At 50.7% G+C, this 70,666-nt stretch overlaps 1 protein-coding gene and 2 pseudogenes across 3 annotated transcripts; all 3 read right to left on the bottom strand.

Moving 5' to 3' along the window:
* Positions 1-1,317: 1,317 nt before the first annotated feature.
* On the bottom strand, positions 1,318-11,118 carry ZC3H12A (zinc finger CCCH-type containing 12A). Its single transcript, XM_081225260.1, has 6 exons — positions 11,077-11,118; positions 9,727-10,202; positions 5,182-5,321; positions 3,977-4,211; positions 3,372-3,478; positions 1,318-3,173 (listed from the first exon to the last, which is right to left on the bottom strand). The coding sequence occupies exons 2-6, from the start codon at positions 10,119-10,121 to the stop codon at positions 2,299-2,301; spliced, it is 1,752 nt and encodes a 583-aa protein (XP_081081386.1). The 5' UTR covers positions 10,122-10,202; positions 11,077-11,118; the 3' UTR covers positions 1,318-2,298.
* Positions 11,119-36,658: 25,540 nt separating this feature from the next.
* Positions 36,659-37,760, bottom strand: LOC308612631 (histone H3.3A-like; annotated as a pseudogene). Its single transcript has one exon. The product of its transcript is annotated as a histone H3.3A-like (transcript).
* Positions 37,761-65,808: 28,048 nt separating this feature from the next.
* On the bottom strand, positions 65,809-66,640 carry LOC308612632 (large ribosomal subunit protein uL30-like; annotated as a pseudogene). The gene has a single exon. The product of its transcript is annotated as a large ribosomal subunit protein uL30-like (transcript).
* Between the last annotated feature and the right edge of the window lie 4,026 nt (positions 66,641-70,666).

Consider the following 70,666-nt stretch of genomic DNA (forward strand, 5'->3'; position numbering starts at 1 on the left):
CAAATTGGGTGAAATGTTCAAAGATGTTAATTCTTTTTTTTTTTTTTAAAGGAACTCCTTTATTTATTTATTTATTTATTTATTTTTGGCTGTGTGGGGTCTTCTGTTTCTGTGCGAGGGCTTTCTCTAGTTGCAGAGAGTGGGGGCCACACTCTTCATCGTGGTGCGCCGGCCTCTCTTGGTGCGGAGCACAGGCTCCAGACGCGCAGGCTCAGTAGTTGTGGCTCATGGGCCTAGTTGCTCCACGGCATGTGGGATCTTCCCAGACCAGGGCTCGAACCCGTGTCCCCTGCATTGGCAGGCAGATTCTCAACCACTGCGCCACCGGGGAAGCCCAAAGATCTAATTCTTAAAACTATTTTTTCCACTGCTGATGGTGTTTGGGGATCATCTGACTGTCCAGCTTTTCACTTAAAATATTTAACATTTATACCTCATTTTTATCTGAAAAAAAAAAATTGTGTAGGACTTCCCTGGTGGTGCAGTGGTTAAGAATCCGCCTGCCAATGCAGGGGACACGGGTTCGAGCCCTGGTCTGGGAAGAATCCCACATGCCACGGAGCAACTAAATCCGTGCGCCACAGCTACTGAGCCTCTGCTCTAGAGCCCACGAGCCACAACTACTGAGCCCGCGTGCCACAACTACAGAAGCCCGGGTGCCTAGAGCCCGTGCTCCGCAACAAGAGAAGCCACTGCAATGAGAAGCCCGCACACCGCAATGAAGAGTAGCCCCCGCTCGCCACAGCTAGAAAAAGCCTGGGCACAGCAACCAAGACCCAACGCAGCCAAAAATAAATAAAATAAATTTATTTTTTAAAAAAATTGTGTATTCCTGCCTGGCCCTTTCCCTTCCAGGGGCAGATGGGAAGGTTGAGATGGTGGGTGGAGGTGAACACAACACGGATGATCTCACATCCTCCCGTAAGGTATAGCCCTGTAAGGTAGGTGCCATCATCATCCCCACTTCATAGATGCGGAAACTGAGACCCAGAGGGGTAGTCACTTGCCCCAGGTAACATTCGTGGTGGCAGAACCTGTTCTTGTGTTTGGGGCCAGGGACCCCTAACCTCCTGCTTGGAGGTTACCCTGGCAGGGCCTCTCCAGGCTGATTCCACCCCAGTGCCCCCTACTCCACTCCGGGCCTGAAGCAGGGCAAGATCTGGGAGGACGGGACAGAGCTGAGCCCTTAGGCCCACTCTACAAGCTGTCCTGGAACGCTCAGGTCTGGTCACGGGGCAGACGGAGGGGCCAGCCTGATCCATCCCCCTACTCACCCGCAACAGCACCCCTTCCCCATGCTGAAGCCTCAGGACTCCAAGCTTCACGCTTCTGCTCCCTGGCACTCTGCCCATGTGTCCACAGCCGCCTCCTCTCAAGGCCTGACCCGAGGCCTCAGGAAGGACGCCTCTACCCCAAGGGACAGAGCCCTCTCGGCAGAGCTCAGAAAACCCTCCTTCCAGAGCGGGTCAGGGAGCTGGCGTGGAGGCAGATCCGGGGTGCCCGCCTGCTGACCTTCCATCACCCAGGAGCCGGCTCCACCCGGAAGCAGCAAAGACCATCACCTCTTAGAGGGGCTCACATTGTACTTTATTGATGTGTGAAGAGAGGCAAGGGCTTTCCAGTTAAAATATTTAACATTTACACCTGTACACACACAGACACATGTCCCCCTTTGGGGAAGGGCGAGACGGCTCTGAATACAGAGGAAGGGGGGAGAGGGTGGGGCAGAGTGCCCTTGACCCTGCAGGGGCGATGGGATAGGAGCACAGACTGGGACGGAAGGGGGTTATTAAGAAGCAACTTGCTTACTAACATGAAGCCCCGTGCCCGCTAGAGCACGGACGAGGCCTCATTGGCTTAGAGGAGGGCCCACAGAGGGCAGGCACACGGTGCCCAACGAGCCGGCCAAGGCCGGCATCCCAGGGACGGGGCGGAGGTGGGGGGCCGTGCAGAGGGCCCCCAGCCCAGGCCTCTGCTCCCCGCTGCCTCCCTCCCCGCCCTCTGAGAGAAAGGAGGGTTTGGGCCTCAGCCACAGACTGACAGCCGTTACTGGCAGCGTCTCCTTAAACTACAGATACAATGTGCATCAACAGGGTGATCGCTCCTGACCCCTTGGGCAGACGCCTAGAGGTGCCAGAACCAATCCTACAGTATCTTTGGTTTGTGGGTTCTCTTCCCTACTTGAATCCTCCCTCTGTCCAGCCTCCAGGCTGGGGCCGGGGCTGGGCTGCTTGAAGGCTCAAAGCCCAGCCTGGCAGCCCTCGGAGGCCGGAGGTGCTGCCCGGGCGGCTGGCCGGCTTACTCACTGAGGTGCTGGGACTTGTAGGAGAGGATCTCGGCGGCTAGCTGCTGGGGGTCCAGGAGCTGCGGGAAGCGCCCCATCACGGCCTCCACCAGGTGCGGGGGGAAGACGCCACACAGCTTGGTATACACGCTGGCTCGCTCCTTGGCTAGGCTGCCTGCCCCGCCCCAGGGGCCCCTGTCAGCCCCTGGGCCCGGCACCCGGGGCTCCTGCAGGACTCGGGTGGGTGGGGGCAGCTGGTATGGCTCAGACCAGTACTCTCGAGGTGGAAAGGCAGCTGGCGGGGGTGCGTAGTCAGCAGGGACGCTGAAGTGGCCAGCACCCATGGCCCGGCCAAAGGCAGAGAAGGCCGGAGTGGCGGGGAGCTCGGCCCCATAGGGGCGGTAGCCGGCATAAGGGCCCCGAGGTGGGCCCGGCTCAGCAGGGCCGCCTCCTCGGATCCCCCAGAGTTCTGACATCTGGCTCTCCAGGGAGCCAATGCCCGAGTCCAGGCAATCCTGGGAGTTATATGGGAGAGAGTCCAGGGTCTGCGGGAGCCAGTCGGAGGGCCCAAAGCTGCTGCCACTGCCCCCACTAGGTGGGAGGCTCCTGCCTGCCGGGGTGAAGGTCTGTGTCAGGCCTTCCCGGTGGGTTCCCGGGGATGCCTGGGCCCCCAGCTTCTTCCCATCCGGGCTGCACTGCTCATGCTCTGTTGGCAGAGAGCCGGGCTGAGAGGAAGGTGAAGGCCGCCGGCCACTTTTCTCCTTGCTCGGCGGCCTGGGGGGCGAGAGAAGGGCGTTGGCACGGAGCTCGTCAGCCACGGAGCGCTGGGGCCGGCTTGGCCGCTCGGGGTGGAAGAATCGGCACTTGATCCCATAGGTGCATTTCCTCCCTGAGAGAGAATTAAGGAGGTCTCTCAGCCGGGGGAGCTCTAGAACCAGGGGGTGGGAGACGGAAGGGGGTAGCACAGGAAACATGGGGTTGGGGGTCCCCGAGAGAAAGAACGTGGGGCGGGGCGCAGGCCGACTCAGGCAAGAGAGGAAGGGAATGGTGTGAGGAGGGCCCTGGAGGGTGGGGCTGGGGCTCTTACCATAGGGACACGGCTGCTTCCTGTGCTCGGCCATGAGTGGCTTCTTACGCAGGAAGTTGTCCAGGCTCGGCCCGTGACGGCCCAAGGGGTCATCAGGGGGCATGAACCTGCGGAGGAGGCGCGAGACATGAAGGGGGACTTCCCAGTGCCGACGAGGGGGCAGGACAGGAAGCCTCGCTAGCACGGAGAGGAGGGCAGCTCCTAAAACTGCTGTCTGCCCGGCAGGACATCCCTGGGCTCTAGGGGGTACTGTCCCAAGGGAGTGGAGGAGGTCCCAGGCCAGAAGGCCGCAGCCATGGGCACCATTAGGGCGACTCTCCTGCTGGGAGCTCGCTGAGGCCAAACATCTGAATCGAAGGCTGCATCCACCGGCCTCTGGTCAGAGCTTCGGCGCTGGCGAGTGCAGATGCCCTCTTGGAAGCACCGACCACATCCTGTGCCACATGCTCCTTCTCCATTCCCCAGATCAGACAGCCCCAGTCTGGTCCCAGCCTGACCCTTCCTATGTGGGGCCCGCTGCCTGGGCCCGAGGCCACGGCCCCGCAGCAGAGCTGCCCCAGCTGCACCCCTCCCCCAGGCACCTCCCGGCGCTGGCGGGAACGTACTTGTCGTTGACGAAGGAGTACATGAGCAGCCGCTCCTCGATGAAGCGCTTCCACTCCTGCCGCTCCCCCTGGAGGTCCCGGTAAGTGTCATTAGAGACCACGATGCCGTCGGACTCGAAGGCCAGCTTCACGATGAAGCGGTCGTCATAGCAGACCACGCGCTTGCCGCCCACGCGCCTCGACGGCGTGAACACCAGGATCTTCTTCTTCTCCAGGTCCCGCAGGATGTGCTGGTCTGGGAGGCAGCAGGGGCGCAGGTCAGGGCCCAGCCTGGACCCAGAGCCAGCTCGCAGGGCTCCCCGAACCCCCGGTTGCCGGACACAGGGCTCTCAACTCCAGGGTCGCAGGAACAGGAAGAGGCTCTGCAGAGGCCGCTGCTGAGGCCCAGCCCCTTGCTGGGCCTGGCGCCTAGTTTGCTGCCCAAAGACCAAGGACCCTGGAGAACAGCCTGGCAGGTCCTGCTCAGGGAAGGCTCCTCAGTAGAGCTGGGCTGCCTCCTTCCCCCTCCTGGACACCAGGCCTGGTCGCGCCCAGCCTGTTCTCGAGGGATCTAGGAATGAGCCGCGGCTTGAGCTGGGGTCAGAGGAGTGTCTCAACCAGAACAGAAGGACCCACCCAGAAGGGGCTGCTTTTCTTGGAGCGGGCAGCCCCAGCCAGCCTGCCCCCAGATCTCAAGACTTCCAGGGAAATAAATTCAGGTTCTCCTCCCCAAGGTGGGGGGCTCATGTAAGAGCAATGGTAGCAGCTGGCACTTGCTGTGTATGTGCCAGGCGCTCTTCTGAGCACTTACGTGTATTAACCCGTGTGATCCTCACGACCAACCCTGCGAGTTTATCAAATCCTCACCCCATCCCGCGTCTCAGATGAGGGGCAAGTGGCTCAGAGCCAGAAGGGACTGAGCCAGGATTCTAGAGCCCAGGGGCTCAGCCGCCACACCATGCTGCCCCTGTGCTGTTGGGGACATGGCAAGGGCACGCCACCATCAGGCGAGGGAGGCGCCCAGGACCCGGAGGCAGAGGTTGCCCAAGGTGATCTCCAAGGACCGCTGTTCAGAGCAGGGATGCTGAGGACAGCAAAAGCCAGGAAAAGAATGCTGGTCCCTGCTTGGGGCCTAGAAGCTGTTGTTCACACCCAAAGGGTCTCTACTGAGGAGAATGGGGGCTCCTGGGGCAGGGAGACCAGGCCCCTTCAGAGGTGCCACTCACCTGTGATGGGCACATCGGGCCGAGGCTGCTCCTTCCTCCAAGATGGTACAAACACTGTGATGTCTGTGTGGCCCCGCTCCAGAAACCAGTTCACTGCCAGGAGGATACCCCGGCATGAGAAGACCTCCTTGTTCCCGTGGCTGGGGAGGAGAGGAGGACGGGGTCGGCCCGCTGCTCCCAGGCCCGCACAAGAGGGAGGTGGGTTGCACTCCAGCCCCTGCCCTGGCCGGTGGAGCCGCTGGGCTCAGCGCCCTGCCTTCTGGCCGGGGGCCCAGGGCCTGTATTCCCTGCTGGTTCCCACACCGCCCGGGATGGCCAGACCCGGGGCTTTCCCTGAGGTTCCGTCTCCTGACAGTGAGGAAACGCTCAGGAATCTGGCAGCACCCGCTCCCCACATGGGGAAGGGTCAGGCTGCTTACAACACACCTGGGGGTGGGGGAAAGGCACGGGGACCATGGGGACACAGATGTACACAGGCTGACTGAGTCACCACCCCTCCCTCGCTGGCTCGGCAGGGCTGAGGGTGGGTGCTGGGAAGGAGAAACCAGATTGCTCCGGATTAGAGTTGGATTACAGTTCAGTCCTGCTCAAACCGCAGGGGCTGGGACTGAGGAGGGCGAGGGACACAGGGCAGGAGGCAGCTGTGAGGCCTTTCGTTCTGAAAGTGAAAGGAACTGCTTTTCCTCTGACTGCCAATTCCCCAGAACGCCTGGACTCCCTGTTCTCTTCTTGCCCTTTTGGAGAAGGCATGACCCGAGGCAAAAAGATGGTCTGGAAGACTCTGGGGACTCTGCCAGCAGGAGAGCTGGGAAATGGGATATCCCAGGGCCGTGGACCAGACCTCACCCCATCCAAATGTGGCTGGGTCCAGAAGCAAGCCCTGAGCTTGCTCTGGCTCAGCTTCTCTGTCGAAAAATGGGCCGGGTGGTCTGCAGCCTCCTTAAGAAGGGCCCATGTCAGTGGGACAACGTTCCTGTTTTCTTGAGGCCAAAGACAGTCCAACAAAGTGGAGGTTCCAGCTGACTTCCTGGGAATGGAAGGGGGCTCCCAGGTAATACTGGGTGTCATGGCAGGGCTCCAGGACCAGGCTAGGGGGCTGGAAGGGGTCAGCTGGGGCTCTCACCCCGACAACCCCTGCCCCTTAGCGAACAACTCAGACTCTCATATTTGGCACATAAAACAGAATAAGCGTTATGCAAAAGAGGCAACTCCATGGCCAACCACATCCTGTGGCTGGCTTGGGGGCGGTAATAGCTGGAGCCCCGAGAGAAGTAGAAAGGGAGGTAGGGTAGCTGGCGGGCACGGAGGCTGTCTGGGAGTGAGGTGGGGGGCTCCCAGGGCTGAAGGTCTCCGTAAACTGTAGGTGAGGCAAAGTCCAGCCCGAAGGCAGGGCTCACCCCCACCAGGTGGGGCCTCCTGCCATCCGCCGGCCTGCTTACAATAAAAGTTAACATTTACTGAGAGATGTAAGGCAGGTCCTGATCTCCATGCTCAATACTGAATCACCAGCAAGTCTCTGAGGAGGGTACTATCAATAAAGGACCCTGGCCCACCCCACTTTTTTTTTTTTTTTTTTTTTTTGCTGTGCTGTGTGTCACGTGGGATCTTAGCTGACCGACCAGGGATTGAACCCGAGCCCCCTGCATTGGCAGTGCGCAGTCTTAACCACTGGACCACCAGGGAAGTCCCACTTGCCCTTTTATTCAGGTGTGGAAACTGGTCCACAGAGGGCAACCAGTTGCTGGCATCACACAGTAGCAGCGGTCCGACCGAAATGCAGACCCAGAGGCTGTGCTCATAGCCACCACGGGTGCTGATGCTAAGACAGTACAAAGACAAGTGCCAACCCTGACAGCAGGCCCGGAGCGGGGATGGGTGGGTACCAAGCACCGGCTAGAGGCCAGGTACATCGTACACCTCTTTGCTTCATCCTTACAAGGCTCTGAGACTCATTGATGGTTCCCTGGCTACTGGTAAGAGGCAGAACTTGAACCCACATCTGGGGGTACTGGATTGCCTTCCTGCCCCTAACAGAAGAGCTGAGGTTTATTTAGGAAAGAAAAAAAAGCTCCCAAACTTGAGTTTGAACAAACTGTTCAGAGGGTGGGGCAGGCTGGGAACAGGGAAAACCATGCATCTGGCAAACTCCTCTCCTCTGTCAGGACCCAGGTGAGGTGTCACTGCCTCTGAGAAGCCTCCCCGGACCTGGCGGGATGGGTCAGGGCCCCACGTCTTATCTCCGCAACGCCCGGTGCTTCCCCCTGCCCTAGGCCTTCTGTCTCCCCAGAAATGTGGGGATGGGATCATCTCTGCCTCGGATCCCTGCCTCAGGTATGCAGTCTGCACATGCATTTACCTGCCTCCTTCTATACACACACACGTGTGTACCTGCATATGCTCCATCCCAGGCCAGCACCTGCAAGCCCTGGGACTTCAAGGGACACCGGGGCTTCCAGGACAGTGTACTGCTTCTGGGCATCAGAAACCCTGGCTGGGGACAAGTCTGCTCTCAGCCGCCCTAGCCCCCAGAATATCCCTTAAGCAGGTAGTCAGAACCTTAGTCTTGGGAGAAGTAGAACACATGCTCCAGTCCCTCGAGTCAAGCCCAGATCCTGCCCTCCCAAGCCAGGAGTGCCTCTCTACAGCTAACTTTAGTCCCCCCTTCGCTGCTGTGGAGGAAGCTGTGCTGGCACAGGAAAACCAGACATCCTCCCATCCCACACCACAGTCCTGTCCGCCCAGAAGGTCAGGGCCCCTCAGCCTGTCTGACGAGACACTGGTAAGATGTGCGATTCTGTAGGAGACTCCAGCTCAGCGGCTCCCGCCCTAGGGCAGAGGGCAGGGCCAAAAGGCAGGCTACCCAGGTGAAAAGATCTGCCTGGGCTGGGCCCAGCTAGTGGAGAAAAATTCCCTTAGAAGGAAACAGAGGTGAATTTCCCCACGATTTGCATATGGCAGGGGCTGGCCCGCCAGCCCTGGGCGGGAGGGGGCAGGAGGGCAGGAACCCTGCAGCGGCTGAGACAGGAAGTTTGAGGCTGGAATTCCCCTCCTGCTACTGCCCCAGCTCAGAAAGCCCCTGCGGCTCAGCCTCTGGCCACCCACTGCACCACCTGCCCCTCCTCCCGCCCAGGCCCCTCCTCCTTCTGCCGGGACACAAACACACACAGCACATGGCTGCCCCTGGGGCTCAGCGCTCTGGCCCACGCCCCTAGAGGAGGGAGTCACTGGCTGATCCCAGCCAAACACTGCTGGAGCCTGAGAGGGATCCCCTAACTCTCAAAGCACATATTGGGACCAGCGGCCGCTGGCCTGTGGATGCCAGCTTTCCTCAATTTCCACCTAGGCTCAGTCCATTTCAGAGATGGGAAGACTGACTGACCCAAAAGTTGGCTGGAAGAGGGCCACCTGCACACCTGCTGAGCTGGGCCAGGACCAGCCAGACAGCTGAGCTGGGCCAGGTGGGCCAGGTGTGGGAGGGGCCGAGAGGGCAAAGGCATAGAGGCCTTAGGCAGCCCACCCGAGAGAGACCTCAGGGAAGCCAGGGAAGGAGCCCTTCCCACTTCACACCTGTGTCTGGGATCTCCCCATCCACACCCACAGGAACCTTTCCTTGTGAACCATCCACCCAACCCTGACTCACCAGCCTGCCTTGAAAGGACTGGGAGAAAGCAGGGCCAGAGGGCAGGGCCTGGATGGAAGGGAAGTCTGGGCTCCCTGCGGTCCGCGGCAGCCCTCCCACCGCCCCTCCCCTCCCCTCCCTGCCCCCACCCCCACCCCCACCCCCACCCCGAGCCTGTGTAGGGGAGAGGTGGGATGGTTACGGGGCTGAGTCCTGGCTCCGCCCCCTGGGGAGCCCTCAGAGCTCAGTCCAGCACAGGTGGCTCCAGCAGAAGTGACCCAAGTCACTGCTCCCCTGGAGCCAAAGCATCAAGCTACCCACCCACACCCCTGATGTAGAGCCAGATCCTCAAGGTTACTCTTGGTCACAGCTACAAAGGCCTCAGTAGCTGGGCCCGCTTCCATGGGAGTCCAGGTCTGGGACAAGGCCTCAGCAGGCCCAGACTCTGAATAATAGTAACAATAACAACTACTACTGATTAATGAGCCCTTACTTCTCTCCAGCTTCTGTGCATTCACTCCTCACAACCACCACCTGAGGGGTGGGTTATCCCCATCTCATGGAGGAGGAAAGAAAGCTCCTATGTAGTAAGCTGGAGCCCACAGTCTGATCCCTCTTGAAGAGCATAAGGTAGCTCTGGAGACAGAAGGACCTGAGTTCGAATCTTTGCTCTGGCACTTACCAGTCGTGTGACCCTGAGCAACATTTTGAGCTCCCTCAAACATCCCTAAAACCCACTTCCAAGAAGCCAAGAGGATTAAGGGAGCCTCCTGGCACACAGTAGGGCCTCCATAAAGGGCTTTTCCTTCCTCTAGACCAGTCTGAAGAAGAGGTCAAACTCCTTTCTGAAATCCTCTCTACCAGAGGTGCAGAGACACACGGCCACCATTCCCGGACACACTCTTGGCCACAGAAGTGACATGTACCTCATAGCCACGTTGCTCCCATCGATGACCACGGGCCTCAGGTCACTGCCCTCCTTGTCCTCCTCGGGGGGAGAGGGCTCCAGGATGGGGGCCTTGGGGTTGCCCCCACCCCGGGGGACCAGAGGCAGCTGAGGGCAGGGGTCCGGCGATGCCTGGCGCTCCCGCTCGGCCGCTGACCCATGTTTCACCAGCTCGCCCAGCACAGTGTTGGTGTCTGCCTGGACCCCCAGCTTCTGCAGGACACTGTGGATCTCAGCAGATGAGTAGCCCAGCTTCCGGAAGAAGTCAACCTTCATCTGCAGCTCTGCAGTCCTTGCCTCCTCAGCCGTGGACTCCTGGGCTGGCCTGGGGGTCCCTCGGCAGCTGTGGCCATCTTCAAGCTCCCACAGACTCATGGTGGGGTGGCTTCCTGGGTGGGCCTCTCTCTCCACCGGCCACTCACAGCTCCGACTGGTGGAAGGCACTTGTCACAGCTCCTGTATGACAACCATGAGGGTTAGGGATGGGGAATGGCTCTCTCTCTCTCACCCCTCTCCTGACCCCGCCCCATCCAACAGGATGAGACCACACGGACTGGTGGCAGTATGCAAAATGCAAAGCCATCTTCCGTGTTACCTCTGTTATCCTCTCCAAAGCCCTCCCAGCTGGGGAGCATCATTCCCATAATACAAAGGAGGAAACTGAGCCACAGACGTTACGAACTTGCTCTAGGTCATCCAGCTGTTAGCTGATGGCGCAAGGATTTGAACTTAGGCAGTCTGACCCCTCCTCCCACCCCAACCCCAGCCCCCCGCCAACCCAGGGGACCCAGAAGTCTTGGGAGGCCTCCGAGGACCTCGCCGCGTCCCGACAGCTGCGGGGCGGGGCTCTCAGATGGAAACCCACTGGGTTGGAACTGCGTTGGGGGGCGGGGCGGGGGGGCTTCCCCCTTGAAGCCATCGCCTCCTCCCGCCCGCCTGCCCAGTGCTCGGAGCCCAGGCCAGGAGGCGCGGGGCCCGTGGCCGGACTCCCGGACCGGGGGAGGGGAAGTTTCCGGGGCGACCCACCAGAGGGAAAAGTTGCTGGGAAACTCTGGTTGGCCTCCGGGCTCGGTGACGCTGAGGGTGTCCCGGCCCAGCGCCTCGCGAGCGCTCTATTCCCCCTCCGGACCTCGGTCTCCCTACCCCCAGGATCCTCCGACTTGGACTAAGTTGGGAGGATCCTGGGCGTAGGGGAGGCCGGAGCCGACCGGCCCCACGTCCCTCCCGCTCAGGTCAGTCCCAGCCAAAGCCCTTCCCATCCGCTCCTCCAACCGCCCCTACTTAAGCCCGCACCCGCACCCGCGCCCCCTCCTCGTCGCGCGCGCCTCACCCTGCCGTGCGGCAGCCGCGACCGGCGGCATCTCCATGGGTCCGAGTCCCCGGGGCCAGGCCGGCGGCGCTTTTATACGGGGCGGGTGGGCGGGGAGGTGGCGCTCGGGACCATGACGCGGAAGCCGGGCGCGGGGGGGCGAGAGCCGGCCCGGGCGGCAGGGGGCGGAGCGGCCATCGCCCCTTCCTGCTCCGCCCCCGCCCCGCCCCATCCCCGCCCCATTCCCTCCCCACTCCGCCCTGGCCTCAGGACCCGCCCCCGCAGCCCGAGAGCGCCAGGCCTGGCCAGGAATTCCGGCAGGAGCTGCGGACAGCTTCCCCTTCCGTGAACCTCTAGCCTCCCGCGGCGAGGACAGCTGTAGGGCAGGAGTGCACGGCCCGCAGGCGTAAGGTAAGCCCAGGCTGAACCAAGTATGCGTACCGAGTTAGTCACGGGCAGACCTAGGGTATGGCGATACAGGCACAGGTACAGCCGCGTACTTTCAGACCTAAGTACACCGAAGGTACAGTACGGGACACAGGCGTTGGTCCACACACACGGTTGGAGGCAGAGCCATAGTTATCAAGACAGGTACACCCAGGCAGGCACTTTTCGCCTTGAGACAGGGACACTCAACAGGTACACCGTGATTGGAGCAGGTACACAGAGCTGGGGCCCCATCCAGGGCCAGGTACAATTTTTTCTGAAATAAGGATCTTGCCAGGATAGAAGGGCAGGTACAACCTGCCTTGTCCCAGCTGGAAAGACTTGCAACCAGGACCAGGAGCTCCCATTCCAGGGCACCAAGTTCCACCTTTGTCACTTTTGAAACCACCAATGATCCCACCTAGCCAAGTCCCTGCTTTGTTGTCTGGTCATCTTTAAAGACCCCCAAATACCTCTTCTTCTGTGTCTTCCAGGCACAGGACCCCCAGGGGCTGGCCTCCAGGAGAGGGGGAAAACGAGGCTCCTTCCGTGTGCCAGCCTACGTGCTCACCACTACTCCTGCCCAGTGCTGTGTGTACTGTAGACGTAATCTTCAGAACAGCCCCTTTTATAGTTGGGAAAAATTCAGTGAAAAGTGCAGTATATTTAGACATTCATTCATTGTATTAACTGCCTTTATGGTAGTAAAAATATTAAGTAATGAGTCCAGGTCAATAATCATAATGATGATAAGTTAACCACAGCGATAATGCCTCGCATTTATGGAGTACTCGCTGGGTGGCAGGCACTGTGCCAGGGCCTTGCAGACACTTCCGTGCCTTTGCATCTCCTATCTCAGCCCCGGGAGTGCCCTCCCCGTCTTCCCTCCCTACTGCTGCCTGGCCAATTCTATTCCTCTTTTTGATGATGTCACCTCCTCTGTGAGGCCTGCCCAGACTGCTTTGGTGCTGAGTTGCTTCCTCCTCGGTGCTCCCACAGCACCCTGCCTACGTCCCTACGTGCCGGATTGTGATTGCCAACCTGGACCGCCTCCTGGGCCAGGACCAGGCTGGGACTCCGCCCGTACTCCCAGGCCCTATGCTGCCCAGCACTGTGCCAGGGGGAGCCAGCAGGACTGGGTGATGAGTCATGCAGCTCCGTGTCCTCCCAGAGTGAGCCGCAGTCTCGCTCTCTTCCGGCTCATGAAGGCGGCTCTTTCCCGAGAAGCTGACTCTCTTCTGCAGAACCCAGGACTGCTCCGGGGAAACCCTGCTCCACTTCTAGCTGGATTTTGCAAACTTTGGCCCGAATCCCCAGGAGCCCTCTGGATCTAATGTGCTCAGCCCACCCGCTCCACCCCCCACCGCCCACCCCCCCTATCCCTTGAACGCCCGTCTCAGTGGCTGGGCTTGCCAACTTCCTTCCTGGAGGCTTCCTGCTCTCCTGCCACCTGCTTGCACCTGGCTAGCCTGAGTGGGGTCTGCAGAGCTCCAGGACTGGTCGCCCCCTGGGCAGGGGGGCGAGGAGAGGCTGGAGAGAGAAAGGTCCCAGGAATTACCTAGGACTTTGGTAGCTCCACCAGGCAGCTCAGACTGGGAAGGACACAGGAGCTAGGTCACCACTGTAGGAAGCGTGGGCAGGCTGCCCCCAAGCCTTAGCAGTGTGGCCGCAGAGGTTCAGTTCCACAAGCCCTCCTGGAAATGGAGAAAGGGCCAGATCCCCCCCATGTTTTGAGGCTCCTAATATATTTTAAAAAGACTTGTCGGACTTCCCTGGAGGTCTAAAGGTTAAGACTCTGTGCTTCCACTGCAAGGGGCGTGAGTTCGATCCCTGGTCAGGGAACTAAGGTCCCACATGTCACACTGCATGGCCAAAAAAAAAAAAAAAAAAGACTTGTCACATTAGGAGCTATAAAAATTGAAGTATGTTTTAAAATTCAGTTGAACAAATGAACTCTTTCATCATGTATTCAAATGCGGTGCAGTACATTTGGACTATTGACAAGATAATTGGAGGGTTTGTTTTAAAAATATATTACTTCCTCAGAGAAACGGCTGATTCTAGGGCTGGGACAGGGAAAAAAATGAGCTTGGAGTGTATTGTGGTGCCCGAGTTAGGAAGTGCCCCAAACTCAAAAGGGTAGGAGTGTGTCAAAGCGACTCAGGAGCCAAAAGCTCCCAATGGCCAAAGCGGCAACAGTTAGAGCAATAAAATGGATAATGGAGTATTAGATAGTAACCCAAAGTATAAAATCCATATCCCTGAGTTGGTACTGGTAGAAATAAATTGTTGAATAAATAACTAGCTGGGTGGGGCCGGGGTAGAGACAAATCTTACAAATAACACGTGTAGGTTCTCCCTTCTCCAGGCTAATTATCCTCTCCTCTTCCTTTGAATGTGCCCTGGCCTTAGTGGTGACTTGCTTCTAAATAACAGAGTAGGGAAAGAGAACAATAGGAAGTGTATGGTGGAGACACCTGGCAGACACCACCTTGACCGAGTGATCAAGGTTACCACCGCCCCATGATAAGTCAAGTGGCTATTATGTGCCCCCAACAGTATATGATGAGGAGGGCAGCTCATCCCTGTGGTATTCTTCCCCAAACCCCGTAACCCCAGAGAAAAACCTCAGACAAACTCCCATTGAAGGACATTCTACAAAATACTTGATCAGGACTCCTCAAAACTGAAAGGGTCATGAAAAGCATGGAAAGACAGAAGCAGACCATAGGACACGAAGAGACATGCCGGGTGGATGCAGTATAGTTCCTGGTTGGATCCTGGAACAGAGAGAGCATTAATGGAAAAGCTGGTAAAATCCAAATAAGGTCTGGATTTTAGTTAATAGAGATGTACCAATTTTTTTTTTTTTTTTTTGCTTTGACAAACGTACCACAGTGGTATGAGATGATCACATTAGGGGAAACTGAAACTAGGTGAGGGGTATGCGGGAACTCTCTGTACTATCTTTACAACTCTTTTGTAAATTGAAAATTAATTCCAAAATTAAAAAGTTTATTTAAAAATATGTATATATGTTATAAAGCAGAAACTAATTAAAAAAAAAAAAAAGAGAAATCTAGAAACAATAAATGCTGGAGAGGGTGTGGAGAAAAGGGAACACTCTTGCACTGCTGGTGGGAATGTGAATTGGTACAGCCACTATGGAGAACGGTATGGAGGTTCCTTAAAAAACTACAAATAGAACTACCATATGACCCAGCAATCCCACTACTGGGCATATACCCTGAGAAAACCATAATTCAAAAAGAGACATGTACCAAAATGTTCATTGCAGCTCTATTCACAATAGCCCGGAGCTGGAAACAACCTAAGTGTCCATCATCGGATGAATGGATAAAGAAGATGTGGCACATATATACAATGGAATATTACTCAGCCATAAAAAGAAACGAAACTGAGCTATTTGTAATGAGGTGGATAGACCTAGAGTCTGTCATACAGAGTGAAGTTAGTCAGAAAGAGAAAGACAAATACCGTATGCTAACACATATATACGGAATTTAAAAAAAAAATGTCATGAAGAACCTAGGGGTAAAACGGGAATAAAGACACAGACCTACTTGAGAATGGACCTGAGGATATGGGGAGGGGGAAGGGTAAGCTGTGACAAAGCAAAAGAGAGGCATGGACATATATACACTACCAAACGTAAGGTAGATAGATAGTGGGAAGCAGCCGCAGAGCACAGGGAGATCAGCTCGGTGCTTTGTGACCGCCTGGAGGGGTGGGATGGGGAGGGTGGGAGGGAGGGAGATGCATGAGGGAAGGGATGTGGGAACAGATGTATATGTATGACTGATTCACTTTGTTATAAAGCAGAAACTAATTAAAAAAATAAATAAATAAACTTAAAAAAAAAAAAAAAATATGTATATAATTTCATGGGCCTTGTAGATAAGAAGCATAGATGGCTTTGTTCATTTCTATTGGTATATATCTATATATCCTATATATCTATATATCTATATCTGTAGCTATATATATCCTTTTGGTCTGTGAGGTCCTGGCCAGATGGCCCCCCTCTTCCCCCAGTTCAGCCACCCCTGCTCCCTGTTCTTTGCTGAACCTTGAATGCTCATCACATTCTGGACTGTTAGAGCTGGAAAGCCTCATAGAGACTGATTATCCCAGAACCTTTATTTTATTTTTATTTTTTTAATTTTTTTGCAGTACGTGGGCCTCTCACTGTTGTGGCCTCTCCCATTGCGGAGCACAGGCTCCGGACGCGCAGGCTCAGCGGCCAAGGTTCATGGGCCCAGCCGCTCCACGGCATGTGGGATCCTCCCGGACCGGGGCACGAACCCGTGTCCCCTGCATCGGCAGGCAGACTCTCAACCACTGCACCACCAGGGAAGCCCACCAGAACCTTTATTTTATAGATGGAGAGGCAGAGCAGGAAAGGGACTTGCCTCTGGCCACATGGCAAGTTAATGTTGGAAAAGTTGAGAATGGGACTAGCCAGGCTTTCTCTATCCCAGGCATCCCTGGCCCCATTTGCCAGAGACAGGGAGATCAGACCCACACAGGTACTCAGAAATACTGGTGACTTACTTGACGACCTGATAAGGGCAATGCCTTACTCAAAGGAGTAGTAGAATCTCAGGTGTCTGTTGGAGAGAGCAGTGGCAGGGGACCCCTTTGGCTTCTCTGTGTGCTTGCTTAACCAGTGAATCCCACCTGGTTTTGAAGATTTAGGAAGAGGTGGGGTCTGAAGGCAGGCAAAAGGGTGAGTTAGCTTGTCCCCCTACCCCCACTCCCACTCCTCCCCAGACCCAAAGCCACTGCACTGAAGGGGCCAGAGAGAATCCTGCAAGGCCCTGATGGTGTGCTGAACCTTGGGTCCCCAGTCCTGGGGTTGAACACTCCCCCATCTGTACTGGGGGGGCACAACTTTGGTGAGATCCTTGAAGCTACCAGAGATAGCTTCCCTCGGGCCAGGAGAGTCCAGGCTGGGCTGAAGTGGTCCTGCTGCTGATAGTGCTGGGGTGGACTTTCATGCCCTTTGGCCCGAGATGGGGAGGGGCCTGCCGCTGTCCCGCTGCTGCCCGCCTCACTGTGTTTCCACACTGAACTGTAATGGTCTGGGGTACCACTGTCTCCCCACCTCACTGTGACTCCTTGAAGATGGGTCCCTGGGACACGACCTGGCACAATGTTGGTAAATCTGTGGTGAGTCAGTGAACGAGGCAGCCAGGGTTCCAGGTATGTTTTGCTGTGGACATCTCTGTGGCTTCCTCTTTGCCAAATCCAGCTCACAGGTGTCCTCTTGTATCTGAAAAGGGCAGGCATAGGCCTGGGAACTGGGGAGTCTGAGGTTCACCTGGGCCTCCAGCTGAGCCATGTCTGAAAGGCTGGGTGGGAGTAGAGAACTAGAAGCTTCATGGGTGAATTTGCATCTGGGCCAAGTCTAACCACAGCTGGGCTGACGTCGACTCACGTGGTCAGTGTGGCCATCCACAGATGAGGTTGTCATTGAGACCAGTTCACAAGATCCCGGAGGTCACTAATGTGCAGCTCACCTGCTGGTCACAAGTTCTGATGGGCTGTTTGAGATATCACTGGTTGATAAACACACCACAGGGAACTTGCTGGTGTCTCTCCAGCACCCTTCGTCCGATTCCCCCTTCCTAATAGTGCTGGGAATTTCCCAGCCATGTGATCTGGTCAGAAATGACCCCATTCCAGCAGTGGGGCCTAACTGGCTTAAGCAAATCAATACGTCTTATTCTTCAGGTTTGGTAATTGGTCAGGAGAGGGTATGTGACCCAAATCAGGCTAACCAGGTTAATGAGTCTCAATTCTGTGTCTTTTCTTTATGTTAACCGGGCAGCAAGCTCTCTGTTTCTTGCCAATCACAAGGGAGAAAAGCAAGGAGTCCCAAGAGTTTCTGGAAGCCACCTTGTGACACTTCAGAGAGGCAGAGCCTAGGGACTAGAAGAACATTGGTCCTCAGTAACAGCTGCTGGATCGAGCCTTGCCTGAAGCTATTCCTAGTTCTAGACTCTGCCTATGTAAGCCCATAAATTCTGTCACAACCAAAAATATCCTTTATAATGATAACAATAATTACTTAATATTTCTTAAGTATACAGTAATCACCTAAATACAGCTTAGAGGATAAAATCTTACAAAATGTGAGGTCTGTGGGGATGGTTTGGAAATAATAAAATAAACTCTTAGTGGTGAAAAGGTCAGCAAACTGCTGATCTAATTCAAGCTTTGCCATTTGGCACATGGTAAAACGAAGGCCCAGGGAGGTCATGAGATTTGCTTGAGGTTTTATAGCTGCTCAGAGCCTCCTGACAAATTCTTGATGTTTAATGATAATAATTGGAATGCTTGAACTTCTGTGCATTCCCTGTGAAATCATAGCTTTGTGTTTTTCTGTCTTCTTTTGTGTGTTTTTCCAAGAGACAGATAAAGAATGGCAGTAATCCTCTTCGTTTTGCAAACAGGGAGGCAGAAGCCCAGAAAGGCTTACAGATTTGCCAAGATCACACAGAAAGGCAGTGGTAGAGCCGGTCCCGGAGGCCAAATGTCCTGAATGTCATTTCAGGTTCAGCTGCCTCCACCTCTCCTCTTGCGCTAGCCACCTCTGCCTCCTTTAGGGTAGGAGTAAAATGAAGGGTATGGTGGGGTCCCTTCTTCTGGCCTTGCTTCTCAGCTGCCAAGTGATTAAAGAGGACTTTGAGTTGTACCGGCCAAGGAGATGATTGTAGGCCCTGGCAGATGGTCCTCCCGCCACCAACCTTAGGAAAACCAAGGCTGTAAGGCTCAGAGAAAACTCAGGATATTTCTGTTGCTAGTGCCTCCACAAGGGAGGTCAACCTGGAGAGATGGGAGGCTGTATGCATGAGATTCTGGCCTCCCAATCTATGTGACCCCACCTCTGACACCTACCCTCTCCTCCCCAAAAACCTTCCATGACCCCCAACATTTTCAGTAGGCACAGGATTGATATGCCCAGTTGCACAGGCAGTGCACTGCACAATTTGGATTATGATCTCAATGGCACCCCCTGGAGTTGTACAGTTCACAGCTTGCACAAACATACAGGATGAGCCCAGGTTGTATTTCTCAACATGTTTGAACACTCCAATTGTTTTCACAGCGATCAATGACCTCACAAACCCTTTTTCGAATAAAGAAGATAATTTCTTTTTTTTGCAAGGTAAGAAGATATTTTGAGAAAATTTATTTTATTTTAGATCAGTCTGATTCCAAAGGTTGTATTAGAAAGTGTATATTTCGTAAGATTTGTTATTTTAAAGGCTACTTTTGACCCTTTCCTATTTAATAAGTTATGCCAACTGTTTAATAGAATTTAAATTAATTTTATGAGGAAAATTAAGATTTATAGACAAATGAATTGAAAATATCTTGTTAGGCTTGATTTGGAGACTGAATGTGTGCTGAAATTGTCATTATAGATTGAAATTTAACTACATGCTATGAATTAAAAAATAGATTTGCTTTCAATACATGGGAGTTTAGAATTTTGGCATCTTGTGCTTCATTTTTGTGATTTATTTGGTTATTTTCAAAACACATTTTGTGCTTTGTTTCTAAACGAAGAGGTAAGAGAGAAGATATCTCCTCAAATAACCTATTTCAGGTATGAATAGATGTTATTTCCAAAAGATGAAAGGCTAAAATGGCTATATTTTCTTTTTCCTGTTGGTTTTTGAAGTACTAGAGGCATCTTGATGTTATACACAGATTTTTTTTTTTTTGAACAGGTGTTACATAAACAGTGTAAAAGGTTCAAAAGGTACAGGTGTGTTTTGAGTAGAACCAAAATCTCCTTTCCATGGTCCTTAAAGTGTTCCTGTTCTCCAGGAACAACTGAAGTTAGCAATTTCTTGTGTATCTTTCCAGATAGAATCTATGCAGCTGCAAGCAAATATTTGCTCACCTACATTCTGCTTTGTGTCTCTTTATTTTTATACAAACGAGGCCCTCTCTACAACCAGCTACACCTTTCTTTTCTCTCTTCCTAATAGAACTTTGGGATAATTCCATAATTTATTTAGGCAGTTTGTGACTGATAAGACATTTAGGTTGTTTCTGACCTTTAGCTATTACAAACAGCACTGCAAGTAGACCCCCATCTGCTCACCACTTTGCAATTGCACAAATACATAGTAGGATGAATTCATCTTGCTGGGTCAAAGAATGTCTTAGTTTGCTAGGGCTGCTGTAACAAAGTACTACAAACTGAATGTTGAGCAACAGAAATTTATTATTTCACAGTTCTGGAGGCTGGAAGTCTGAGGTCAGGTGGGGCCCGGTTGGCTCCTTCTGAGAGCTGTCGGGGAGAATCTGTTCCAGGTCTCTTCCATGGCTCCTGGTGGTTTGCTGGCACTTTTTTTTTTTTTTTTTTTTTTTTTTTTGCAGTACGCGGGCCTCTCACTGTTGTGGCCTCTCCCGTTGCTGAGCACAGGCTCCGGACGTGCAGGCTCAGCGGCCATGGCTCACGGGCCCAGCCGCTCCGCAGCATGTGGGATCTTCCCGGACCGGGGCACGAACCCGTGTCCCCTGCATCGGCAGGCGGACTCTGAACCACTGTGCCACCAGGGAAGCCCTGCTGGCACTTTTTGGTGTCCCTTGGCTTGTAGCTGCGTCACCTCATCTCAGCCTTGATGTTCACATGGCATTCTCCTTGTGTGTGTGTGTCTGTGTCCACATTTCTCCTTTTTATAAGCGTAACAGTCATGTTGGATGAGGGCCCCTCTCCACTCCAGTATGACCTCATCTTAACTAATTCCATCCGTAATGTCCTGATTTCCAAATAGGGTCACATTCTGAGGTACTGAGGGTTAGAACTTCAACATGTGAATTTGGTGGGGGGACACAATTCAACCCATAACAAAGGGTATGTGAGTGCTGAGCTTTAGAAGAATATGCTAAATTGCTCTTCATAGAAATCGTACCATTACCTTCCCACCGGTAATGATGAAAACGGCCCATGTCACCATATCCTTGCCCCACCGTGGTCACCAGACGTTTTGATCTTTGTCAACCTAGTGGATGCAAAATGGTATCTCATTGTATTTCACTTACTGTAAGTGAGGATGAAGGTTCTTTTTTCTTACATTTGAGACCAATTTGCATTTTGGGGGCTGACTAGTTGTTTACGTCCTTTGCCTATTTTTCTGTTGAATATTGGTCTTTTATCCTTACTGATTCATAGGAGCTCTTTAAAGATAAGGGAAATTAGCTCTTTGTGATAGATTTCAAATATTTTCCTTTCCTATTCAGCTGTCATTTGACTTTGTATGTGTGTTTCTTTTTTCTTAACTCAGGAAAACTTTTCAATTTTATGTAGAGAAACATCATTTTCTTGTATGGTTTGGGGTTTTTCTGTGATACGTAAGAAGGCCTCCATTCTTAAGATTATGACACAAATACGCCCATTTTTTCTGACACATTTATGGTTTCTTCTTTTTATGTATAGTTAAAAAAAAAATCTGTGGGAGGGAGTTCCCTGGTGGCCTAGTGGTTAGGATTCCAGCTTTCACTGCCATGGCCTGGGTTCAGTCCCTCGGTCGGGGAAGTGAGATCCTGTAAGCTGAGTGGCACAGCCAAAAAAATAAATAAAATAAAATAGGTTGGAATTAATTTTGGCACAGGTGTAAGGTAGGGACCCAATTTAGTTATCCTGGTGGATTCTTGGCGGTCCCAACAGTATTTATCAAATAACTTGTGAAAATTATGATCAGATGTAAGCAGTGTGTAGATAGGAGGAATTTACAGAAATATTTTCATTAACTTTTTTCCCAATTGTATTTCAGCATCAAATTTTGTTTTTTAGGATTTTTGTCTTTAACCAGTGATCTATGATGGGTATAGACTATAAATTTGTTATTATAATAAAAATAATTTTAAATTGTTTCATAGGCAAAGCTATGCCAGGGGCTGGCAGTGTTCAGCTAAGTGATAAAAGGACGGAGTAACTGCGAATCACCGTTTGACAAGCACTCAGTCTCTCAATCATGCAATGCCCTTTAAACAATTAATACAATGTATTTTTTTTTTTTTATTTTGGCAGCACTGCACTGCATGTGGGATCTTAGTTCCTGGACCAGGGATCCAACCTGTGCCCCCTACAGTGGAAGTTCAGAGTCCTAAACACTGGACTGCCAGAGAAGTCCCAATACAAAGTATTTCTTAACTGATTAAAATACAGAAATTGACACAAAATTGAAATTGAAACCCAGTACTGCATTAAAGACATGAATCCCCTGGGAAGACTCCTCAAGCCCTTGTTGGTTCATCTGAGGGGGTTAAGAGTTTGAATCCCAACTTCACCACCTCCTGGCCCTGCCACCTTGGGTAACTTGCTTGACATCTCTGTGCTGCATTTTTCTTCATCTATAAAATGGGGAAAGCAATAAGAGAAGGTTCTGTAGGGTCTGAAGTTTCTGAAGTTTGTGGGGGGATCTTAAAAATTACAAATGTAAAATGAAGCACTGTCCCTGTAGGATCTGGGGAGAGCCTCTCACTTGCAAGATTAAACCTCATTAGCTTTACCACAGACGAAGCTCTGAAAATAGCGTCTTTTTCAAGGGCTGTTGGGAATACGGAGTGCGGCCATGTGGCTGAATCATCTGGCTCTGGTGTGTGGTGGGCCTGACTCCCAGACTACTAACCAGGTGTGTAAGAAACATCACTTTCTTTATGTATAGAAACCTACCTGAAGTTCTGACGCCAAACCCCCAATTCCACAGAGCTGGCAAACACATTCACTTCAGTCATTCTTGAAGTTTTTAATCCACTTTGCTCTGATGGCATGGCGGGGGGCAGAGGTCCGCTTTTCTGTGATCATCATTTGTCTTTGATCATCTGTACCCCCACAGACACCTACACAGACACACAGACACACACACATCATAATTGAAGCATCTGGTATTCCTTTCTGAATTCCCCTTCAACGTGCAGCTCTGTACTGTTTCTGATCCATGCGTGGCACTTGGGGATCTTTGAGGGGTGCCCCAGGAGTGCTGTTTAGCAACTTGTAAGAAGACTGCTGTTGGGGGCTCAACGGCTCTATTCCAGATCATATCTGAGGGAGGCAGTGAGCCGCTGTGGCTAAAAGCATTGGATTGGGTGCCAGACAGGACTGGATTCTAATCCTACAAAGCCTTGTTTTCCTCATCTGTAGAATGGGGAGGATGATAATAATGCCTCCCTCATAGAACTGGTGTGACTAATTAACATCGGGGTATTTGCAAAGGGCTTGGTGTAGTGTCTGACAGGTAGTACACAAGCTCTAGGACTAGAGTTCATCTCTTCACTTTTCATTATTAGATGGGGAAACTGAGTCCTAGAGACACTGGCTGGCTGGGTGAGGTTACCACATAACATTATGTAAATACCTCGGGTAAAGGTGCAGAAAGCATGCTTATTCAATTTGCAGATGACCTAAAACTAGGTATAGCGGCTGGTATTTTAAATGACCAAACCAGGGTTCGAAAGCACCTAAAGCAGACGAAATGATAGACTAAACTCCCTGAAGTAAAATGGAATGGGGATGGATGTAAAATGAAAAGATTTTTCGTGAAAAAGGTTTTGGCTGAAGGTTCAATATAATCAATCCCATGTTAAGATGGCTGCCCCCAAACTAATGTGATCTCAGACTGCATCTTCAGCGGGGTATAGACTGAGGATGAGGGAGGTGATAGCTGGAAGGTTGGGTTCAATTCTGGTTGCCATACCTTTGAGGGGACAGGGAGAGACCAGAGGCCAATTTGTGGAGGGCAAAGGATAGTGAAGAACTGGGGATCCTGACTTCAGAGAAGAGAGACTCAGGGGGCAGAGACGGGAGCACCAATAACCCTGCCTGCTCCAAGGGCAGAACGCAGAGATGACAAGGCACTGAGAACCAACTCTGGCAGAAGTGTCCCACAATGAAAAGGATTGTGTTCATAGGTAGTGAGCATCCTATCACTGGTGGTATGCAAGAAGAATTAGGAAAGGATTCCTGCTTCGAGCTCTCAGTTTCAGCAACAATACTAGACCTTACTGACAAAACATCCTTGTTGGCTATATATACACATATTGTAGTCAACAAATATGTAGTCCATATTTCCCCTATTTTAAGATGTACTTTTTTTTTTTTTTTGCGGTACGCGGGCCTCTCACTGTTGTGGCCTCTCCCGTTGCGGAGCACAGGCTCCGGACGCGCAGGCTCAGCGGCCATGGCTCACGGGCCCAGCCGCTCCACGGCACGTGGGATCTTCCCGGACCGGGGCACGAACCCGTGTCCCCTGCATTGGCAGGCGGACTCTCAACCACTGCGCCACCAGGGAAGCCCCCTAAGATGTACTTTTAAGAAATGAATATTACTGGGATTGTTTTACAATCAGTGTCTACACTTAGTGAATAATGCATCCTTCTTTCTGAAAAGTTGTTATTCAAGCATTTTTGAATCAGCAAAATGAAGTGTACAATTTGGGAAGTTGTTCTGACAATCTGTATTTCATCTTACATTTGCCCTTTTAGAATGTATGTCTTGAACTAAAAGAAATCTATCTAAATAAATGATGTATACTAAAAAAAAAATCCAGCCTTCTCTTCTTAGTGAAGCCATACTCAATCTATTGAATCCAGCAGCTGGTGACATTCCGCCATGTCACTGCCATCCTGGCATCAGAAAGGGAACAGAGACGGGCTATTAAACCGGTTTTAACAAAGTCAGAGCAGAAGGTTGTTGGCTGGGGGGAAAAATTCCACTTATCAAGAGATGTTATTCCTTCAAAGGATGAGAACCTGTTTCTTCATAGAGTTTGGAGGGAGCTTTTTGTTCTGCGAGGCCAACATCTGGATTTGACTATGTCCATCCTCAAAAGGAGATTTCTCATAATGGACCGGACTCCAAACACTCAGAGCACAAGGACCGGTGCGTTCTCAAAAGCAGACACTTCCTGAGACGCGTGAGGGCCCTCGTGTCTCCGCAGCGCCAGCTCTGGAGGTCGGGGGAGGGCCCCGCGCCCTTGACGTCTAACTTTCACGCTGAAAGACTTTCCGTCACCTTCTGCCTCCGCGCCGTACTCCGGGAATTTGGGACCTGAATTCATTTAAAAACACTTGTGGTTTCAGGAGGATCTTTTTTTATAAGGCTGCCAAGGAGATATTACCATGAAAGACCTTTTGAGAGACGAGAAGGAAGGAAGCCAGGCCAAGGCCGGCGCGGGCTGTGCGGTGGGTTTGGGGAGGATGCTACGCGGAGCCCGGCCACCTGCCGACCGTGCAGGCGGGTACATGCCCGCTGAGACGGGTTCGAATTCCGGCCCTGCGGGTCCTTTCCGACGCGACCTTGGGGGAAGTTGTGTAACCTCTGCGCCCCGCGACGCTCTTTCCTGGAGCCCGGAACTGGAACGAAGCCTCTGGAAGCCCTGACATCAGAGGTGACGCGAGTCTTCGCAGGCGATGACTAGGCAAAACCCGTTGCCACTCCCTTTCCCGAGTCCCGGCCGCGCGGCGCGGGCGTGTCACCTCCGGCCAGGTGGTTCGGGCTCCTTCAACAGCTTCTCTACAGCCCCGCACCCCCGCGCCCCCGAGGCCCGCCAGACCCTCCCTGGCTCCTCGGCGACACCGCCGGGCCTCTGATAACACAGCCCGTGGGTTGGGCTGTGGCGCCCCCTCGTGGTGACCGCAGGGAGGCGGGGCACGAGAACGTCATTGCCGCATCTCAACCAAAGGAAGTCCTTTCTGGGGTCCAGCCCCGACCTCTCCTGGGGCCGTTTGAAGCCTGAAAGTCAGGTCATATGGAATCCAACCGTTCCTTTTCGAGGCTGGGCCGGGCCACCTTGAGGCCCAAATGGAAGGGACCACCTGGAGTGGGACTCTGCCAGCATTTCCCTGCCGAAAGGGCCCTTTGAAGAGTCAGACTAAGGACTGTTGTGCTGGGGGTGCATGAGTGGGGATCTCCCCTAGGTGTGGGAAGGACAGAGGGGCCCCCAAAGGAAGGATCATAGCTTAGGGCTTTTGAGGAAAAAAATAAGGACTGGGAGCAGAGCCTGTGCCTGAGGGAGGGTTTTGGTGCATCCCCCAACTCACTGACCTGGTCAGCTTCCCCCCACCTTCTCCTGGGACAGATTTTATCAGTGTTTCAGCAGTAGTGGGGAAGGGCCTCAGCGAGCCATTTTTCTTAATAAAGAAAGCAAGAGGGACTCAAGCACCAGGCAGAATGTCTCAATGATGAGAGATGTTGAACCTCAGAAAAGAAAGCAGACGGGGGACCTTCCCATCGAGGCGAGCCTCCAGGTGAAGTGGGGTGTGGACAAAAGTGAGGCGGCCCCGGAAGCTCCCTGTCTATCCTGAAGGGCCTGTGCCTAGGGTGAGTCCTTGGGGCCCCAGGATGGAAAGACCTCTTGTGAGGTTCTTGGTGGCTCTGGCCCCTGGGGATGGGATGAACCTGGGCAGGTGAGGATGGGCAGGGGGAGAAATCGAGGTCCAGAGTCATTGCTGCCCTCATCCTGGCACACTTGGCAAAGTCATCTTCTTTCACCGCTCAGCTTGCCTCTTTGGACAGTTCCTGTTGTCCCTGAGTGGTCCCGCTGCCCCCCTGTCCCCCAGGTGCTCCCATCACTCCTGTCCTATGATGGTGGGCTCCGAGCCATCCTGCCCTCTGGGCTGTCGTGCTCCGTCCCGGCTCTCTCCTCCAGCACCCAGCATGCTGTCCAGCACAACACCAGTGCTCAGGGAATATTTGATGACTTCAATTGATTTGGGAAGGGCTCCAGGTCCTCCTTGGCTTTAGAATAGATTTGGACAAGGGGAGAAGGAGGCTTGACTGGTGTTGATCTGGGTTGTCCCTCCTCTCTCTGAACTGCCCTGTTTCAGACTCTGAGTCCCCAGGGAGGGTTACTGCCCCCTCCATTTAGACCCCCTCCTCCCACTGCCTTAGGATCCCAGCCTGTCCCCCTCCTCATCCAGCTTGGCCTCTGGTTTCCCGTGCTGGGCCCATCCCCCCCACGTGGCTGCCCTACTCACCCCGGGCTGCCCCCGTGTGTGGCTGCCCCCTCACCCCGTTTGTGTTCTGACACTCCAGGCCAGGCTGTCCCTTTGGGATACTCTCCCCACCCTGCTGGGGCTCTGACACCCTGTGCGAGGCTGCCTCCCCCAACGTGGACCCCTCCTCACCCCGCTGTGACACCTCCCTCCTGTCCGTAGTGGTTCCCCCACCCCCATGCAGATGTCTCCTTTGCTCTGCTGCCCCTGATGGTTTTAGGACTGAATGGTTCAGGAAGGAAGGAAGAGAAGAGGAGGAGCAGAAAAGGTATTTTAACGGTGGAAATTTCTGTGCAAGCAAAACCTTGGAAAGAATATATAAAATAGAGCTACTCTGGTTAAAGAGAGCGAGAAGGGGAGAAGGGGGGAGGAGGGCAAGGGGGGAGGGGGGAGGAGGGGAAAGGGGAGGGGGCAAGAGTGAGCCTGGAGCCCCACCCACTGGGTCCCCCTCTCTCAGAACTGTCATTAAATCCTGCTGGGGGTGGCAAGTGGGAGTAGGGAGGTGTTCCTTGGTGTACCATTTAGGAACTAAGGGAAAAGAATTCTGCCTAGAATAAAAAGGGTGCCACTTTGCAGCCACTAAGATGTCCTCTCTGAGCTTTTCTGAGAAGGTAGCTCCCGCAGACAGAGGGATGGAGCTCGCTGGCAGCCGTTGCTGCTGCCTGGAGGATGGGTCTCTGAGGGGGCCAGAGCGCCCTGGGCAGGTGTTGGGGGCCTGTGAGTAGTGGGTCAGGCTCTGCAGGACACAGGCTGTGAGTTACAGGACTTCTGCGTGCCAAGGCACCGGCCAGATCGCCCCTTCTGCATTTGTGCCCCTTTGTGACCCTCTCTGTCCCCATCTCTGGTCACCTCCAGGAAGAGAACCTGGAAATTCTGCTTCGGTGGCTGGTCAAAAGTGAGCAACACTTCACAGTTTACAAAACAGTTTCATATCCATTCTCTGGTTTGATTTGATCTTTGCAACTGTTGGTAAGGATAGCCCTGTGGCTAATCCCTCCACCCCCAGCTTCCCTGGAGAGAAGAGGAAGTCGAGCATCAAGAGTTGCGTAAATTGCCGGCAGCGGCGGAGAGGAGTCCCGGAGTCCCAGACTCCATTCCCAGTGCCTTCCGGGCACCCTAGGCCTTTCCCCAGCCTCTCCCCACCCCGACTCTTCATCACGCTGACTGAGGTAATGAGCTTCTTTAGCCCAAGCCAAGTGTGAGGTTAGGGCTCCAGGATAGGACTCTGTAGTCAGGCAGAAAACAGGTCAAGGGTCAGGACTTTTTCCCCAGAACCCCGGGGGGCAAGCTCTGAGCCCCCCTCACTGATGTGGGGGATTTGGAGTAGGATGACCATATAATTAGTCATCCAGATTAGAACACTTTAGAGAATGAAAGGGAGCGCTATTAATAATGACTCCATGGCTACAGCCGTGAACAGGGAGGTGAGGTCACTATTATGGTACCACCTGCCCAGCCCCTTCTCCACCTCCACAGCCTCGGACCCCCAGACCTGATGCAGAACGTCGGCCATTTACTGGGCACTTAGCAGTGCTGGACACTCCGTAGAGCTTGTCTTATTAGATTTCCATGACAACGTGTGGCTGATCCACTTATTGTTCCCATTTTATTAATGCAGAGACTGAGGCCCAGAAGACTCTTGCCCAAGAACACACAGCTGGTAAGTGGTGGAGCTGGGCTTTGAACCCAGGGAGCCTGGCTTCCCTTGACAGGATTATAATAACATTTTAATGAATTGGTTTGGCCCACAAGAATTGCCATGGGGCCTTCCCTGGTGGCGCAGTGGTTAAGAATCTGCCTGCCAATATAGGGGACACGGGTTTGAGCCCTGGTCCGAGAAGATCCCACATGCTGCGGAGCAACTAAACCCACGTGCCACAACTACTGAGCCTGCGTTCTAGAGCCCGCGAGCCACAACTACTGAGCCTGTGTACCACAACTACTGAAGCCTGTGCACCTAGAGCCTGTGCTCTGCAACAAGAGAAGCCACTGCAATGAGAAGCCCGTGCACCGCAACAAAGAGCAGCCCCCACTCGCCGCAACTAGAGAAAGCCTGCACGCAGCAATGAAGACCCAATGCAGCCCAAAAAAATAAATTGAAAAAAAGAATTGCCATGGAATGGGGTTTCCCAATCTTTCATCAGACGTCTCCACCCACCCCCGCCGTTCCCCCCACCCCCCAGTCTCTCTTTAGCTCAGGGACATCATTAAAAGGACCTTTGAGTGGTGAGGGGATGTGTAGATGAGGAAGGGAGCAGGGAGTGGAAGAGTAGCAGCAGGATGAGAGTAGTAAAAGCTACCATTAGTTAAACACTTACTGCATACCAGCCTCTGTTTTAAGTGTTTTCAGTGTATTAACCTGTTTAATCCTCACAACACCCCTATGAACCCCAAGTAACATTATGATTCCCATTTACAGATGAGAAAACTGAGGCCACTTGCCCTCCATTATGCAGCTGGTAAGTGGTAGAGCCAGGGCCACCCAGATGGCTTAACCATCATGCAGTTTGTCCTTGAGGAAGAGGATGCTGCTGGCCCAGTGGTGGAATCCCTCTTGCCTGCTTCCTCTAGGACATAGAACCTGGAAATTCTGCTTTGGTGGCTGAAGCAGATGTCACTGACTTCCTTCCTCAGACAAGTGAACAGCACTTTGCAACTTTCAAGGAGGAGGGAGTCCATGGTCTGGCTTTTTGGGGGCGCCAGCCAAGGGTGTCCGACTCCCTCTTTTGCCCCGCCATCTCCCTGCAGGGGCGGCGCAGGCGGGCAGAAGTGGAGCCTGATCCCCGCCGCCCTCCGCGGCAGCTCATTTGTCATTCATTTTCTTTAAAAGCTTCTTGCTCTGTTTTTAAATCTAATTTTTCAGCTGCTTTTTTTATCTTCACTCAAGTTGCTTTAATGAAACAAAAACGTGTCTGTTTCCCTCTGCTGGAGCTGCCTGGGGAATTTCAACATAAAACAAACAAGTTGGCTTTTAAAATTAAAATTTTATGGGTGGCATTTCCTCACTTAATGGGAGGCACAAAAGGCTGGAGCAAAACCAGTTAACACGGGGTTGGGACTCGGTGTTCAGCAAAATTAAGCAGCAGGAGCACAGTGTGCTGGGAGCCGCTAGCTCCGGGGGGCCGCTAGCTCCGGGAGGCCGGGCGAGATGCGCAGACAGGCGGCGTGGAGGGCGGCGGCCGCCCAGCACCACTGTGCACCCCGGACGGCCCCGCACACGTTTACATGCAGCCCTCACCACCCCGTCCCCTGCCCCCAGGACTCCATGCCCAGGTGCCTGTGTGCACACCTGCTCTGTACATTCAGGTGGCAGGCGATTGTGTGGATGAGCAAACAGGGATAGGGAATGGCTGCTTTGGATTCCTGGGGTGCTGGACACCGAGTCTGGAGGGGCATCCGTGAAAGAAGCTAAGGTCTTTGCAAAAGCCAGGATTCACTCGGGAATTAACGCCCCCGGTACAGTATGAGTCCCATACTGTCTTGATCACGGCTGTGCCCCAGGCCCCAGACAGAACCAGGAGTGTGGTAGGCGCTCCACAAACACACGATGACCCAACGAATGACTTCATTCGGGGGAGCTCAGAAGTGGATCACTCAGAGTCCTTATCTCCTACCATGGGACCCTTTTTTTTTTTTTTGGTAGAAATGGTGAAAATGCTACAGGATCCAAGGAGGGAGGGGCAGTCGTGGTGGGATCACCATCGGAGAAGGGCTTTGTGAAACCAGCAAAGGCAGAGTGAAAAGGCAGCCAGGCCAGGGGTCTGGCAGGAGCAAAGGTCTGGAGGTGAGAGGTGGACGTGGTGGCATCTGGCCAGAAAATACAGTGTGTGCAAGCAGAGGACTCTGGAGAGGTCAGAGGCAACCAGGCTGTGAAGTGTGGGACGAGGAGCTTCGTTGGACTTTATCTCATGGGCAGTGGAGATCCACTGCAAGTTCCAAAGCAGATTGATATGCTCAGAGGTGGTTTCTGGGAGACTGATTCTGGAGGCTGGTAGGACGGAAAGGAAGAGTCCAGCCTGGTTGGGGTGGCATTGGTCCAGGCTGAGCTGAGGACCTCAGGCTGGGTGGTCAAGGGGATGTGGGACCTTCCTGTGAGCTGGGGAGCCCTGGAGGAGGAGCAAGTTGGGGAAGTGGAGGTGTTCAGTGTGGCAATGCCAGCTCACCCGCAGGTGTGGACCTGCCTGTGCTGACGACACAGGAAGTAGATTTCACACTGACATTTACAACCCGATCCTGTAAGTACTGGGCCCTGGTGCAACAACCCTGGGGAAACAGGCCTCATAGCTTCAGAGAAAGGGCCTGGGAGACCTCTTTTGCTTCCTTCATCTCCATCCCACCCCCCACCCCCCAAGTGACTCTTTCTGTCCTACAGTGGGGCAGCTTTCTCCCCATCCCTTCTGCCCTCTGACTCCTGATTCTGTGGAGAGGACCACTCTGGTTACTAGAATCACCAGAGCGGCAATAAGACGGGGAAAACCGAGTGTCCCACCGACTCTGAGTTAGGAAATCTAGCTGGTCACCATGACCACCACCAGCAGCCTTAGAGTCTTCCCCAGTCAGGGCTTCAGACCCACAGATGCGCTCCTGGACAGAGTCCTGCAGGCCTCAGACGGACCTCCAGCTGGGGTGTGGGCAGTGGGAGCTGGGTCCTGGCTCTCTTGGGAGGGTGTCTTTGAGGGAACATCTGAGGTTGGAGGAAGGGGCTTCCTGATACAGGTCTGTGCTCTGATCTGTGCCCATCGAAGGGTCGCATCTGAGGCGGGTCTGAGGATCCAGGTGAGGGTCTCTTTGAGACCAATTTGAGAAGCCTGAGGTTTATTTGTAAGTATCTTTGAGGCCTGTTTGAAGGCCTAAAGACTGGTTGGCCTGAGGACCAGTAGCATAAAACCAATAAAAATGTCTCAAGGCTAAGGCTGATATTGACCCTTCTCCCTCCATATAACAAAGAGAGTAAATCTGGCCAAGTTTGCAGCGGGTTCTTATGGCCAGGGGGCTGGTGGAGAGGCCGTCTTTCCTTTGGTGATGGATAAAGTTTACCCCAAACCACAAAACAGTTGGCCAGAGACCCCATTCTATCCCAACAACCAGCTGGCTGACCTCGACAAATCTGGCAAAGGCAATACACTTCTTGAGGAGCACACCACCTACCTGCCCATCTTCCAGGGGAGAGAGACACCACGTGCCCTATCTGAAATGGGTTTTTAAGTATGAATAGCAGTTCACCTGGTGAGCAAGGTGGGAAGGACCATATTGACTGAGTGACACTGGTGAAGACACGGAAATGTGAAACAGTTTTCTGTGGGCCAAGAGAACTACATCAGTTTTCCTGGAGTCGAGAACTTGCAAGAGCTAGCATATGAGTATCACACAAAATAAACTAAGAGAGAGCACCTTGCAAACTGTTGAGTGCTACACAAAATGAAGCCTTGCTGTTACCACCCATCTCTCTTGTTTATCATGGGAACCAAATGAGTCAGTGTGTGAAGTTGCATTGTAAACTGGGAAGTATGAAAATGTTAATGAATATATTTAGAGAGCAGAGAAATTAAGTGTGAGGATGTGGAGATGGAGTAGACAATTAAAATATCTGCTAATTTCTCTCTTGGATTCACATTTTAGGCAATGTTTGTAAACTGAGAATTCTAATTACTTTTCTCCGTCACACCTCTTTTCAGATAAATACGCTGTGCGAGAATTATAGTAGCTATTAAAAATACTGTCAATTTCCTGGTAGATCATTTGGGACTCTTTATATAGCAAGTACCAGAAGACCCAGCACAAACTGGCTTACCCAGTGAAAGGAAGGTGTAGTTTTTATGTGATGTGAAGGCCCAAAGATAGCATGAACTTCAAGATGGGTTTGATCCAGAGTTTGTTAATCCTGATGCTCAGGCTTGTTTCTCCATGTTGGGTACCATTAGTTCCTAGGTTTCTTCCTCCAAATGCTGGGAGAGAGAGGGGCGTCCCTTTGGCCAACCATCCAACAAAATTCCTGAGCTTCGTGTCTGATTGGACTAACTTGGGTCATGTGGATGGGGAATGCCAGGGTCTGTTTGGCATAGGTCTGGGTCAAGCGTCCATCACTAAAACAATCACTGTGGGACACGAGAAGGTAGAATGGACACCCACCATACCTGGGCACTCAAGCGGACCACGGGGCTTCAGGCGTGCAGACCCGGAGTCATGTTGGTTTCTGCCCTCATTGCTGGTTCAGCATCTAAACTCTCTCTTCCCTGTATCTCCTCCTTTGCAGGCGTGATACTGGTCCAGGCCTTGTCCCATGACCCCACATTTATTTTTATTTTTTTGCGGTACGTGGGCCGCTCACCGTTGTGGCCTCTCCCGTTGTGGAGCACAGGCTCCGGACGCGCAGGATCAGCGGCCATGGCTCACCGGCCCAGCCGCTCCACAGCACGTGGGATCCTCCCGGACCGGGGCACGAACCCATGTCCTCTGCATTGGCAGGCGGACTCTCAACCACTGCACCACCAGGGAAGCCCAATCTCACAATGAAATTAATACCATTGTGGGGGTTTTTTTGCTGCTTACTCAGTCCCTAGACTCTTTGCTTGCCAGTACATTTTTCTTGATAGCTGCCCAAAACTTTAATCATAGAAAAGAACACATATTATAGCCGATGTGATGAGACGGGAAGCATGATTACAAAATTTAGCTATGGGAAAATTATCATCATTTGCCAAAGACCCAACTTTATCACTAGAAAACCCAGTAAAATTAACTCAAAACAATTAATTATGGCAAATAAAACAGTTTTGTGAGATGTCGGAAACAAAATAAGAAAAAAACTCTTTTCTATAACAACAATAATCAGTTTAAAAATATTGTAGCAGATTGCCTGGAGAAGAGGGTTTAAACTTCTTCTTCTGTAACTTCATGAGGAAACACACTTGGGGATAGTTGGTTTCTGGAAATCAAGTTGGTTCCTAGTGATGGAGACGCACATGACCTTGAATTAGACCCCTCCCCCCACTCTTTTTAAGAACATCACCATGATGGATCCTTTATACAAGTAAGGCAAATACCACCTGTTTTTCTAGGAAGAGGCCTGGAAGAAGGAATCTAGGTGCAGGAAGGCAAACCGTTGCGGAGCACAGGCTCTGGACGTGCAGGCTCGGCGGCCATGGCTCACGGGTCCAGCCGCTCCGCGGCATGTGGGATCTTCCCGGACCAGGGCACGAACCCGTGTCCCCTGCATCGGCAGGCGGACTCTCAATCACTGCGCCACCGGGGAAGCCCCAATTCTGTTTTGTAATGACTGCATTTAAGTGGTTTGCTCTAGATGTGACCTGGTGTTATTGTTGCCTGGGCTAGGAGCAGAGGGGAATAGGGATTTTCAGGTGGAGAGAGAGAGAGAGAGAGAGAGAGAGAGAGAGAGAGAGAGAGAGAGAGAGAGAGAGGGAGAGGGAGGGAGAGAGGGAGAGAGAAAAAAGAGGAGGAGAAGAAGGGGAAGAAGAGGAAGAAGAAAGAGGGGGAGGGGGGCCAGGAAAAGGAGCAGCCAGTGAGGTGACAAGCAGCCCCCCAGGACTGTGTGTGGAACACATGAGCATCTATCTAGCTTCCCCAGATGCCAAGGTACAATTCTTAAAATATTGTAAACATAATTCTCAGGCACTAGAGAGTGAGCACAATCAAAATTTTATTTAATTCAATGAGAGTTGAGGAAAGCTGATTCAAGGGAGGATATGAGAAACTCGTATGAAAAACAATGATGGAATATGATGACTAAATTAGTTACAAAATTGGTTATTATTCTATAAGGCAATAAAACCCTAACCTTTGGGGTTATTTTCTCCTCTGGACGGAAATCATTTGCACCTTAATCAGTTTTCTACAGTGAACATCTAAGTTTACAGAGCATGGGCCCTGATCAATAGTAATTAGAATGTCAAACAAAGCTGCAGGCCCTAGAGAGTCACCTGACTCTAGGTGGGCTTGTCGGCCAAGTCACAGGATTGGGAGAGAACTCACAACCATCTTTTTGCCGATTTCCAAGTTTTGAGTAGGACTAGGGGAAAGGAATCTCCTAGAGGAATATGCTTTGCACAATGGGAATTTGAGTGTTGGGGGCTCAGAGTCATTATAGATGGACCCCGAAAAGAAATGTGAGCCCAACTTTCACTAAGGTGAAGTGGGGCAAATAAGAGAAGGGTCAGTTGGTGCCAGTGGCTTGGTGGGCTCCATGTGGGGATGAGAAGATGCGCTGTACCCACCCCTGTGCCATGTTTTTATTTATTTTTATTTTTGCCTGCGTTGGGTCTTCGTTGCTGAGCGTGGGCTTTCTCTAGTTGCAGCGAGCGAGGGCTACTCTTCGTTGCGGTGGGTGGGCTTCTCATTGCAGTGGCTTCTCTCGTTGCGGAGCACGGGCTCTAGGCGCACAGGCTTCAGTAGTTGCGGCTCGTGGGCTCAGTAGCTGTGGATCACGGATTCTAGAGTGCAGGCTCAGTCGTTGCAGCGCATGGGCTTAGTTGCTCTGCGGCATGTGGGATTCTTCCCGGACCAGGGCTCGAACCCGTGTCCCCTGCATGGGCAGGCGGATTCTTAACCACTGCGCCACCAGGGAAGCACCTGTGCCATGTTTTGAAGTACCTCTCCTTGGACTCAGAGTTACACTAACCTTTTTATTCTCTGGAGGCTTTTTCCTGCTTTTTTTTTTAAACTAAATTTTTTATTGTGGTAAAATATACATATATATTTACATAACATAAAAATGACCATTTCAATATTTTTAAAGTGTACAGGTCAGTGGCATTAAGTATATTCACATTGTTGTACAGCCATCACCACCTCCATCTCCAGAACTTTTTCATCATCCTAAACTGAAACTCTGTACCTGTTAAACACCAGATCCCCATTACCCCTTCCTCCTACTTCCTGGCAATGACCATTCTACTTTCTGTCTCTCTCAATTCAAATACTCTAGATACCTTATATAAGTGGAACCATACTGTATTTGTCTTTTTGTGACTGGTTTATTTCACTTAGCATAATTTTAAGGTTTATCTCTATTGTAGTAACATAGCAGGACTTCATTCCTTTTTTTTTTTTGGATAAACAAGTGTATTTGTAAATTTAGTCAATGTACATAATTGACCTAAAAACTTCAATAGAAGGATAAATTTTAAAATCACTTGGAAAGCCATCTCTATGAAGTGATTTTTCCCGGGACCTTATACCAGATGACACCATTTTAACTGGCAGAGGTTCCATGAGCTGAAGCTGTGTGTCCCTCCCCTACAGCAAGTTTACCCTAAGGGTTATTATAATACAAACTCCACAAGGAAAAGAAGTTCGGTGTTGTTCCCTCTTGGTAGAGAAGGACTCAACCTAGTTATGAGACCAATCACAACACAAAGAAAAGCTGCACTAACTACTATATTAGTAATAGATGATGCTGGTGTGAATAACTTGTGTTATATTCTAGAGCCCTTATAAATAAATCCCCCCCCCGTTAGTGTCTGCATTATCAGCTAGAGGATTAGTTAACATGTGGTAGAATGAGGACTTATGCAAGGTATAATGTGCAAAGCATTTTACTACGTATGAAAAACAAGTGCAGTCTAATTAGGAGAAAACCAACCGGACTCCATAGCACACACACCTTAATGACAAGACTCCCCACCGCATGTGAATGTAAAACATTTAATTTAAAAATGTTGACACTACAATATATAAAATAGCTATTATAAATGCCCATAGTGTATTCTATAGCTGCCAGGTTTACTTTTTTTTTTTTTTAAGGAAACTGTAAGTTACACTGTGGTTAAGACTTGTATCTTCACCCTTGAAAAAGCCCACATTCTATCACAGTGATGTATGGTCAGACTTAACAGCCCCAATTGTTAAACACTTGGATCAAGTCATAACCAGTTTTATTGCAAAAGGACCCTGTACACATTTATCAATTTTAGTACCTTAACAGCTACCCAACAAGTCATTAACATACAGAAACATGCATCATGAGAAGCAAGAAATATCACCCATCCCTTCTGCATATTAGCAACTTGTCACTCAGTGCTCACATCACTGAGGTCTGTGAACAGTCACTTTTCGCATTCATCCTGAGTGAAAGATGGAATGACTTAAGTACAAATACAGCATATTATAAACAATTTCTTACAGAAGAAGTCACAAAGTAAACCAAAGTATTTTACAGAATTTACTACAAAACACCATAAAAACTTCCTTCACTTAAGCTCTCTCTCCCCGTAGCCGGCGAGCCAACTGGATGTCTCTGGGCATGATGGTGACTCTCTTTGTGTGGATGGCACACAGATTAGTATCTTCAAATAGACCCACCAGGTACGCTTCACTAGCCTCCTGAAGCGCACCAATGGCGGCACTCTGGAACCTCAATTCGGTTTTGAAATCCTGGGCGATCTCCCTCACCAACCTCTGGAAAGGCAGCTTCCGTCTCAGAAGCTTGGTGGATTTCCGGTAACGACGGATTTCTCCAAGAGCAATGGTCCCCGCCCTGTAGCGATGAGGTTTTTTCATCCGCCGGTAGAGGGGGCGTTTTCCCGGACGCTTTAGTGGCCAGCTGTTTGCGGGGCGCTTTGCCAGCCGTGGACTTTACGAGCAGTCTGCTTGGTTCGGGCCATTTTCTTTCACCCAGTGCTGAAGTCTTACACCGCTTCTCCGACCGCCGCGCCGCTTCTGCTGCCCAGTAAAGAGCCGCAGCTGCCGAGCTAATGTTAGAAGCTCCTCCGACTAACGACCAAACGGCTCTGCTCTCTTCATTCCTTTTTAAGGCTTATTAATATTTCATTGTATGTATATACTATATTTTGCTTATTCTTTCATCCATCAGTGGACACTTGGGTTATTTCTACCTTTTGACTATTGTGAATAATGCTGCTGTGCACGTGGGTGCACAAATATCTGTTTAAATCCCTGCTTTCAATTCTTTGGGGTACATTCCTCGAGAAGGGATTGCTGGATCATATCATAATTCTATGATTAATTTTTTGAGGAACTACTGCACTGTTTTCCACAGTAGCTGCACCATTTTACCTTTCCACCAGCAATGCACAAGGGTTTCAATTTCCCCACCTGCTTGCCAACACTTATTTTGTTGTTGATTTAAATAATGGCCATCCTAATAGATGTGAAGTGAAAACTTTTAGTTTTTAAATAATTGCTGAGTGTCACTGGATATTAAAAGAAAGTCTGATTGAGATTCTCTCCCTGAGTTTCAGTTGCCCAGGAATCTCTGTGGCTGATGCAGTCAAAATGAGGTCATTTCGACTTCCAGGACCATTCCTAGAAGAAACAGGAAGGGCCCTTGCTTCTGTTGCTTGTTCCTGCCACATGGTGTCGCTGTTGAAGACTTGTCCTGCACAGTCTGAAGGACATCGCTCACCTGTTGCTACGCTGATGTCTCTGTTGTTTCAGATCCCTCCATGGGCGCCACTAGATCTACCAGAGGAAACAACAGGCCTTGGCTAAGATTACATTTCCTCTATTAAATTAGACAAATATTTACTGAGTGCCTACTCTGTGCCAGGCATTGAGCTAGATCCTCGGAAAACATCAGAACAAAATAGACAATGATCCCTGCCCTTCTGGGGCTAGACAATAAACAATGACCGCAGTAAACAGTAAATTACAAAGCATGTTAAAAGGTGTTAAGCACCATGGGATGATGAAAGAATAAAACAGGATAAGGGGATTGGGAGTGTGTGGTGGGGAGTTGAGTGAGAGCTGCATCACTGGGAAGACCTTGAATCAAGTCTTGAAGGAGGTGAGTTGTCCCTGGAGGAAGAGCTCCAGGTAGATGGGCCAGTCCTATGGCAGGAGTATTTGGGATACGTTTGAAGTCAGAGTGAGTGAGGGGGATGGGAGCAGGAGAGCAAAGCCTTAGGGACCATCATAAGGACTTTGGATTTTACGCTGAGTGAGATGGGGATCCACTGCAGGATTCTGAGCAGAGAAGTGGCTGGATCTGACTTGTGGTTTGTTTTTTTTTTAACTTAAGTATTTATTACTTTTGCAATTTAAAGACTTTATTTTTTGGAGCAGTTTTAGGTTCACAGCAAAATTGAGAGGAAGGTACAGAGATTTCTCATATATTTCCGGCCCCCACACAGGCAAGCATCCCCTATTATCAACATCCCGCAAAAGAGTGGGACATTTGTTACAATCAATGAGCCTACAGTGACATGCTATTATCACTCAGAGACCATAGTTTACATTAAGGTTCACTCTTTTAAAAAAAAAATCATTTATTTATTTATTTTTGGCTGCTTTGGGTCTTCGTTGCTGTGTGTGGGCTTTCTCTAGTTGCGGTGAGCGGGGGCTACTCTTCGTTGTGGTGCGCGGGCTTCACATTGCAGTGGCTTCTTTTGCTGTGGAGCACGGGCTCTAGGTGCGTGGGCTTCAGTAGTTGTGGCGCGTGGGCTCAGTAGTTGTGTCTCGAGGATTCCAGAGTGCGGTTTCATATGTTGTGGCGCACGGGCTTAGTTGCTCCGTGGCACAGAGATCTTCCTGGACCAGGGATCAAACCCGTGTTCCCTGCATTGGCAGGCAGATTCTTAACCACTGCGCCACCAGGGAAATCCGGGTTCACTCTTTTTTTTTGGGGGGGGTAAGCGGGCCTCTCACTGTTGTGGCCTCTCCCGCTGCGGAGCACAGGCTCCAGACGCGCAGGCTCCAAACGCGCAGGCTCAGCGGCCATGGCTCACGAGCCCAGCCACTCCACGGCATGTGGGATCCTCCCGGACCAGGGTATGAACCCGTGTCCCCTGCATCGGCAGGCGGACTCTCAACCACTGCGCCACCAGGGAAGCCCGGGTTCACTCTTGATGTTGCATATTCTATGGGTTTGGACAAATGTATAATGATGTGTATCCATCCTTATAGGATCACACAGAGCATTTTCACTCCTCTGTGCTCTCTGACTTAACGTTTTAAACGTTTCACTGTGGCTTATGTGTTGAGAATGAATTGAAGGGTAAAGGGCAGGGACAGAAGCAGGCAGACCAGTTAGGAGGCCATGGCGATGATCCCGGGTCACAGGCATCATGGTTTACAAAATCATCACAGCCTGGAGCCTGGCCCTCTCCTCAGCCTCCTCAGCAAATCCTCCTGCTCTACCCCAGTCATCCTCTGCTTCAGGGCAGCACTGAAGACAACCACTGGTGATTGAGGACCTACTATATGCTGGGCTTGGCTCAAGGTGCTTCCTGTTGATTGTTTCACTCAGTCTTCAAAGGCATTCACGAGGAAGGGATTGTTCCACAGACATTTCAAAGCTCATGCTATGAATTGTGTCTTCCCCACCCCAAATTCATATGTTGCAGCTCTAAACCCCAATGTGGTGGTATTTGGAATGGGGCCTTTGGGGGGTAATTAGGTTTAGGTGAGGACATAAGGGTGGGGCCCCCATGATAGGATTCGTGCCCTTACAAGAAGAGACATAAGAGAGTTTGCTTCCTTTCTCTTTCCCCTCCAACCCCTTGATCATGAACGAAGGAAAGCCATGTGACCACACAGTGAGAAGGCGGCCGTCGGCAAGCCAGGAAGAGGGTCCTCACCGGGAACTGAATCTGTCGGCACCTTAGTCTTGTACTTGTAGCCTCCAGGACTGTGAGAAATAAATGTCTGTTGTTTAATTCACTTAGTCTGTGGTATTTTGTTATAGCAGCCCAAGCTGACTAAGACAGCCCATTTTACAGACAAGGAAATAGAAACCTCCAAGGTTTGGATGCCCAGGTCACTCAGCTGGGGAGTGGTGGAGCATTGGGCTGGGCTGTGATGGGAGATTGGGGAGCCAGAGAGAACAGGGCTTGGGGGAGTCCTACCTGTGAGGCTGGGGGGCCTGGCACTGAGGAGTTGCAGAGGGACAAGGCTAGGTCTGGGGTGACTGGGCCTGGTGGGCTCCCCGCCCGGGGTGACACCCTCTCTGTGGTTTCCCAGAGGCCAGGCTCTGGCTTTTCCGGATGTGCAGGGAGTCTGCGGGGGTTCCACTGAGGCCCTTCCTTGAGGCCTCCCAGCCTTGCTGGCAGCTCGAGCTGTCTAGGCTGGTGCTTCTGGAGGGGGCAGGTGGTGGTGGTGGTGGTGGGGTGCAAAATGGGGAAGGGAAGGCACCCAATCCTGACTCCCTGGGGCCTGTTCCTGCCCACTCTCAGAGAAGGTGGTGAAGAGGGCAGCATGTTAATGACAGTAATTGCTTTAATTATTTTTTTGTTTTGGAGAGTCATAAAATATGGCAGCTTGCTCAGTGCTAATCATGGTAATTAGGAGGGGCTGGGGGCCGTGCAATGGTCAACGAGGGAGAAGCATCAGCCTGCAAAGACAAAGAGAAGCAAATGGTCAGCCCCCCTTTCTCTTCCCTCCCCTCTTTCCCTCCCCTCCCTCCTATGCCTTTGGCCTTTTATTCCCTCTTTGGCCCACCTCCCTTCGCTCCTCCTCCCTCTGCACCACGCCCTTGGGAGGGAGGCCTCTTTGATTCTGATGCATTGACTGCTGGGTTGGGGGTGGGGTGGACGGTGGCCTCAGCTGGTCTCAGGGATTGGCCTTGGGTCTGGGGGGCGCAGCTGTTCTGGGGAAGGCAGAGGAGAGTCATCACAGGCAGAGGTCCGTGCTGCTTTGGGCTGTTTCCTATGGCGTGCCCATATGGGCAGCTTCACACAGCCTGCTTTGGACCAAACACCTTGACCCTCACAGATCCTCTCCTCTCAGGGGAGAGAGCAGAGCTGCATCCTTGAACGAAGCTGGCCAAGCCTCAGGGAGTGGAAACTGGGCCACCAGCCTGTTTCCCTTACCCCTAGCCAGCTAAGCATCACATGCTCTGCCAACATTTCCTGAGCCACCTACTGTGTGCCAGGCTGGAGATTCAGTGGGGAATCAGACTCCCGGTCAGATGGAGAATTGGACGTGTAAGAAGCAATGACCATCCAGGGGGAATCAGAGGAACAGCACTCAGGCTAAAGGTGCCGACTCTTGGAAACTCAGGGAAGGCTTCCTGGAGGAGGTGGCAGGGCCATCAGGAAGGACTTCCAAGAGGAAGCAGTGTTTTCTGGGTCTTGCAAGGTGAGTAGTAGTTTCCTGGATGTGAGGGGACGGAGGATTCCAGGCTGAGAAGAGGGGAGGGAGGGAGATACAGCTAGAGAAATCGCTTTGGGTTAGATTGTGAGGGGCCTCAAAGATCACACCATGGAATCTGGGCTTGACCTAGCCTTTGGGATCCCTGTGCATGTGACTTGGGAAAGGGTGGGAGTCAGGAAGCTTTTTCTATGAGGAATAAATAAAAACATGTCAGTAAAGCACAGAGCATCAGTGGATGAGAGCAGTGCTGGTATTGGTGACGATAACAAAGGGATTAGCCCAGGACAATGTCCAGGGACACATAGACGAACTCATGCAGGTACCTGGAGGCAGTTTTGCACAGACACGTGAGCTCCGATACACAGCACAGAGATACAAACACACAGTTACTGCCCCCCGCCCCCCAGATATGTACAGATCCACACACACACACACACACACACAGAGTCATGCACACACAGAGACACTCTGACAAAGACCAACACCAGACACACTCACCACACCAGATTCACCGATGTGTTGTAGCTTTGAGGGACCTGCTAAGGCCAGAGATGTACCCCAAATCCTCGGACTTGTTACTTTGCTCCCTGAGACTCTGGGCTGCAGGGCTGGGGCTGAGTCAGGGAGAATGTCTTCTACAGATCTCCCCAGCAGCCCTTCTGCCAGAACATGACCCTTGGCACTGCAGCTAGAGAGCCTGAGGCCAGCTGTCAGGAAGAACTGTCCACATGAGAGGCCAGCTTTCTGCAGCCAGGGGTGCCACTCACCACCCCAGGCCTGAGCCACTGGTGAGGTGGTCATACCTGGTTTGGGGCAGGGAGCCATTTCAGCCTAAGCAGAACTCTCACCCTCTTCCAAGACCAGGGTCTCAGAATCACCAGGACCCTCCTCTGGTGGGCTTAGGCAGAGAAGCTGTGAGCTCACATTATGCGTGGTGCATGCAAATATTTGCTATGGATGGTAAAAAGGGCCTTGTAACAGGACGGATAGTGGTTTGGGTTCTGGGAGGCACTTCTGGTTTGTGAGGGGGTGTGAGGAACAACAGAGGAGCATAGAGCCTCCTGGGGTCTGGCGAGGGGTGCTAGATGTGTCAGGGGAAAGGGCTTGCTGGGGGCTAGGCACTGTTCAAGATGAGTTGCATGTGTGAACTTGTTTAATCCTTGTGGCACCAACGAAGCTCGTGCCGTTAGCATCCCATTGTACAGATGTGGAATGTAAGGGCCCTGTGCAATTCACACTGTTGGGAAGTGGGAGGCTGATAGGAACCCCGGCAGCTGGGCCTCCGAGCCCTGCCTCATCAGAGCACCTCCCATGCCAGGACTTGGTGGTCTGTCCCTGCCGGTTCCCCTTGAGAACGATAGTGATCCCTTGGTCCTTGTGTTCCCAGGAGCCAGCAGAGGCCCAGCGCATGGCAGTTGTTCACCAAGTCTGGATGGAAGGACAGGAGGAAAGGAGGGAGGAAGGAAGGAAGAATTCGAAGCAGGGGCTGGCCCCGAGGGTCTGTGGGCATCTCAGAACTCCCATCTCGTCCCTGTACCCCTTCCCCACCTGTTGGGGGCCCTCCTGTTCCTGCCACCACATCTGAGCCTCAGGTGTCCCAAAGCTCAGTTTCCTTCTTGTCCAGTTTCGTTTTCTTACCAGACAAATGAGAGGCTGGGTCTGCCTTCCCACTCACACCAACAGGCTGGCTGTCAGCTGCAGTGACATCTGTGCTTGTCAGAAAAATTAAGAAGAAAGTGAAAGAAGCCACAGCCCTAGAACTGCCGGCTGGAGGGGGAGTCTGGGCCTGGCCTCTCCTGGGAAGACCCCTTCCCCCAGCGTCTCACAGGAGGCCCAGGGGGCAGGCCTGGGCCAGAGTGGACACGACTTTTCCACCTACATTCTCTTCCCTTGAGAGGGAGTGCGGTGAACAGTGTGGCTTCTGGAAATCCCGGCTCTGGATGGCCCAGCTGTTTGTTTGGGCAAGTTACTTAACCTCTCTGTGTCTTAGTTTTCCCATCTATAAAATGGGGATAATGTTGTGAGGGTTAAATGAATTAATATCTGTAAGCACTTGGAACTGAATATACATCTGGCAGTTAGTATTTTCTTTGTGTTATTTTTCTTTTCTTCCTTGTCCTAGGGATTGTGCCTCTGAGTGAGGGGCTCAGCCCATCTGTGTGGTGGAGCTAGACTGGGGAGAGCTCGCTATGGACTGGGCAGGTTGGAGAAAGCTTCATTCACTCTACAAATTTTTATTGACCCCAAGCCCCTGGTCCCTGCCCTTGGGGACCCCCAGTCTGGTAGGGGGAGGCAGACATGTAAACAGATTACTATAAAAGGCAGATAATATAATGTTCAGAAAAAAGAGGAGGAAGCATCTAATGGGAGTGGGGAGTGGTGGAGCGAGGAGGTCAGGGAAGGCTTCCTGGAGGAGGTGGCAGAAGCATTACATGGAAGTGTGAGGAAGAGTTTTCCAGGTGGCCCTAGGGTGGAAGCCTTTCTAGGGAGACTGGGCATCAGGAGCAGGCTGTGAGGGGCCGGGTCAGCTGTGTTCAGGAGCCTGGGCTTTATCCTAAAGGCAGTGGGAGAACTGGTTAGGGGTGTATGTGGAGTAGACAAAGACACAGTCAGCTTGAAGGAGGTGGCTGGGTCAATGGTTGGAGGATGGATGGGACACCTACTCACTTGGTCCCCTTTCTCATTCATTTCTGTAGCCCCAGCCACCCTGGCTGGCTCAGGTCATGGGCATTTCTGGCTACCACTAGTGGATGAACCTAGGATAGGACCTCTGTGATCACCCAGGCCCAAGATGGCTGGGACCAGAGAGGGGGCTGGGCCTTAGCAGGAGGGCGCAGAGCTGAGGATCTGGGGACTTCTTTTCAGGACTGTGTGCTCCTGGCTGCCCCCATATCTCAGCCTGGATCAGCCCTGGTGGGGAGAAGCAGGTCACAGAGACAGCTGGGCTCGGCCGGCTCTGTCCAGCAGGGGGCAGCCGCAGTGCGTGGATGAGTGCGTCTGGCCGCCACGGCTCAGCTCTGCACCACTGGCACTTCGGAAAGGGTCTCTGGGAGGGCGGGGGTCAGACGCAGGGTATCAAGGCCTTCCTAGGTGAGCTGAAGGGCAGGGGGTAGGGACACCTTCACACCCTCAGGGCAGTCCTGCCGGATGACGAGGATGCCGGTAGGAACCCAGAGGCCGGATCAGATGCTCCAGTAATTTCAACCCTGGAAGCACACTAGAATCACCTGGGCAGTGTTAAAAACATACCCATTGCCTGGTGCCCTCCCCAGATCAATTGAGTCAGAGTACCCGGGGCCAGGGCCTGGGGCCAGGGCCCAGGGCCAGCAATGAAAAATCTCCCCTGATGGTCCTAATGCACACTGAACTACCTGGTTGCAGGGATTTGAGAGTGAATGGACAAATGTCAGGGCCCTCTTTGCCCTCCTGGGGGTAGATCTGCATCATTTACATTTCGTGACCACGATGTCACAGGAGTTGGCTCCTGCCATCTCGAGGCTGAGAGAAGGTGGTGAGCAGTGCACACTACAAGAGGTACCTGTTCCCACCTGCCCCAGGGTGAGGCATTCAGAGCGGGCTGTAGCATGTGTGTCCACGAACATGTATAAGCATCCCTGTGTGTGCGCAGGCACATTCTGTGTGAAGGTGGTGGGTACCTGCACGTGTGGAGATGTCTCTCCTCTGGGCAGGTGTAGGTACCGCTGGGCCTGTTCTGCCTGCATGGACATGCATGCTCTTGCCTTTGTGCTACATGTATGTGTCAGTACACACGAGCGTGACTCCCTGCCCGTCTCTGTGAGGTTTCTCTGTGTCTGCAGGTGTCTCTCTGAGTACATGCGTGTCTTTGCACATACACATTTGTCTCTGCGTCCCGGTGTCTCATGTGAGGCTGTCTCAGGGCTGCCTCGTGGTCTTGGGTCCTTGGGAACTGATGATGGATTTGAAGCTCTGCTTTTGAAGGCATTTTTCCTCTTTCTCTCTCTCCTTCCCATCTGATCGTGCAGCCTCCCCAAAGACCACACACAGGCGAGTTCTGTGTGGACAGAGTCAAGTGTGGGTTTAGAAAACCCACAGCCCCTCCAGGCAGTGTCTTTAGTCGGCCTCCAGGTGGGCAGCCAGCCTCACTGGGAGAAGCTGCTCAGAACCCACGCGGCATGTGCCAGGCCCACTGCCCCTCCCTGCCAGCATCTTGGAAAGGCCGTAGGTGGGAAGGAGCTACTCAGGGCCAGATGGGGTCCTGAGGGCTCCCAGGCTGCTGATTAAATTGACACACTTTATATCAATATTCTTTACGTATTTGTTCAACATTTATTTAGTGGAGGGGGTAAAGGTGATATTCTGTTAGCAAAAACTGTGATCTGCTTAGAGTAAAAACAAGATTTATCGCCTGCACCGAGCATCGCAGACATCTTAATATATTTAGAGTTGCTTTTGATATCAGAGTTTTTCTGTCATTTATAATCAGAGGTGCATTATCTCTCACTCTGAGGATGGAGATTACTTACATAGATGTGGTTACGAAGTTTGTTCCCATAGACGGGACTCTATCAGGCATTATTTGGTTTGAGAATTTCAGCCAGCTCTGCAAGGCCATGTTTAACCTGAATAAATACTGCCTTGTAGTGAATTAGAAAAGGGTACCTCATTCAGGCCACCTCAGTCCTGTGGACGCACAGCTTTGGGGGTCGAGGTTGGATGGGACTTCAGAGCTGCCTTGGCCTCACTCAGCTCTGGATGGATGGTGTGGACTGGATGTGTGTGTGTTAGTGGTCTATCTGATGTTTGTATGCATGAAGTGTCCACTGTGTTTTGTGTGGCTGGTGTGTGACGTGTGGGTCTGGGTGGGGTGTGTAATGAACTGAACATATGATGTCTGCATCTAGTGAAGAAAGGGTTTGTGTGGGTGGTGGTCACGTGTGGGAGGAGGGATGGTGAGGGTGAGGCAGGGGTTATGAGTATTTTTTTTAACATCTTTATTGGAGTATAATTGCTTTATAATGGTGTGTTAGTTTCTGCTTTATAACAAAGTGAATCAGTTATACATATACATATGTTCCCATATCTCTTCCCTCTTGCGTCTCCCTCCCTTCCACCCTCCCTATCCCACCCCTCTAGGTGGTCACAAAGCTCTGAGCTGATCTCCCTGTGCTATGCGGTTGCTTCCCACTAGCTAGCTATTTTACGTTTGGTAATGTATATATGTCCATGCCACTCTCTCACTTTGTCACAGCTCACCCTTCCCCCTCCCCATATCCTCAAGTCCATTCTCTAGTAGATCTGTGTCTTTATTCCCATCTTCCCCCTAGGTTCTTCATGAGCTTTTTTTTCTTAGATTCCATATATATGTGTTAGCATACGGTATTTGTTTTTCTCTTTCTGACTTACTTCACTCTGTATGACAGACTCTAGATCCATCCACCTCACTACAAATAACTCAGTTTTGTTTCTTTTTATGGCTAAGTAATATTCCATTGTATATATGTGCCACATCTTCTTTATCCATTCATCTGTTGATGGACACTTAGGTTGCTTCCATGTCCTGGCTATTGTAAATAGACCTGCAATGAACATTTTGGTACATGACTTTTTGAATTATGGTTTTCTCAGGGTATAGTTACGAGTGTTTGTTGTATGTGCCTTCCGCTGGATTGGGTGAAAGGGGTGTGCCTGGGTGTGTGGGGCTGTGTAGTGTATGGTGTGAGTATGCAATTCTGTGAATGGAGTTCTTGGAGACAGGTTCAAAGTCTCAGCCCTCCAGCCTAGCTTTGGAGCTGGCCCAACCTTGGGCAGGCCTCCCCAAGGCCCCTCCCCAGCCTCAGGTTCCATCCTGTTGCTGTCCCAACCATACTGCTCTTGGGGGGCCAACAGGGTCCTGTCGGTGGGCCTGAAGGAAATAGTCCCTTAGGTAAGAGGGACAGTTGGTGGCAGTTGGCATTGAAACTTTGCCCTGGCCCGAGCCTGCCTGTGTGGAGTCTTCTTCCCCACCCTCACCCCAGGCCCCTGTTTGGGCCTCCACCATCTGAACCACTGCAATAGCTTCTCATCTGACCTCCCTGCCTCTCTGCCCACACCGCCACCCCCCCCCCCCCGCCATTCATTCCCCACGCTGCAGACAAAATGTTTCTCTAAAACGTTTCTCCAAAACTCAAATCTGGGCATATCCCTCCTTACTTCAAACCCTTCAGTGACCCCTCAATGCCTATAATATGAAGGCCAAGCCCCAAGCCGCAAGCCGCTGACAACTGACCCTCATCTGCCTCTCTCCCCACCCCTCCCCCCAGGCTCACTATGGCACCATTGTCTTGGACACCAGTGTGAGGTCAAGCCTCAAGCTCTTGCCTCTGCTGGGCCTCTTACCCCTCCGGGCCGGTGCCTCCTCCTCTGTACGCAGCCTAGCCAAGCCCCTTGGAAGCCTTCTCTGCCCTTTCTATACAGAATTGCTGGCTGCTCACTCACAACCTCCATTAAGGCTCCCTGCTCTGCATTGTAATGGTCAGCTGGGCTGTGTATCCCCACCGAACAGTGGCTTCCTTTGGGGCTGCCTGAGGGATACTCCTGGGCCAGACTCCAACTTATGGGGGACCCACCCCGAGCAAGGCTCCAGTGCCCACCCATACTCTAGTGGGGGTGACAATCAGAGAGAGTGATGTTTTCTCTCCCTTTCCTCCATTTAGGCAGGCAGCTTCCTTGCCTCTAGGGAGGTTTGTGTTTTGAGACTTGCAAGGAAGAGACATCTGGAAGACACTTCTCTGTTGGGGTTTTGTTTCCCTAAAGCTGGAGCCTCTCTAGGGGATTAAGCAGGGTGTCTGGGTGGGAGAGGGGAGAGGAAATTAAAATGGGAGTGAGGAATTCCTCCCAACTAAAAGGGAGAATCTTTACTGTGAGTGAGGAAAGTCTGGGGTTGCCCTGGTGGAGGAGACTCATGTGTTTCCTGGAAGGACCTTGGAGAAGGTGGGGTCCCCAGGCACCGTGTGGTTCCCAGTCTGGCCGAGGGTGCTGGTAGGGGAGCTGAAGGAGCCCTGGGGGCCAGGATAGTGGTGTCTCCATAGGAGTCATTGTTGAGTGACAGCCACGATGAGAGTGGATGTCCTCTTAAGGCTGAAATACAGCAGTGTTATATTTCCCCAGAGCCTCGGTACTACACTGAGGATACTTAGACCCTGGGGTGCAGCAGCGTTGGTAGGATGGCAAGTGAGTCATTGTGCCTCATCTGTAAAGTAGAGATAAGAATAGTATCTCTCTGGGCTTCCCTGGTGGCGCAGTGGTTGAGAGTCCGCCTGCCGATGCAGGAGACACGGGCTCCGTGCCCCGGTCCGGGAAGATCCCACATGCCGTGGAGCGGCTGGGCCTGTGAGCCATGGCCGCTGAGCCTGCGCGTCCGGAGCCTGTGCTCCGCAACGGGAGAGACCAGAACAGTGAAAGGCCCGTGTACCGCAAAAAAAAAAAAAAAAAAAATAGTATCTCCCATTATTATGATATCACTTATATGTGAAATCTAAAATGTGGCACAAATGAACTTATGTACAAAACAGAAACAGACTCACAGACATAGAGAACAGATGTGTCGTTGCCAAGGGGGAGGGGGCGTGGGGGAGGGAAGGACTGGGAGTTTGGGATTAGCAGATGCAAACTATTATATATCGGGTGGATAAACAGCAAGGTCCTACCGTATAGCACAGGGAACTATATTCAATATCCTGTGATAAACCATAATGGAGAAGAATCTAAAAAAAGAGTAGTATCTCCCTCTTGATGACAAGATTAAATGAGATAATAATAACAATAGTCAACTCTTTAAAGATTCTATCTACCAAGTACTATTCCAAGGGGCCTACACACAATAATGCATTTAATCATCATAACAACCCTGTGTGTTAGGTACTGCAATTCCCATTTCATGGAAGAGGAAACTGAGGTATTGACATGTTCGAGGTCTTAAACTGGGGATTGGATACAGGTGGTCTGGCACCCAAGCCTGAGCTCTTACCACTGTCCCTCCTGAAGAAAGATGCCAGGTACTTAGAACATATTGAGTGGGTAGTGAGTGTTAACATCACACAAGGAAAATGTCTACTTTCAGTAGCACTTGCCTAGGAGGTATCAAAACTGAAGGCTGTTCATAAAAAAGAATGAAATAATGCAACAACATGGATGGACCTAGAGATTATCATACTAAATGAAGTAAGTCAGGAAGAGAAAGACAAATACCATACAATATCAGTCACATGTGGAATCTAAAATATGACCCAAATGAACTTATCTACGAAACAGAAACAGACTCACAGACATAGAGAACAGGTGTGTGGTTGCCAAGGGGTGGGGAGGGGGAGGGATGGACTGGGAGTTTGGGATTAGCAGATGCAAATTATTACATATAGAATGGATCAACAAGGTCGGTCTTACTGTATAGCACAGGGAACTATATTCAGTATCCTGGGATAAACCATATTGGAAAAGAATATGAAAAAGAATGTGTATATGTATAACTGAATCACTTTGCTGTACAGCAGAAATGAACACAACGTGGTAAATTAACTATACTTCAATTAAAAAAACAAAAAAAAGAAACCTGAAGGCTGTTGTCACCACATGATACATGCCAGCTCCTTACTGGACCAAACTGGAGATTTTTTTGGGCCTGTGAGCAGGTCCTCAGAGGAGTGTAAGTTTTCACCCTTCAGTAACAGAATCACCACCAGCTGTCTCCCCTTTTTCTGGCAAAGAAAACCCAGAATTTTCCCCTTCAGCATACTGCTTGGTGATGACTATCTTCACTGATGTATGGACCTTCATCTAGCACGTTAAAACACTCAGGTTTTTTTTTTTTTTTTTTTTTAATGGACCTCTGCACCCTGACAGTTCTCAGTAAATGTGAGCTATGATATAGGAATCAGTCTGCATACTTAAGTATGCAAGAAATAGCATATTTTCCACCTTTCACACTGATTTTATTAACTTACCTTGAGCTCCCATTTTTTCCTCTGGGGATCTGGGAAATTCAGCCTCAGCCAGTTTGGGGGCCAAGTTGGAGATGTGTGTGTGTGTGTGTGTGTGTGGCTTCCGTTGGAGGTGTGTGTGTGGCTTCCGTTGGAGGTGTGTGTGTGTGTGTGTGTGTGTGTGTGGCTTCCTGTACTCAAAGTAGTGTGAAGCTGTAGGCCAAACAGGAGCAGATAAAGAACCAAGGAGGCATTTCTGAGGCTTCCCTACTGAGGGGCCGAGTAACAGGGACCGGAGCACTGATGCAGGGAGTGCCACTGAAAAGAAGGCACGGATGCTGCCCTGTTGCTAATGTGTGGCCTGGCATTTCTCCTTGGGGACCTGGCCAGGACACCTGTCTGACTTATCCATCAGAAGCATCCTTCTCTCTCTGACCCACCAGAGCACACTATTTGTGCTCTGTGAGGGTACTGACCTCAGCCTTTCTCGGGCTGTGGTGCTGATTCCATTGGATTCAATTCAGTTTGAGTCTATTGAGTTCAACATGGCTGGACTGTGTGTCAGATGCTGAAGGTAAAAGAATGAACAAATTAGACTTGACTCCTGTCAGTAGTTTAGTGGGGCCACTTGCTGGTAGACACATGATGAAAATATGTGCTGCCATGAGAGTGGGGTATGGGGGCGCATCAAGCAAGAATCAGTGAAGGCTTCCCAGAAAGATGCCATCCTGAAGCCAAGACTGAGGGAGGAAGGGTGGTTCAGGCGGGAATGGCATGTGCTGGAGACTGGAGGCCAGAGAGTGTGGGGTCTGGAGATGACCTCTCCGGGGCACAGAGACATCTGGAAGGCCATGGGGAGATGGAGAGGATGGAAGCCAGAGCAGCGGACTGGACTGGGTCATCACAGGGTTCTGGAGGCCTTACATTGAAGGGTTTGGACCTTACCTATGGGTAACATAGAACCGTTGGAGGAGAGTGACACTGTTATATTTCAGCCTTAGAGAACATCCTGTCTTTGATGTGGAGGGTGGGTTTGAGGGTAGGCTGATGCATGTTTAATAACAAGCTCTCTGGAAAAAAAGCCCTTTTGCAAATTTCTGTTATGTAAATACTTCCAGCATGATTGGTTTCAAGCCACCCAGGGGATGACAGACATCGGAATGCGGAGCTGGGATGGGATGCTGATAGTCTGAACTCCTGAGCTGGGACCAGCTGGCTCCAGCTCACCACTGGCTGCAGGGGAGCAAGGAGGCCTTATTCCTCTTACTAGAATGAGTGGGTGAGCAAGCTTCTCTCATTTCCCTTTGTCTTCTGCCCAGCACTGAGCACGGGCCCTGCACAGAGTCAGCACCAAGGCCCAGAAATATTCTGGAAGGATAAACAAGGCAGAAGAATCCTCAGGTGGGTCCCATCCTACCTCCTGGAGGAATCCCTATGAACCAGCTCTCACGAGGAAGTCAGAGGCAGGCAAGTGTGCCCCATGTGATCAGATTTCAGGGCTGAGGACAGGAGGAGAGTATGCTGGGATGGGAGGCTGATGAGCTGATGATAATAATTATGACAATTATGCAAAATACACAAATAATAATTACAGAAAATCATGATTATTATTTGTGGGTGTGAGATGTCTCCAGATTTTTGGAACTGCACAGAAGCATCAGATGTCCCTTTTCCCGTGGGACTGGGAGTGTCATAGCCAAGCTCAGGGCTGTGTAGCAGGGGCTGGGTTTTACATTTCTTGCTAGACAGCTGGCTCCTGCCCCAAGCTGGTAGGATCCAGCCTTCCCACCAGCTGGATGCGGACCCAGTGCCAGGCCAGGCTGGGCCAGACAGTGAGGTCAGGAAAGGCAGGCCTCCCCCTCTACTTCTTCTCCTGCCCCTCACACGAGATCCTAGTGGCATAATAAGGGCCCTCTTTTAGAAATCCAGCAGGAGTTGCCATAGGGCCGGGAAACTTAGGTGAACTGGATTTAATATGGCTCCAGGACCTCCACAGCTGTAGGGAGTTCATTAACTCTGTTAACGTGATTCAGGGGCTTCCCTGGTGGCACAGTGGATAAGAATCCGCCTGCCAATGGAGGGGACACGGGTTCGTGCACTGGTCTGGGAAGATCCCACACGCCACGGAGCAACTAAGCCCATGTGCCATAACTACTGAGCCCATGAGCCACAACTACTGAGCCCACGTGCCACAACTACTGAAGCCAGCGTGCCTAGAGCCCGTGCTCTGCAACGAGAAGCCACTGCAATGAGAAGCCTGTGTACCGCAACAAAGAACAGCTTCCGCTCGCTGCAACTACAGAAAGCCCGTGCACAGCAATGAAGACCCAATGCAGACAAAAATAAATAAATTTATAAAAAAACCCAAACAAACCATGATTCAGGTTCAGTTCCTCGTGTCTGCTTTTTCTGCTTTGCTATCAATTAGGCAGTTCTCTCTCTCTCTTTTTTTCCCCATCTGTTTCAAACTCCTGAGAGAAGAAATTTGATTGGCTCAGCTGATAACCATAGTTGCTTTGTAGAGCTTTTTGTATCAAGCCATGTGATAGGCTATTAGGTGGCCTGTGGATGAGCTGCTCTTGTGTCAGGTGCTCATTTGTGGCCCAATCAGTTGTCAGCTCTGAGCTGGAAGCCTTTGGCAGCAGAGATTCAAACGGAAGTTGGTTGCATGGTGGGAGACCTGTCCTGTGTTTAATGTAAGTCTTGATACTTCATTCAGTAGGTGATGGTGAGTCTTGAAAGGTTCTTGAGGATGTGATTTGATTGAAGCTGGGACTTGGGAAGATTAATCTGGTCACAGGGAAGAGGATCACTGGAGGTAGAAAGGAGGGAGGCAGGGCTGCCAGGTAATTGGCTACTGCTTTAGCGCAGTGAAAAATGAACTGAGCTGGTATAATTTAGAGGGTGGGGCTCCTAGGGAGCCAGATTTAAGGGAGCTCTCACTTTCAGGGTTTGTCATTAGCACGGATCTGACAGTGCCTCCTTAAATGTGCCTCTCTCACCACACCCTGTGGTGGGGCAGGGGTGATGAGGAAGGCAGCTGAACTTACAAGCTGTAACTGGTGAATTGCAGGTGGTGAGGGAGCCGGACTCCCTGCAGCGGTGAATGCTGAGGCTTCTGGCGTTAAGGCCTCCAGAGGATGAAGAGGCCAGGCCTGGAGTTGGGGAAGCAGAGGAGGGAGGGGCAGGTTTAGGGAGGAGGCTGATAAATTCACTTTGGGATTCGCTGAGTTTCAGGTGCTTGCAGGCTATTAAGGGTGAGATTTCTGGTAGACAGATGGGAATGTGGGTCGGAAGCATGGAGAGGAGTCAGAGATGGAGAGATGGCCTTGGATAGGTGTCAAGCGTAGAGTTGATCACCAGGTGCCATGTGTGCCGGGCACAGAGCACATGCTCAGGAAATGTTTGGTAAACAATGTTTGAAGTCCTGGGAGTACACCTGCTCCCCCAGGGAATGGTGCAGGGAGGCATGAGTCTCTAATGGTGAAATTTCAGGCATCTAATAATATACCCTGGATTAGCGACATTTGTGGCTAGGAGGAGATTCTTTAGTGGCCCTTAAGATGACCCCATGCTCATATTTATGTATCTGCCTTGTCCTCAAGGATGTGTGAAGCATGAATGCCTGGTTGAAGAGTTGAGGACCAAGGGTCAGGAGACCTCCTCCCTCTTCTCTGACTGTGAAGGTCTCTGGTCTCCTAAGAAATGTCTTTTGGGGGACTTCCCTGGTGGTCCAGTGGGTAAGACTCCACGCTGCTAATGCAGGGGGCCCAGGTTCGATCCCTGGTAGGGGAACTAGATCCCACATGCATGCCGCAACTAAGAAGCCCGCATGCCGCAACTAAGAAGTCCACAACTAAAAGATCCTGCGTGCCTAACTAAGACCCAGCACAGCCAAAATAAATAAATAAATAAAAATAATTTTTTTTTTTTTTTTTAAAAAGGAAGAAATGTCTTTTGGGAATCACCCAGAGATCATGTCTGGTCATCAGTGGAGCTGAGAGCATAACCCTCCATGCCTACATGAGGTCTCAAAGGTGACTTTACCTTCATGAATTCATTTGAGCTCTATTACTTCCTTGTGATGGAGAACACACAGGACTCATTGTCCCCATTTTACAGATGAAGCACTGAGGCTCTGAGAGGTTAAATGACTAGCTGAGAGCCACATAGCTGGTCAGGGAAGGCTGGATTGGAATCCAGGTCTACTTAAAAAAAAAATCCTCCTGAACCTATAGAGGTCATCATGTATTCTAGGCTTTCCTGAGATATATGATAGTAGGATGAATCAGAGCTATATAAATGACTCATATTTATTAAGGACTTATTATGTGCCAGGTATTATATTTTTCATTTAAACCTCACAACAATTTTATGAGGTAAGCGTTATCATCCATCCATTGGCAAGAATAAAAAAGATAACATCCAGTTCTGGCCATGGTGTGGGAAGAGGACTCTTGCGTACATCAATGGGAGTGAGAATTGCTTATAAATGTTAGGGAACAAAATCAGCAGTAGCAATTAAAATTTAAAATACAAACACCCTCTAATTCACAAATCCCTCTTTTGGGAATCCATCCTATGGAAATAAAAACATCAGAACACAAGGATATGACATTCATTACAGCAGCATTTGTAGCAATGAAAAAGAAACAACATCCACCCAGAGGGAAGTGAGTTAGGCTGTGGATGGTTTCAGAGGCAGTGAGGAGGGGGTGTTAACATCTGCATGCACTGACCTGGAGAGTTGTCCATGATCTATTAAGTGAAAAAAGCAAGTTTGGAGTAATGTGAATCCCTCCTTTTTAAATTAAATAAATTAGAAAGAAATAAAAAGACAAAACACCCACATATGTTTTTTGTGTTTGTATGGGCTTAGAAAATTATCTGGAAGGATGTGCACCATCTGTTGTGACCTTGGGGAAATGCCTTGGAAGGCAGGGAGGGGGAGAAAATGAATTGTTCATGCACTTCTGTATTCTTCCACTAATGTTGCTGTAAAGTCGTGGGTGGCTTCATAGAGGTGGTGATGTTTGAGTTGAGTCTTGAAGGAAGAATGGGAGTTTGCCAGATAATGAAGTTGGGAGGGGCAACATTTTAGGCAGAGGTGCAGAGATGCAGGGAAAGGGCAACAGTCTCGTGTGGCTGCTCACTTCCTACTCTGTGCCCTGAGCCTCCACAGAGAGAGTGAAGATTAAAATGAGGTAATGTACGTGCAGCACCTGGGGCACAGTGGACCTCAGCTCCTGTGAACTGGTCTGTCTAATTCTTGCCACATACCGGAATACGGATTAAGGATCATGTGTGATGAATGCATATTAGGTACGAAGGATGGAGTAGGGGTGAGGATGTGTGTGGCAGGGTCCGTGGGCAAGCGCCTCTTCATTCTTTGTTTCCTTTATTGCTTTTTCCTCTCCTATAACTCCTTCCTTTGTTCTCCCCCAATGCCCCCTTCCTGTTCCCGCCTCCTCTCAGTTCCCTTCACCCCCTGCCACGGGCACTTGCAGGGAGAGGGGCGCAGCCGAACAAGTGTCTTACTGCAGGACAGTTGGCTGGACATGCTATGTTCCCCCTCAGTTCCTCTGGTACTTCCCTGACCTGGGCAACTCAGGCAAGACCCTAGCCTGTGATGCTAGATCAACTTGGGTTCACATTCTAGCTCTTCCCCTTACTGTGTGACCTCAGGCTGGTGGTTTAGCATCTCTGAGCCACAGCTTCTTCATCTGTAAAATGTGCATAATGATTCTTCTCTCACAGGATTATTGTGAAGATTAAATGAGAAATGTTTACATCTAGCACTGACTTCATAGATCTAGACACAAAACTATTTTCTAATTTTTATTTATTTATTTATTTTTTTTGCGGTACGCAGGCCTCTCACTGTCGTGGCCTCTCCCGCTGCGGAGCACAGGCTCCGGACGCGCAGGGTCAGCGGCCATGGCTCACGGGCCCAGCCGCTCTGCGGCACGTGGGATCTTCCCAGACCAGGGCACAAACCCGCGTCCCCTGCATCGGCCGGCGGACTCTCAACCACTGCGCCACCAGGGAGGCCCCTATTTTCTAATTTTTAAAGTTTCTTGCAGCCTATTTTTGGAGAGGATTCTGGTGAAGTCTGTGAACCTCTGCTGTCCCTTTTGTTTAAGAGGCTTCCTTCTCGCCTAATACCCGAACTTGAATTGTGGATTAGCCAAGGTCAACGTTCAGTTCTCTGCATGTTACAGGGTTCTGCTTGCCCTCTCTTCCTCTTAAACTCAAAGAAGAAAGCGAATCAAAACAACTCCAGTCAGCAGAGCCTACACGGGGGCCGGGGCCATCTCCCTGGGCTGGTTAAAGGGGGCAGCGGCAGGTAGCTGGGGGCAAACGGAAGAGGATGTGGAGGCTCCCTAGCACCCATCGGAGTCCCTCCCTGGCTCCATGTGTGTGTGTGAGGGGTCCTGGAAAGGGCCCATCAGTGGTGATGGAAAGCGCTCTGAGTTATTAACGGTGTTTGTAGTTGTAAGATCCGCTAACGAAGCGTGTTGTAACAACGTGTGTTAACGAGAGCTCCCGCAATGAATTAATAGATCAGTTGTGATTTTGATGACTGTGGTGAGTGAGGTAGAGCATGATTCTCTGTTCACAGGCTGGGCACAGCCTGGTGGAGAGATGGGTGTGTGAGGGCAGGAGAGGGCCTGGAGTTAGTGGCAGCCTGGAGGTGGGCAGAGCTGGGTGTGTATCTCTGCTCAGTATCTTCAGAGCTGTGTGACTTGGCATTGTCACGTTACCTCTCTGAGCCTCAGTTTTTCACATCAGTAAATGGGAGATGATAATAATGCCCTCCTACCGAGCTGTGAGGATTAAATGAGATAATGCACCTGAAGCAGGCAATGCCTCTTCTTTTGGATGCTGGCTGCTTGGCTGCTCTGCGGAGTGCCACCCGTGCCCCAGCTGCCAGCCCTTTGCACTGGCTGTTCCCTCCTCCTGTCATGCTCTCCTCCCAGACACTTACCTGGCTTGCCCCTCCTGCCGACAGATCTCTGCTCAGATGTCACCTCATCACGGAGGCCTTTTCTGACCCCCTTATCTAAAACAACACCCCCAAACTGTCCTCCTTGTCTGCTTTATTTTATTTTATTTTATTTTTTGCGGTACGCGGGCCTCTTACTGTTGTGGCCTCTCCCGTTGTGGAGCACAGGCTCCGGACGCGCAGGCTCAGCGGCCATGGCTCACAGGCCCAGCCGCTCCGCGGCATGTGGGATCTTCCCGGACCGGGGCACGAACCCGTGTCTCCTGCATCGGCAGGTGGACTCTCAACCACTGCGCCACCAGGGAAGCCCTGTCTGCTTTATTTTTATTCACAGCCCTTGACATTTGATATATGTAGTGGTTTAGTACTTTATTGTCTGTCTCTCCCTCTTGACTATAAGTGTCATAAGAACAGGAACTGTTTTTGTTCACTGTGGGATCTCCAGTGCTTAGAACAGCACCGGCTCATAGGAGGCGCTTGGAAATATTTATTGCATAAATGAAGGAATAACCCCACGACAGGCATAGGGTATGTGCTTCATAAACGGTGACCCGGTTAAAACTGCATCCGCAAATGAAGAGGAACCAAGGCAATGAAGAAACTTCACGGTGAAGCTTCTCTCCAAAGGCTCCTTCTTCATAGGAAGACGCAGAGCCTCTGGTTTCCTGACCTCCTCCCCTCGCTTACACGACCCCCGACCCCGATCATTGAGAGGCAGAACAGCAAAGCTGATTAATGATCTTGAACAAGGCTTCAGACCACACCTTTGAGAGGAGATATGCCAGACCTGGGGGCATGTGCATCGGTGAGGACACAGAGTAAGGTTTCTGTGCCTACGTAACCACGAGAAGGGGTCTTAGGAGTCCTTCTGCCACACCCCTGGCTTTCGTCTAGAATGGCTCCAAAAGTAGCGTGTCCCCATGAGTGCGCTGTGAGGTGTGTGCTGGTGTGTGACTGTGATAAGTCATTGTGAGTACGCTGTGATAAGTCACTGTGAGTATGTGTGTGTGTGTGTGAATCTGTATCCTGTGTTTGCTTACTTGCTGTGTGTGTTGGGTGAACAATTGTGTGTGTGACTGTGCATGAATGTGCTGGTGTAGGCTTGTGTGGAAGTATGGCAGTGGATGGCAGTGTGTGGGTATGAGTATTTGTGAATTTGTTGTGAGCCTCTGCTTGAGAGTGAGCTCGTGGTGTGTGTTCATAGACATGTGTGTGTGCTTGTATTGTGTGTGCGTTGGAACGTGGTTTGTATGTGTATTCTAGCTGTGACAGGGTGTGGATGATAAGAGTGTGCACATGTGGATGGGGGGTGGTTAGTGTGTGAACTCTGCAATTGGTTAATCATGGATTCTTTTTTTTTTTTATTAGTTGAGGCCAGGTGCAGTATGTCCTGAAAGCATCCCCCTTGAGGCTTGTGTTACCAAAGATGCCAGTTGTATCATTTTGCTTGTGCTTGTGTGACAAGATATTCTGACAGGGAGCCATGGAGAGAGAGGTGGGTCTCTTGGGAAGATTTCTGCTGATTGCTGCTGTTTGAATAGAAACACAATTATTTCATGAGGCCAGGCTGTTGGAAATAGCCAAGTGTAGAACTGGAGCAACGGGGACCACATCCCATTTGATACTAATTGGTTTGATGATGATAATTGTTGCATTGCAGACGGTGTGACTATCTCCTAATTTAACATAATCAATAAGGTAACCACAGCTCAATGCAAATGAGATGTGGGGAACCTTGGGTCCATTTGTAAGTCGTGTTCTTAATGCATTTTCCTAATTAGCTGTAGCTGGCCTCCCCTCCCCTGGAGTGTGGGAGAAGTGGTCATTGAGATTGCCACACTTTCTCCAAACCTTCACTTTCAGAGAGGCTCAGGAAGCTCTTATCCTGGGGGCTCCCAGGAACCCAGAGACTTTCTTAGGAGCAGCTGAAATAGAGTCAGGGAGCGGATAGTTCAACAGGACACTTCCCTTCAGATTCATGACACTCCCCAGCTCGGCTATAATCTCACTGCCTCTTCCATCTGACTGGGAGGTGCTCCAGGGCAAGGATTGTGTTTCTCACATCAGACTGGTCACTTCATCACTCAAGGACCTATGTCTCTTTCACTGAATCAAAGCTCCAAATTCTACGGCTGATTAGACCAGAGCCTTGCCAAAGTCATGGGGGGATTCTCTTCCATCGAATCAGGGTCCCCCTCCAGAGCAGAGTTGTGATTCTGCTCTTAGCCTGGTGCTTGCCCAGACCTTGTGTATGTGTACACGTGCATGTGTGTATATTGCAGCGCGCTCCAGATAGTGAGTCAAGGAGGCAGCATGCCAGCAGGGAGGTGGCTTAGTGTAGTGCTTTGGAAGAGACTCTGGATCCAGACCGCTTGTGTTACTAACTGGAGCACCTTGGGCAAGTTACCTGACCTCTCTGTGCCTCTGCTTCCTCATTCCATAAATGGGGAAAAAGTCCCTACTCATGGGTCTCTTGTGAGATTTAAATGAGCTAATATCTTAACTCATTTTAATATTTATTAGAGTAAAATAAATTAGTTCCTGAGTCTCATTAGTCACTCAAGTGTTCAATAGCCACCTGTGGCTGGTAGCCAGAGGATTGGACTGAGCAGATATCATGTATCATTTTGATATCATTTCCATCATCACAGAAAGTTCTGTTGGGCAGAGCTGCTGTAGACCTTTGATGTTGAATGAGCTGAGCTCCAAGGAGGTCCCACACTTCTCCAGATTTTGATATGGGTGCATCTGTGTTTTCTCTAACTAATTCAGTGCATTGCACAAACTCCCCTCCTGCTGGCAGAAAGAGTCCAGCCCTGTGCCACCTCTTGTCATACCCCCTGCACCTGACACCCAGGCCTGGGAGCTCTGGTGGCTGTTGTACCAGATGGCCTGGGAGTTATTAATGAGAGACCGTGTGTGTGCACGCGTGTGTGCCTGTGGGCCGGGGCCATGTGCTGTGATCATCATTTTGGGGCCTTCCTTGGGGAAGTAACAAATGGCACCATATCCCAGGAGTGTTGCAGTGGGGGCCACCTCATAAATCAGTGTGAAAGGCTCCCAGTCCCTGCTGAGTTGTCCTGTGGCCCTACAGCTAAGTGACCCAAAGGCTGTGGGGCTGCCATGCTTCACCTCCCATCGTCCCCACCCCAGCTCTCTGGGCCTCATGGACTCGGTGCTGGCTTGACTTGTCAGCAGTCCCAGGCCCTAGTCCTGGCTCTCCCAGTAGCCAGTGATCTGATCTTGAAAGATTCACCTTTTCTCTCTTGGCCTCGATTCCTCACCTGTGAAGTCAAGGGAAGAAAGGGAACATTACATGACCTCTGAAGCCCCTTAGAAATGTAATATTTAGGATTTACACTCAGTTCCACCTCCCAGATCAGGGAAAAGACTGCAGGACTGTGAGTCCAGGGCAATGAGGGCCCTGAAACCACCTTGTTAAACATTCAGATTTCTGGGTCCACTCTGGATCTGCTGCTCCAGGATGATGACTCTGCAGATGATGACTTTGCATTTTCTTTGCTTTTCCCTAGTAATTCTTATGCACCATAATGTTTGAGAACCTTCGGCCCAAGGGCACATGCTGTATCTCTAGTGCTCCTGCTTTTGGAGAAGTGGCTGAGGTGCCAGGTATGGGAGAGGGTTGAGTGGAGAGACTGGGTCTGGGTAGGGTGAGGAAGGCTGTGTCTTCTAGGGGGCCCTAGTTCAAAGCCAAGTTCCAGAGTTTGGCTAACTGGGAGTGAGGAATAGCTCAGAACAGAAGCACAGGGTGGAGATCTGATTTGAGGGGCAGGTCGGATCAGAGGCCTTCCTTTGAGGTAGGGTTGCTTCTCTGGGTTTCTGGAAACAAGGTCTGGCTCAGTGGAAGGGCCTACAGTAACTAGGCAAGAGGGCTGTGGCTGGAGTAGTGGTTAAAATGCACAGGTTGAAGCACTGGCTTCAAATCCTGGCTTGGTGATACCTTAACCATATGACCTTGGACAGTTAATTTAATCTCATCCGTAGAATGGTGACAGTACTATCTGCCTCACATGATTAGATAAGACAGCATATATGAAAGCACCCGGCACGTAGAAGTACTTACGTGCTCTTCTTCCCCAACTAGCTTCCAGAATCCTCCGTGACAGGGCTCAGAGTGATACGGAGGCCCGGGTAGTATTTGGATAGTAACGGTAACTGCCCCTTGCACCGTGTTCTATAATTTACCAAGCACTGTCATGTCCATTGTCTCATGATGACCTTGTGACAACCCTGATGAGAAAACTAAGGTTCAGAGAAACTCAGTGACTTGCTCAAGGTCCTTTGATGGGACAAGGGTAGGGGACAGGTCCACATCTGTCCTAACTGAGAACCACTGTTTCACAGATGACCAAAGTGTTCCTGTACTTCTTAAAGACACTGACTTTGTGGGGCAAAGTGGGGTGGGGTGGAACCATAGGGAGACTCCTGGGGCATTTGCACTTGGGCTGGGCTTCTGCTTAGCCCGGTGATGTTGGAATAGGTTTCTGTTGTTGGGGGAGCCTTGTTCTCCCATCCCGTCCCGGGTGCACTGGTGGGTGTAGGGGTGGGTCTGTTCTCTTGCCTCTGATCTTGCAGCCTGGACTTCTGGGCCAAGTCCCAGTTCCTCTCCTTGTGGCTTATTCACCACCCACAGCTGTGTTTTTAGGAACTGAGTGGAGAATGAGCCTGCCAGATTGAGAAAGGCCGGGATAAACAGCCCACGTGCATAGGCAGTGGTTAACACAGGTAACTCCACTGTCCTGGGCAGGCAGCTGGCAGTGGTGTCAGCCCAAGGCCACCCAGATGTGAACTGGAGCAGGCTGGAGGGAGCCGTGGTCAGGCAGGAAGCAGAGCTGGGCAGGCATCTGGCTCTGGAGTTGGCTGAGGTCAGAAGGGACAGGCATGGACTGACACCTCAGGCAGAGGCTGTCAGGACCATGGACAGACAGCTCTACAGGCGTTCTGGTCTCTGGACCCCTCTGCAGACTTTTATCCCCAGACTCAACCCCCCACACCCACAACTCTCTGGTTGTTAAAGAGCCTTTGCAAGCCCCCTTCTTAGCTTAGGTTCTGAGAAGCCCCTCCAACAGCTCTCAAACTGTTTCCAGAAGGATGCCTGTGACTTTGATCTGCCTGGAGGAGTTCTATTGAAGGGGTTCATATCCTTCAAGGGTCCAGTTTTGTTGGTGGGTGATTCTTGTCATCCTTTGGAGCTCCCATGTTTTTAGACCAGGGTCCAGCCCCAGCCAGGGACTCAGTCTTTACATGAGCAGGCTACCAAAGTCTGCCTTGAGTTGGAGGGGCTATCTGCTTCTTCTCAGCCAGTCACGCTGCCCACCCCCTCAAGTCCCTGATGCCCTGTACCAGCACTTCTCCCCAGCTCCCCTTTTCCCTCTCCTTTTGCTTGTGACTGCCTGAGTGAATCAGAGATGAAGATCAGGAGTCACGAGTGGAGAAGCTTTTGCCGCTAATGAGCTCTCTGAGGGCCACAGAGAGTCCCTTCCTGTGCCCCGCCCTGCTCTGTTCACTTACTTATAACAAATCACAGGAAGAAAAAGGACCAATTAGCTTACAGCACTGCCAGTCAACAATGGAGGGAGGACAGGAGAGGGTGACCCAGAGAATCTGCATGGGGGCAAATGGAGAAGGACTAAACTTTATACTTTTTCTCAGCATAATATCATTTTGTACAAGCCCCTCCTATTGCAGATTAGACATCTAAGGCCCCAGGGGGGTGACATGACTTCCTAAATCCATGTCGCCAGTGACAACCAAGCCAAGAACCGGAAGCTTGTTCTTCAGATGCTCGGTCCGGCATGATTTCCACAGTAGAACTTCTTTAGAATGCATTAATTTTGGAACCTGAAGTGAGGTCTCTGTTCCATTTGACAGCTTGGCATTTTTCTGGCTGTCAACACTTTGATGTATTTAGAAGAAATGGACTTATTTTGGCACATCTGGAAACTAGCAAAAAGATAAAGATTGTCAATGTGATGTCTTCACTCTGCCACCATGAGACAATATGGCAGTTGAACGTTTTCAAGGAGACATGCTGTCTTTAATTTGTAATGGATTTCAACACAATTTGGCTTGTGGGTAGAAGTTGCTATGGCTATGTCTGCACTGAATGTGACCTATAGATCAGAGTCATTATTCCTTCCAGAAGGTGCATTGCTTGTTCCACTATGGACTAGACAAGCAGGGGAGGTGGCTAAGCAGTCTGTATTTTGAGTGGCTGTTACCATTATTGTTTTTTATGATGTGGGTAGAGAAGCATTTAGTGCTTAGTGTTTTGGTGGGACATGGGCCAGGAGAAGCAGTGTGGGACAGTCCATACAAAGCCTGATATTCTGAGGCCCCTGAACCTCCTTTCCTATCCATCTAGCTTCTTCTCTCTCACCATCAAACACAGGAGGACTGGAGATACCCAAATGTCCCTAAAGAATCCACCCAGAGTGTCTGAAAATGATCTGGATCCAATTTCCTTTTCTACATAATCAATCCCAAAGGCCACAGGGTATACTTCTCTTGAGAGCCTCTGGGGCTGCCCACGGGGTCTCTCTGGCAGACTCAGTGCACAGGTCCTTGCAGGATGTGGGGAGGGAGTAGCAGGGGCCTGAGTTCAGTAGCCTGGGTGCTGGAGGATGGGGTGGGGAGGTCTCCGAGGTTGGTCTCTTTTCACACCTTTTTCCTACATCTAAGGGCAGAATTGACTTTTCTCTGCAAGACTCAGCCAGTTGAAATTTCCATCTGAGCTCCAGGCTCCCTTACTGCAGGTGCCCACAGTCATGTCTAGAAACCCCTGTTTTCCAAAAAAAAAGTCACTGTTATCCAGTCCTGGTCAGTACCTTTAATAGAGTCCTGTACACCAGGGTGACCCAGGAGCATCTTACAAGATGACACTGAAGCTACCACTTCCCACTTTTTGCTTTTGATCCTTTGCTACCCTCTGCATTCCTTTGTCTTATACCGAGATTCTCCATATCTGTTTAGCTTTTTATTTATTTTTATTTATTTATTTATTTTGCGGTACGCGGGCCTCTCACTGCTGTGGCCTCTCCTGTTGCGGAGCACAGGCTCCAGACGCGCAGGCCCAGTGTCCATGGCTCACGGACCTAGCCACTCCGCGGCATGTGGGATCCTCCCGGACCGGGGCACGAACCTGCGTCCTCTGGATCGGCAGGTGGACTTTCAACTGCTGCGCCACCAGGGAAGCCCTGTTTAGCTTTTTAAAAATTACCACCTAGTGCTTATTATCCATCAGGTACTATTCTAAGTACTTGAGATGTATTAACTCATTTAATCTTCATAGTAATTCTCTGAGGTAGGAACTGTTATTATCCCTATTTTACAGATGAGGAAATTGAGGCACAGAGAGGTTAAATATTTTGCCCAAGGTCATACACTAAGTAAACAGCAGAGCTGAGATTCCAACTTGGCACTCTAATTCCAGAGTCTGTTCTCTGAGCCAACTGCCTATATAATATACTAACTGCCTCTCAAATGCCAAACAGAAGAGGCATTTGATTTAGTTTTTCTGCAAGGTTCTGCCTTTCAGATGGACCACCTTGGCCTGCCCATCCATCCATCCGTCCACACACCTTTTCATTCAACAAATATTTATCGAATACATCTGCTAGGTGCCCAACATTCTGCCAGATGACAGTGGGAGCAAAACCAGTCACAATCCTTGCTCTCCCAGAGCTGGCAGACTTATGGAGCAGATAGATAACATGTCAACATACCAATCAACGTGTATTTACAAGTGGGCATAGGTGTTCTGAAGGAAAGGGATGCAGCTCCATGAATCACACCCTATAAGCCAGGGCTGCCAAACCAGGTCCCTGCATCCCATTTTCCAGCCCTGATCCAGACTCCTGGACCTCCATCAGATATAATTTCCTAAACCTAATCAGTTTTAGAGGCTTCCACCAGTTCTAGTTCCTAAAATAGTGTCCAAGGCATCCCCCCAACCTGCCACAGTTCCCTGGGGTAGACAGTGCCTTCAGGTGTGGCCAATTCTAGGTGTTCTCCCAGCACACTGAAGGCAAGTTTTTGCCTTTGCTGGCTCCACAAACCTCCCTGGTTATTCGATTAGAGATAGCACTGTTTTCCTTCATCTTGAACAGTGGTTGAAGCCTTTTTTGGGGGCATGGATCTCCTTGAGAGACTGACAAAAACTAAGAACATTCTTTGAGAAAAAAAAATGCCTCCCTGGATTTATAAGCTACCCAATACTCAAAAGTAGCCCCAAGTTTGCACCTCAGATTTGGAGGATGCTTTGTTTTTTTCAACTTGAAAGCAGTCACTGTTTATTAACTGACCAGATTGCAAAAATAATCATGGTAGATACCTTAGTTCATCCTTCTTATAAGTCTGTTGATCTGGTCTTCCCTGTTGCCAGCATCTCCACCTTCTACAAAATGGGTAGTCTTTTTCTTCATTCCACCTCGTGGAGAAGACAATTTGAAGGGCCACAGGAAGTTGTTTGCTTCTTTGAAATGTTTTCACTGTATAGATCTCATGAATCAGATCCTCCATGTAGATAATACCGTATTTGCCAAGAGATCGAGCAATCAACACGTCATCCGTCAGGGCAATTCGCTTCTTGTTGATTTTGCCATAACCACGCTTGTAGATTCATTTACTGACTTCAGGTTTTGGTACCTCTATGCAATGTATGGTTCCACAACTCTCAGCATGTTAACTGAAGCCTTGTTGAGCTTCACAAAGGTGCCATTGAAAATCTGACGGAGGCGAAGAAGCTGCAACACATTTCGAACTTTTGGGCTCACACCATTGATACCTCTGATCCTGATGACAAATGCCAATTTGGGTTCCGCGGGTACGTAGAAGTTGCCAGCTTTTCTTGCCATCCTAGCAAGTTCTGTACATCTGCCGGTATTCCTTGTGATAGTGCTTAGCTTTTTCATAGATAAGCTTCCTCCTTGCCTTTCGAAGCATCTTCTGGGCAAATTTCTTTCTCAGGCGCTTGATCTTAAGCTCTGCGAAATTCTTTCGCTTTTTCTTAAGGGTTTCTGGCACAGCAGGAACCTTCTTTTTCTTCTCCTCAGCACCTTCCATGGTTCCAGCCAGGAGAGAGCTGTTTTTTTTTTTTTTTTTAATTTTATTTATTTATTTATGGCTGTGTTGGGTCTTCTTTCTGTGCGAGGGCTTTCTCTAGTTGCAGCAAGTGGGGGCCACTCTTCATCACGGTGCGCCGGCCTCTCACTGTTGTGGCCTTTCCCGCTGCGGAGCACAGGCTCCAGTCGCGCAGGCTCAGTAATTGTGGCTCACGGGCCTAGTTGCTCCGTGGCATGTGGGATCTTCCCAGACCAGGGCTCGAACCCGTGTCCCCTGCACTGGCAGGTGGATTCTCAACCACTGCGCCACCAGAGAAGCCCCTGGAGGATGCTTTTTAAGGCTAAGTGGATTATACTAGCTGAGAATACAGGTGCTACCCCAAGAAGTTCACTTCCTACTGAGATATAGATGCTTCATCTTCCTTACCCATCAGAATTCACTTGTATCTCATTACTCTCCTTCATCTTGAGCAGTGATTGAAGCCTTTTTTGGCCATGGAGCTCTTTGAGAGATTGATAAAAGCTAAGGACCTCCTTTGAGAAAAATGCACATACTTAGAACAATTTGTACATGATTTCAAGGGGTTTGCAGTCTTCCTGTAGCTCATCCATGGGTCCCAGGTGAAGAGTTTCTAACCAGAATGATGCCCTTTCTTAGTTTTTGTGGCTTCTACCTCTTGACTCCTGAACACTTGGGCATTATTAATGGTCCAGCAGCTGGTCAATGTCTGGGGGATCCTATGGATTTCCCAGGACAGTCTCTAAGATACTGTTCAGGGTGCCAGGGACCAGTCCCAGAGATGGAGATGCTGCCTGGCGCTCCTCTAGATTTCACTAGCTGAAGGCCCTAAGAACACAGGTTGTCAGCCTCATGGCTTCCAGCCATAACTGCCTACTTTCATGTACACCTGCTACTCTCTGTTAACTGGGCTACTCAAGAGAGACACCCAAGACTCATCTCAGTAATTCCTGGCAAGGAAAACAAGTATGAGACACATGTACTACCCCTCCCGACCCAGTGCCTGTGATAGATGTTGCTAATCAATCAGAGCTTTCTTTCCCATTGGGCCCAGATATGATCTTATAATCCTTTTCAAAAAGTAATTTAGGTAGACACCACCAATCCATCAGAGATGGCATGTGGGATGAAATATTTTTGCCGTCCTGAACGCAGAGGAATATGGGCTGGGGACATTGGCTCAGCCCACCTCTTGCCAGTCTAGAATTTCAGATCCCATATCCCAGCTGGCCCAGAACTCCAGGCCTCTGGTCTTGGAGAATTGCAAGCCTGTACCCTGAGGGTGACCCCAGGTCCTCTTCTGTATGCCCCTATAATAATTCACCCATTCCTCAGCTAAAGTGTCTTCAGCATCTGTTGCCCTCCCATCCCCACCTCAGCCTCACTTTGGGGACCTTAACTGAGACCATTTTTACCTCTAGTCTAGAAATATAAAAAATAGGCCCTTCTTACACCGCTTGTGATCCATGCTTCATGCTTTTTCTAGCATACAGTGCATCATATCACTTCCCTTTTTGAAATCCTTCAGTCCTTTAAAAGAGGAAATCCACAATTTTTTTTTTCTTTTTACCATAGCATGTACAACAATTTACAGACTGGTCTCAACTTCTTTTCATTTCACTTCTCACCATTCCCCTGTGCTCTAACAAATTCTTAGCACACATCATTTTCTGATATTCTGGACTTTTATGCACATACTGTCCTAGCTTATGCTGTTTCTTCTGTTTGGCATGCCTTGTCCACTCCCAATCCCAGCCCTTTTCTTGGCCTGGTGAGCTGTTATTCTTCTCTCAAGACCCTTAGCAAATGCTATCTGCTCTGTGAAACCCTCTCTGTCTCATTCTGGGATTATGATTCCACTGCTCCCTCCCCACTGAGCTCGCTGTGCATGTCTGTATCCTGGTAAATTTTGCTCTGTCTAGTAATTGCTTGTTTGCTTGTGGGACAGTGTCCAATGCCTCCCTGTATCTGAGAACCCAACCCAAGACAAGGCACAGAGTGGGGAACCTGTGGACATGCATTGCATGTAACTTGCAGTAGGTGACGACCCCCAGCCTTCTTTACCTGTCCCCTAAGGCAGCACACGCTCTATCATATCTTGCCAAACGAAAACAGCTTTTGCCTTTTAAATGACGGCTTTCCTCCTCCTTGCAGAAAGGGCACCTCATTGAAATTCACCAGGAATGGGCAGTTTCTGACATGAGTCTCTTGGCTGGCCAGAGATAAAGCTGCCGACACCCAGCACTTCTGGAAGCAGAAGAGTTTTTGTTCCTGAGCTGAGAGCACGCCTTTTCTCACTCCCTTAGACCCCTGGGACACTTGCTCTTTCTCCATTGGCCTCTCCCAGGCCCCTCTGGCTTCCCTTTGCTTGGTGTGTGATCCTGGGTTGTGAGGGGCCTGGGAACCTCCCACTGATGGTGGAAATGGGGGTGCGTGAGAAACCTACTTAAAGTGGTTGGGTGGGAGGGGGCTGAAGGCTTCAACTTAGACAGAGCTTGGTCAGTACAGGAGACTCTCATCTGTATCATTTGATGAACATAGACGATGGGGTCCTCAGTGTGACCAGGGTGGTCCATGGGTTCATGACAAGATGGTGCCCTTGGAGATAACAATAAAAATAACATTACTGGGCTTCCCTGGTGGAGCAGTGGTTGAGAGTCCGCCTGCTGATGCAGGGGACACGGGCTCGTGCCCCGGTCCGGGAAGACCCCACATGCCGCGGAGCGGCTGGGCCCGTGAGCCATGGCCGCTGAGCCTGCGCGTCCGGAGCCTGTGCTCCGCAACGGGAGAGGCTACAACAGTGAGAGGCCCGTGTACCACACACACAAAGGAAACATTACTAAAAGTAATACACCACCATATAGCCCCGACTGTGTGCTAGGCACTGCTCTAAATGCTTTTCATATATTAACCCTTTTAGGTCCTTAGCACAACACTTTGTGGTTGGTTTTATTATTATCATCCCCATTTTACATATGAGAAAATGGAGGCCACAGAGAGATTACTGCATGCTTACTATTCTCTGGGTAAATGGGGAAACTGAGGCTGACCCAGACATCACTGGAGAGAAGCCATGGATGAGATTGTATTATGAGTATAAGAAGAAGAGTGTTGGAAATCCCAAAGGCATTCTGGCTGTAGCCTTGAGAAAGTTATTTCACATCTCCAAGCTTATCCTTTCTTATCTAAGCAGTAGGATAATTATGTCCTTTTGGAACATTCAACGTAAGAATTGGGTGAACTCCTAAGTAAAATGTCTAGCACATTATAGGTAATCAATAAACCGTAGCTGTCATTATTAATTACCTAACTGCTCCCTCCTTTGTGTTGGTTCTGTTTCATAATCTTCCCTTCCAGAGCCTTATCAGACTGTTCTAATTATGTTTGCATATATCTGTCTTGTCGCTATACTCTAAGCCCCTCAGAAGCAGCAGTCAGCTCTTATCCACCTCTGGGCTCTCTGTCAGATGGGAGGTTTCCTATGAGGAAACTGAGGCTGTGAAAGGAAGCTGTTTGCTCATGTGGACAAGCTAGTAAGTGGAAGAGCCCAGGTTTCTCTCCAAGATGCTGTGCAGGCTACTTCCTGGTCCACGATCAGTGAGGTGCGTGGTGGAGGATCCCATTCCAGGGCCTGAGGTTGCCTGGGTGGGACGCTGCAAGCAGGTCCCTGGGGCCTGCAAGAGAGGAAAATGGACAGGAGAGCCAAGGAGCCCTCCTGGGCCTGAGCCATCCAGACAGGGAGGGAGGTTCTCTAGGAGATGGATGAGACAGGGCTTGGTGAGTGATCAGATGTGAGGGTGAGCGAGAGGGAGGGGTCGAGTTTGACTCCCAGGTAGCCTTGGGTTAGAGGAGAGATACAAGAGTTTGTGGATAAGAGGGGAAGATCATGAATTAGAATCTGGAAATGCTCAGGGGGCAGACTTCATAGGACAGGCACCTAAGGATCTCTAGCCAGCACTTACTTGTGTCTGCCACAACCTATGATGTGGTCGTGTACTGAGCTGGCCAAAGTACAGCCCTGGAGTTGGATTATAAG

This window comes from Mesoplodon bidens (assembly GCF_964165515.1).
Source record: "Mesoplodon bidens genome assembly, chromosome: 2".
NCBI classification, from domain to species: Eukaryota; Metazoa; Chordata; class Mammalia; order Artiodactyla; family Ziphiidae; genus Mesoplodon; species Mesoplodon bidens.

Excerpts from the sequence above, each read along its gene's own strand:
- ZC3H12A (XM_081225260.1), bottom strand. The coding sequence starts at position 10,121 with ATGAGTCTGTGGGAGCTTGAAGATGGCCACAGCTGCCGAGGGACCCCC. Across the intron at positions 3,479-3,976 it reads TACTCCTTCGTCAACGACAA|GTTCATGCCCCCTGATGACC; the intron begins GTACGTTCCCGC and ends CCTCCTCCGCAG. Across the intron at positions 3,174-3,371 it reads GAAGCAGCCGTGTCCCTATG|GGAGGAAATGCACCTATGGG; the intron begins GTAAGAGCCCCA and ends ATTCTCTCTCAG.